Raw genomic sequence first — 72,089 nt, 5'->3', positions numbered from 1 at the left:
AAGCTCTTATAGCACATTCTCTCCGTTGCAATCTGCTTCTGTCATAGGACGCCAGGTCAAGAGACGTGTTAAAAGAAAAATGAACCAACGAAAGTCTTTTAGTATTCATCGTCTTTTAAATGATGTATCAAACAAACAGGCTAGGGATTCCTTACTTACCAAATAAACCATTCTTTAGCTGTTGCTTCTCTTCATTGCTCTGTGCCAGTTGAGCCTTTAAATTTTCAATTTCCCCGGCTTGATTTTTCTTCTCCTCCGTGAGATGGTTGTTTTCTTTGCGACACCTTGTCTATACTCGATTACCAGCTTCAAGCCGGGATTCGACATATCTTCGAGATTCATGAGTTGCGTCTAGATCCCTATGCATATGGTTTATGGATACACCTGCTACATCACAAGGTCCTCTGATGAGTAATCGTTCTTTTGTAATACATTACACCATCAACTATTTTAAACCTTACCATGAGCTTCCCTTGTAAACTTTTACATCCTTGAGCTCTGCCTTACTAGCTTGAAGTTGAATTTGCATTTGTCGCCCATCTTTGGACAATTTTTTGTTTTCCAACTTTGAAGTCTGGAAAAATAAAATCAATAATCAGGTCGAGCCTTAATTCGGATGTTCCGACCAAACTAAGGCTCGAGGGCTACTAGATGTGAACTTTCGTTCAAATTACCAAAGGAACGATAAAAACCTGTAGTTGGCCCGACATTTGCAAAGCTACTTCTTTGATACTATTCCACACAACGCCAATATAGGTATACGCCGATTTGAGAGCATTATACTGCTGCTCGGAGAAGACAAGCTGTCGTAATGACTCCATACGATGTGGATGGTTCATAGCACTATCAGTTTTGGAATTCGTTGCTAAAACATCATCAACAGGACCACGCGCCAGGCAAGTTTCTGGAGCCCCTGCGTTGACTGAAGATTGTGGGTTCGACTGGTTCTCCAATTCACCAGCCCCATTTCTAGCCAAGGACGTTTGTGTTTGTTTCCTGCACTTACCGGCAAAAGGGATTGTAAATAGACCAAGAAAGCCACTTTTATTGTATGAATAGTTGGTGCATATTTCTACCTGGATGAAGGGACACACACAATATGCTGTTCCACAGTCGATATGACCTCGGCCGGAGGAACGCAATATGTTGTTCGGCGCGTGCTCCGACGATGTTTTGGAGCGGTCCCACGGTGAGTGGCCACCTTTTGCTTGATCGCCGATGCTCGAAGAAATCTTGGGTTATCGGCAAAAGGGCCACTACATGTCCATCGAGACTGTCCTGATAAAATACCCCATCTTCAAACATGATGGAGACTTCTTGATGTTCATGGGATCGAGGGTGGTCGTCTCGAGCGAAGTTCTTGGGTTGGAGAGCAGGAGAGTATTACATCTCCGTTGTATCTATAATTTTTGATTGTTTCATGCCAATATTATACAACTTTCACATACTTTTGGCAACTTTTTATATGATTTATGCGACTAACCTATTGATCTAGTGCCTAATGCCAGTTCCTGTTTTTTTGCATGCTTTTTGTATCGTAGAAAATATATATAAAAAAAATCCAAACGTGATAAAATATATGGAGAATTATTTTGGAATTTATGTGATTTTTGGGTGATGAAATCAACGCAAACGAGGGCCCACAGAGCCCACAACCCACCAGGGCGCGACACAGGCCCCACGCGTGCCCTGGTGTCCTGTGCCATCCTCGAATGACAGTTGGATCCCTTCTTCTGGCGCAAGGAAGACAATTTATGGAAAAAAATCGTGTAAATAATTTAGCACAACCAGAGTTACTGATCTCCGAGAATTTAAGAAATCGTGAAGGGCAAGATCTGGGAAGCACGAAATAGAAGAAAACAGAGAGGGAGATCCAATCTTGGAGGGGCTCCCGCCCCTCCGCTGCCATGGAGGCCATGGACCAGAGGGGGAACTTTCCTCCCATCTAGGGGGCGGGGGCAAGGAAGGAGAAGAAGGAGTGGGGGATCTCTCCCCCTCTCTCCCAGTGGCTCCAGAGTGCCGTCGAGGCTAGGATTGTGACGGTGATCTACACCAACAACCTTGCTACCGTCAACACCAACTTTCTCCCCCTCTATGCGGTGGTGTAACACCCCTTCTCCCCACTGTAATATCTAATTAAACTTGGTGCTCAAATCCATATATTATTTCCCAATGATATTCGGCTATCCTAAGATGTTTGAGTAGATCCATTTTGTCCCATGGGTTAATCGCGATGTTGGTTGGTATGATTGCATATTTTATTTATGGTGTTCTTCTACCATGCCCTCCGTGTCACGCAAACGTGAGGGGCCCCCGCTCTAGGGTGTTGCAATATGTTCATGGATTCCTTATTGTCGGTGTTGCGGGGGCGACATCATCCTACACGCGGATAAGTGGGTAATGGTGTATGGGAGTAAAGAGGACTAGATACTTAATGCTATGGTTTGGTTTCATGACCATAATGATCTTTAGTAGTTTCGGATGCTTGCTAGAGTTCTAATCATTAGTGCATATGATCCAAGCAGAGAGCGTATGTTAGCTTATGCCTCACCCTCATATAATATTGCAAGAATGATTACCGGTACTTGTTATCGATTGCCAAGTGACAAATGACTTTCTTGTTGACAAAATCTATCCACTTTTATTACCTTGCAATTTATTCGTAGTTTTATTCTCGCAAAGTACTCGTAGTTTTATTCTTGGAAAATATTTTCATACTTGTTTTAGGTAAAGGAAACGTCAAGCGTGCATAGAGTTCTTCCTTTAGCTCCTCGTTGGGTTCGACACTATTACTTATCAAGAAAGGCTATAATTGACCCCCTATACTTGTGGGTTATCAAGACCTTTTTCTGGCGCCGTTGCTGCGGAGCAATAGCGAGGGGTGAATATTCTCGTATGTGCTTGTTTGCTTTCCCGTAGTTTTTATTTCCCGTACGAAGTTGTTCTCTATATTTAGTTATGGATATTGAACACGAAACACCAAAAAAGTAGTGATACTTGCTACTCATGGAGATGGGAACCTCCTAAAACCCTCGGTTCTCGATATGTGAAAAATATTATGCACTACTTTGATAATCCCGAGAAAACCCCACTCAACATGCTAATGGGAGACACGTTCGATCAACGTGAATACTTTAGGGATTATCGCTTGACACAAAAAGGGAAACTAATATGGTATCAAATTGATATGTTGCATTGGTATGCTTGGAATTTATGCCAGAGATATGATTTTACTTGTTTCTCTAGGATGAATGCTCCCCACCTTCCCTTTTCATGCAAATTTAATGATAATGAAACCTTGTCTTCTTATGCTAATGGTATATATGATTACTATGATGTGGAACGAATAGAAGAATTTGTTGCTTTTAAGGGTGCTTATGAAATTGACTCTCTGTTTGAAAAGTTTGAAGATTTTGATGATTCAGTTTATAGACCTGAAAATTTTGCTATCCTTAAATAATTCTATGATAATTATAAATACAATTCCGATATTGATGCGTTTATTGAGAAATTCTCCGCTGTCCAAGAAGAGACTAATATTTTGCAGGAGTCTATGGAAGAAGGAATTGATGAAACTGTGAGCTCATTGGATGAAAACGATGATGAGGAGAGCGAAGAACAAAAGGAGGAAGAGCGGATTGATCACCCATGCCCACCTTCTAATGAGATTGACTCTTTAACTCATACATTGTTTAACGTCCCTTCGTTCTTACCGAAGGATGAATGCTATGATAATTTCTATGATCCCGTTTATTCGTTTGAAATATCCCTTTTTAATGATGCTTGCTATGCTTGTGGCCTAGATGCCAATATGAATTATGCTATTCTATATGAACTTGCTATTGTTCCTTATGTTAAGAATGAAATTTTTGGTATTGCACCCACACAAGATAGTCCTATTATCTTTTTGAATTCTCCAAACTACACTATATCGGAGATGTTTTCACTTGTTAAGGATTATATTGATGGGTTGACTTTTACCACTACACATGATGATTTTGATGAATTTAATATGCATGTAATTGTGATACTACTTGCAATTATTATGAGAGGGGAACTACATCTCTGCCTCTCTATGTTTCCAACACGATAAAATTGCAAGAAACTGCTTATCCTATGTATTGGCCTTTACTTGATGTGCATGAATTGTTCTTGTATGACATGCTGATGCATAGGAAGAGAGTTAGACTTCATCATTTCTTGATATATGTTGCTTCATGCTCACTACTAAATGCCAAATCATTGCTAATTAAAACTGGCTCTGATATACATTGGGATCCGGGTGGATCCATTACTTGAGCACTTTATGCCTAGCATAATGGCTTTAAAGAAAGTTCTGCCGGGGAGACAACCCGGAAGTTATATAGATTTAATTTTTTTTTTATTTCTTTTATAAATTTTAGAAACAAAAAATACATAGAGGGGAACTTAAAACTTCACAAAAATAGAAGCGATTCCAAGGTGATCCATTGGTGAAGTGAGGGTGGACCTTGAATACTTCTGTTCATGCTCATGGAAAAAATGTAGAATTTTTCATGAAGAATCACAAAAATAATTACCCCCTTGTAAAAATCAATTTTAGTATAAAAATAGTGTGCCAAGATTTTCCTTTAGGATGGGTAGATTGCTTGTTGGTATGTGTGGTGCAGAAACAGAAACTTTGGCTGTAGCGCGTGAATTTTCATTTTTTACTGGAACGTAAAAAAGGTTCTAAAACATTTTTCACATTCTTTCTATACAATTTTTTTATTTCTTCATAATTGTTCAGAATTTTTGGAGTACCAGAAGTATGGTAGATGTAAATATTACTACAGACTATCCTGTTTAAGACAGATTCTATTTTTGATGCATTGTTTTGCTTGTTTTGATGAAACATTCAATTTTTATCAGTGGTATGAGCCATGGAAAAGTTGTATTACAGTATATACAATGCAAAAACAAATTATGAATTGGTTTGAAACAGTACTTAGAGTAGTGATTTGCTTTATTATACTAACGTATCTGACCGAGATTTCTGTTGATTTTTGTGTGGATGAAGTTATCAAAGATCGAGGAAGTCTAGATATGAGGAGAAGGAGGAGAGTCAAGAGCTCAATCTTGGGGATGTACAAGGCAACCCCAAGTAAATATTCAAGGAGACTCAAGCATCTAAGCTTGGGGATGCCCCGGAAGGCATCTCATCTTTCTTTAACAAGTATTGGTATGTTTTCGTCTTTGCTTAGTTCATGTGTTATGTGCAAATCTTGGAGCGTCTTGTGCATTTAGTTTTAATTTTTTATTTTATGCACTATGCTTGTATGATATAGTCCATGGTTGATTTATATAATGCTCATTGCAATTTACTTATATCTTTTGAGTATGGCTTTATAGAATGCTTCATGTGCCTCACTTATATCATTTGAAGTTTGGATTGCTTGTTTCTCTTCACATAGAAAACCATTGTTTGTAGAATGCTCTATTTCTTCACTTATATATATTAGAGCCTGATCTTTTGTAGAAAGAATTAAACTCACATTCTTCACATATATTTATTTAGAGAGTGAACGGGAATTGGTCATTTCCATGGTTAGTCATAAAATCCGACATAAAACTTATGGATCACTGAATATGATATGTTTGATTCCTTGCAATAGTTTTGCGATATACAGATGGAATATGTGGGAGGTACTATTAAACGGTTGTGGTTAGTAAGAATATTGGAGTTAAGGTTTGTGATTCCCGAAGCATGCACGTATAGTCTCTCGTTATGCCAGGAAGTTGGAGCACAATTTATCCTTGATTGTCTATCTTGGCGTGATGGTCGGGGGCGTGTGATGGCTAATAAACTTTTGCAATAAGTATATGAGTTCTTGATGACTAATGTGAGTTCATGGAATGTACGCACTCTTAACTTTCCGCAATTTGCTAGCCTCTACAGTACCGTGCATTGCCCTTTCTCACCTCGAGACGTGGTGCAAACCTCGCCGGTGCATGCAAACCATGTGATATGATACGCTCTATCACACATACGCCTTACTATATCTTCCACAAAACAATCACCATACCTACCTATTATGGCCTTTCCATAGCAATTCCGAGATATATTGGCATACAATTTCCACCGCCTCCGTTTGACTTGAGCACGTGTTGCGTGGCATGATGATATAGCTCACATAGTAGTTGTGGCCCAGCGACCATGCAGAATTTTGTATACATGTCACGCTAGATCATTGCACATCTCGTTACACTGCCAGAGTCATTCATGTAGATTCATATTTTTTTCTAGGTATCGAGTTGTAGTTTTTATTTCTTTTGAGTTATAAGTAAATAGAAGTGTGATCATCATCATTATTCATGATTAGAGCATGTCTCATTGAGGAAAGGATGATGGAGACTATGATTCCCCCACAAGTCGGGATGAGACTCCGGACAATGATAGAAAAAAATATGTAAAAAAAGGAAAAAATATATAAAAAACAAGAAGAAAAGAAAGAAAAAAGGAAAAGAGAGAAGGGGCATGCTAGTTCCACACTTGTGCATCAAAGTAGCACCATGTTTTTCATATGGAGACTGTCCTATGTTGTCACTTTCATTTACCGGTGGGGATTTTTCATTACAGGATTAGATGCACACCCACTTAGTTTTCATATGGAGCTTTCATACACTTATAGCTCTGAGTGCATTCGTTCCATGTAAATTCCTATTCCTCACATTGATATCAATTGATGCGCATCTCCATAGCACGTTGGTTAGGCGCGTCGATGTGAGACTTTCTTACTTTTTTGTCTTCTCTATATTTACCCCTATCATCATACTCTATAACACCCGTATTGCTATATCCATGTCTTACGCTCATGTATTGCGTGAGTGTCGAAAAATCAGAAGCGCGTTAAAAAGTATGAACCAATTGCTTGGCTGACACTGGGATAAGTTCATGATTTATACTTTGTGTTAAGAAGACAGAGCATGACAAGATTAGATGACTTTGTAGGGATAGCTTTCTTTAGTGTTGATATCTTGAAAGACATGATTGTTTATTGGGATGCCTGAGTATTGATGTCTTTATGTCAAATTATAGACTATTGCTTTGAATCACTTATGTCTTAATATTTATGCCATGATTAGATATATGATCAAGTTTATGCTCGGTAGCATTCCACATCTAATTTTTTTACCATTTACCTACTCGAGGACGAGTAGGAATTAAGCTTGGGGATGCTGAAACATCTCCATCGTATCTATAATTTTTGATTGTTTCATGCCAATATTATACAACTTTCACATACTTTTGGCAACTTTTTATATGATCTATGCGACTAACCTATTGATCTAGTGCCCAGTGCCAGTTCCTGATTTTTGCATGTTTTTTCTATCGTAGAAAATCCATATAAAACGATGTCCAAACGTAATAAAAAATTACTAAGAATTATTTTGGAACTTACGTGATTTTTCGGAGGTGGAATCAACGCAAAAGGGGGCCCACAGAGCCCACAACCCACCAGGGCGCGCCACAGGCCCCAGGCACGCCCTCGTGTCTTGTGCCCTCCTCGAACATCGGTTTTGATCCCTTCTTCTAGTGCAAGGAAGATAATTTATGGAAAAATAACGTGTAAAAATTTCAGCACAATCGGAGTTACGGATCTCCAGGAATTTAAGAACCCATGAAGGGCCAGATCTGGGAAGCGCGAAATAGAAGAGAACAGAGAGGGAGATCGAATATCGGAGGGGCTCCCACCCCTCCGCCGCCATGAAGGCCATGAACCATAGGAGGAACTCTCCTCCCATCTAGGGGGGAGGACAAAGATGGAGAATAAGGAGGGGTGCTCTCACCCCTTTCTCCCGATGGCACCGGAGTGCCGCCGGGGCTAGGATCCTGACAGCGATCTACATCAACAACCTTGCTACTGTCAACACCAACTTTCTCCCCCTCTATGCAGAGGCGTAACACCACTTCTCTTCTCTGTAATCTCTACTTAAAAATGGTGCTCAACTCCATAAATTATTTCCCAATGATATTTGGCTATCTTAAGATGTTCGAGTGGATCCATTTTGTCCTATGGGTTAATCGTGATCTTTGTTGGTATGATTGTATATTTTATTTATGGTGTTGTCGTGTTGCGCAAATGTGAGGGGCCCCGACTATAGCGTGTTGCAATATGTTCATGGTTTGTTTATTGTCGGTGTTCCGGGGGTGACGACATCCTAAACGCGGATAAGTGGGCTATGGCGTATGGGAGTAAAGAGGACTTGATACTTAATGTTGTGGTTGGCTTTCATGAACTTAATGATATTTAGTAGTTGTGGATGCTTCCTAGAGTTCCAGTCATAAGTGTATATGATCCAAGAAGAGAGAGTATGTTAGTTGATGCCTCTCCCTCATATAAAATTGCAAGAATGATTACCAGTACTTGTTATCGATTGCCTAGGGACAAATGACTTTCTTGTTGAAAAAAGCTATGCACTTCTTGACGGGGGGATAACCCCGGGGTAGGATCATCAATCCTACTCCTTTGCATCCAAGAGTAAAGGGAGGCATCGGCTTCCTCTACACGTTCAACTCCTCTTCGCCGGCTGGGGAGCTCCTCTCGGCTAGGGGCGAGACGGCAATCCCTCCTGGCTGGCTGGGAAGCGCGTGCCGGCTAGGAGCGAGACGACAACTTCAAGGCCGGATAGCGAGGCTGCTAGCCGGCTATGCCGCCCTAATCACATACTACCCTAGGCTCGGACTAGACTCTACAATAAAAGCGAATATGCGTCAGCACAAGTACAAGGTTGGGCGCACGGCAGATACAGTGTCAGCGGCCATGCCTCTGACCTAGGCCGACTCCGATCCGTCAAACCAGCACAGTATAGGCCCATCAGCACCCACTCCATTACTAAGCTTGGCGTGGTAATAGTGGAGACGACCGTACTTGCGACCCATGACGAATCACGCAAGACGACGCCGAACGTACTACACGTGCCTGCGTCGGCCTAACGCAAGAGCTCCATTGGCTAGACGGCGGGTCCCAAGACCAAATGGGACCTTGCAGCTGGCGGGCCCCTCCAACGACAAGACTAGACTACTTTGGGTCCCCTGGCCAGCCGGCGAGGCTTCCACGCGGGCCCCTCCTTTGTACTTTTATCCATATTGTACGTCGGTGGGTTCATCTATAAAACCCCCCAATCCCCCTCCATGTAGAGAGTCGACCAACTGCTCACACACACACCCCTACAGGAGAGGTAGACGCGAGCCGACAACTCCTTCTTACTCCTCCGTCGAACAGCTCAAGGAGCACACTGTAATCCCTTTGGTGCATCAACCATTCCGGCAGGACTAGGGGTGTTGTCTCTACGGAGAGCCCTGAACCTGGGTACATCGTGAGTCTCTGTCGCTTGTACCAATCCCGTTCCCAGAGCCACCCGGTGTCCTTACGGTTCCAACCACTCATGTGTAGCCTACCCATGGCTGATGTCGTGAGCAAACACCGACATTTGGCGCCCACCATGGGGCCATCCGCGGCACCGGCTGGAGTTACGCTCCGGGCGGGACCCTTCGCCAACACCGCTGGATGCCTCGCGTCCTGATCGTTAAGCATGCTCGTGGAGCCTGCCCCTGCGGAGGTTTCTGTGATGCTGACCAATGATCTAGGCATCTCACGGACTCTGATGAGGAGTTCTCTAGCGATTCGTTGTCCAGCGACGTCATCGTTGTTGTTGCAAACCTCGGCATTCTCTTCAACGACCTACGCCTCGACGATGAGCCTCGCCAGCTCGGCGAAGGCATCGACATCGATGCGCTATGCGCAAGCTTCAGTAGGCTCTCCCTTGAGGATGTGCCTGCGCCTGATGAATATCCTAGCGAGGTGCTCGTCTGTGACGATCCACCGTCATCTATAGGATGTCTTGCCCTGCACCACGCCGCTGTCGTCTCCAACCTCATGGAGGTGATTTTTATTGTAGCCGGCACCAGTAAGCGTCATGGCAAGGCTTTAGCGGAGGCAGCTGACCCCGCTGTGGGCTCTTCAGACCCGCTTCACGCCGCCCTTGCCGGCCTGAAGACCCCCATCGCCACCACGGGAAACCAAGCTGATGCTAGGGCCTCACTAGAGGAGGCCCGCCAGTAGATCCTGGAAGAGGGCATTGCTATCGTCGCCGCCAAGTGTCGGATGAAGGCCGCGAAGCGTGAATATAACCCCGCTTACGGCCTCACTCCGGATGTTGATTGCCCTAGTTCGTGCGGCGAGGTTCGCGGCCGCGGTCGGGTCATCGATGAAATCTGAGGAGGCAGGCAACCTATCTATGATACTCGAGTGGCCAACAAGTGCGCCGCCCAGGCGGCTATGGCAGAGAAGTCTGGTTTGGAGGGCGAGGAGCGCGCCCTTCAAGAGAAGCGGGTCAAGGATCTCCTTGATGTCGCTAGCGAGCAGCGGGCTCATTTCGACCCCAGCATCACGCAGTAAATGTCTCTGGGAGCTCATTCGGAGGCTCACCGCAACCCCAGCAACCGTCATCACGCTGAAGGCTCCTCCATGCATCGCACTTCTGGCCGGAAGGGCGAGGGCAGCTAAGACAGACGTTCCCAGCGCCAGAGCGAGACGGTTTCCAGCCAGCGACGTAGGGAGGCTGGTGACGAGGATGATTCGGTGCATGAGGTTCCCCCTCCGAGGCAGCGGGAAAAGGCCAAGGCGTCCGAGTACTAGGGCACCCTTCCAATCTCAGCCCGGATCAGTCCTCGCATTCCTCACAGTGACAACGATGCTCGTAAGCCCATCAACCTTCTAGCGCAGTCGGCCCTCCTGGAGGAGGAGGGTCCCATTGGTCCGGCGTGCTTCGGCCCCGTATCCGAGGGGAGCCGTTCTCTAAAAGCTTCACTCTCCCTCGGGACACACCCAAGTACAACAGCACAGCCAAGCCAGAGGACTGGCTGATCGCCTACACCACTGTAGTCAGCGTTGCTCGGGTCAACAAGCGCGTAGCAGTCGGCTACGAGCCTTTCATGCTGACCGGCTCGGCCAGGACATGGCTCAATAGCGTGCCAGCCGGCAGCGTCAACTCTTGGTTAACTTCGAGGAGGCGTTCGTCCGCAACTTCATCGGCACTTACAAACGCCCTGGTCGTCCTCGCGAGCTGGCCATGTGCGTCCAGAAGCCCGACGAACCCCTTCGCGACTACGTCATGCATTGGACAGAGCTGCACAACTCCTGCGAAGGAGTGCATGAGGTACAAGAAATTCAATACTTCATCGACGTCTGCCGAGACGGCACTCTACTCAAGCACAAGCTCATGTGCTCCGAGCCCACCTCTTTGGCGGTGCTCATGGCCCATGCGGACAAATATTCCACGACCGACTCTGCCATGTGGGTCAAGGTCAGTGCCTTAGACAAGATTGTCCCCATGATGTGTACTCCCAAGCTAGTTGGCAATAACCCAAGTGGCCAGAACAACAAGCGCAAGGCGGATCAACTTGATTCGCATTCTGCAAGCAAGCATGTGGCCAACGTGGAGGAGGATGCGCCGGCTATCCAAGTAGGCTCTCAACGGCTGCGGACTAGCTAGAACACGTGGTAGCCGAAGCTCACCTTCTAGCAAATGCTCGACGCACCATGCAAGATGCACACTGGGGCGAAGCCGGCCACCCATACCCTCCGGTAGTGAAGCTTCGCATAGCGACTGTCGCAAGGAGAATGTCTGCCGGCTCCCCCAACGGCTGCTATTGCACGTCGTGCTCTGGCTTCACCACCGCCGCCTCCTAACGACGGTCGTCTCCATGACGAGTACCCGGTGTAGGACGGGGCTTACATCGTCTTTACCAGCGAAGGCATCGACAAAGACAGCTAGCGACAATGCGAGTGCGAGGTGAACGCCACGGTCCCCTCGGTTCCCTAGTTAATGCATTGGTCCGAAAAGCCAATTACATGGAGCCGAGCTGACCATCCTGCGGTAATGCCAAACCCTGGTACATACACGCTCGTCCTCGACCCCACCTTTGCCTCCAAGAGGCTCACCTGCCAGTTCTCACGGGTGTTGGTCGATGGCGGTAGCATCATAAATATCATCTACCGCGAGACCTTGCTCAAGCTTGGGCTGAAGGAGGAGGACCTCCAGCCGACCAGCACTGTTTTCCATGGCATCATGCCGGGACAGTCCTGCTTGCCGATAGGCAAAATCTAGCTGGTTGTCCTCTTTGGAGACATGGCGCGTTTCCGTCGTGAACCAATTTGGTTCGAGGTGGTGGATCTTTACCACACGCTGCTGGGCAAGCCGGCTTTGGCCAAGTTCATGGCCATCATCCACTACGCCTACCTCAAGATGAATATGTCGGGTCCCAAGGGCATCATCACCATCGCTGGCGACTAGAAGAAGTCGCTCGAGTGTGCATAGGACTGCAGCCGTCTTGCCAACGCCCTGGTGATCGCTGAGGAGAAGAGGCAGATGGACCGGCTCGTGGCTCAGGATACTGAGCAGCCGGCGATCCCTACTCCACCATCCCAGTCGGCCGGTGAAGGCTCATTCGAGCTGGCCAAGGAAACCAAGCAGGTGCCACTCGATCCTACGAACCCCAAGCAGTGCGTCGCCATTGGTGCTAATTTAAGCGCCAAATAGGAAGGCGAGCTCGTCGACTTCCTCCATGAGAACGGGGACATCTTTGCATGGTCTCCAAAGGACATGCCTGGAGTTCCGAGGAAGTACGCCGAGCACAAGCTTCATGTGCGGCCGGATGCCAAGTCAGTGACACAACCCCTGCGTCGCTTCGCTGAGGGGAAGCGGCGCACAATAGGAGATGAAATCACCCGGCTGCTCGTAGCCGGCTTTATAATGGAGGTTTTCCACCCAGACTGGTTGGCCAACCCAGTCCTGGTGCTGAAGAAGAACAGGACATGGCGAATGTGTATCGATTACACAAGCTTGAATAAGGTGTGTCTGAAAGACCCTTTCGCTTTGCCTCGGATAGATCATGTGATCGACTCCACAACCGGCGGCGAATTGTTGTCCTTTCTAGACGCCTATTCGGGCTATCACCAGATCAAGCTGGATCCAGCGGACCGGCTGAAGACCTCCTTCATCACGCCCTTCGGGGCCTACTGTTACACAACCACGACGTTCGGTCTGAAGAACGCTGGTGCCACCTTTCAGCGCTGGGTGCAACAATGCCTCCTACTGCAGATCGATAGGAACATCCACGTCTATGTGGATGACATCGTCGCCAAGACTAAGCAGCATTTTAGTCTCCTTGAAGACTTGCGTCTTTGGAGTTCTAGGCGGCAAACTCTTGGGTTTATTTGTGTCCGCTCGTGGCATCGAAGCAAACCCTGAGAAGATTGGAACCATCGAGCGGATGGTGAAGCTGTCTCAAATCCTCGACGTCCAGAAGTTCGCTGGCTGTCTGGCGTCCCTTAGCCGGTTCGTCAGCCGGCTGGGCGAGAAGGTGCTTCCACTCTACCAACTGATGAAGAAGACGACCAAGTTCGAGTGGAATGACCAGGCGGACGAAGCCTTCCACAACCTCAAGCGCGTCATCTCGAGCTTGCCAATCTTGGCGGCGCCGGCTGAAAGGACACCCATCCTCATCTACATCGTGGCAACCACTCGTGTGGTCAGTGTGGTTCTGGTAGTGGAGCGCTAGGAGGAGGGAAAGGTACTGCTAGTGCTACGCCCTATCTACTACCTCAGTGAGGTCTTGTCCGCCGCCATGCAAAACTACCCCCACTATTAAAAGATATGTTATGGTGTTTACTTTGCTGCCCAAAAGTTGAAGCAATACTTCCAAGAGCATGCCATGACTGTGGTGGGCACTACTCCACTCTCAGAAAACATGGGCAACTGTGATGCCATAGGTCGGATTTCCATGTGGTCCATCTCCATGGCCGACCACGACATCCGCTACGAGCCATGCACCGCCATCAAATCCCATGGGATGGCCGACTTCCTCGTTAATTGGGCTGAAACCCAATTTCTGCCATCGCCTCCACACTCCACTCATTGGCGGATGCACTTCGACGGCACGAAGATGCGAACCGGTCTGGGAGCTAGCGTTGTTTTGACGTCTCCGAAAGGAGACCAACTCAAGTATGCTCTCCAGATACACTTCGCCGCCTCCAACAACGTCGCCGAGTATGAAGTGCTCGCTCAAGGCCTCCGTCTTGCTAGAGAGATTGGCATCCGGCGGATCCTTTGCTTCAGCGACTCGGACCTTGTGGTGCAGCAGGTCGTTGGCGAATGGGACGCCAGGGACGCCAACATGGTGAGCTACCGCTTCCTCATTCAGGAGCTCAGTAGCCCTTTCGAGGGCTGCGAGTTCCATCATGTCCCCAGGGCCGACAACGAGGCGGCGGACACCTTGGCCAAAATTGTCTCCACAAGGCAAGCAATCCCAGCCAGCGTCTCCCTCGAGCAACTATACAAGCCTTCCATCAAGCCTTCTCCGGAGTCACATCGATCTTTGTGCTGACAGATCCTTCCGGGCCAACGACTTCGGCTACGCCAGCTCCGCCGGCTACAACTACTGTGCCGGCTACACTAGCTCTACCGGCTACAACTGTTGCACCGGCTACAATGGAGTTGCCGGCTAGAACTGCTTCGCTGGCTACGACAACAACATTGGCTACACTAAGCCTCGAATCCTGTTGCCTCGACACCCACTGGGTGGCCATCATGGAGGTAGACGGCGTGCTGGCTGCCACGACGGCACCAGAGACAGAAGGTCTTGAGCCTGCGACCACATCAACAAGCGCGGGGGCTGCGGAAGCTCTTGATCTTCAAGTAGAGGTGGAATCGGCTCATCTGTCGGCCCCCTCGTGGGCACAACCCATCCTGGACTTCCTTCTCCGCGGCGAGCTTCCCAAAGACAAGGCGCAGGCAAGGCAGATCTAGCGCCGATCATTGGCATATGCCATCTTCAACCGCGAGCTAGTTTGGCGTAGCATAACCGGCATGTTCCAACACTGCGTCGAGCCAGAAAGGGGGCAGGAAATCCTCAGAGATATACATCAGGGTGAGTGTGAGCATCATGCCGCCTCTAGAACCCTGGTGGCAAAGGTGTTCATCCATGGATTTACTGGGCCACGACCCTTGAGAAGGCCGTAGACATAGTCAACAAGTGTGAAGACTGCCAACGTTTCAACAGGCAGAGCCACATGCCGGCTTCAGCACTCAAAACCATTCCTGTGTCATGGCCGTTTGCCGACTAGGGGTTGGATATGGTGGGGCCATTCAAGACTTCTCGAGGCGGCATGACGCATCTCCTGGTCACTGTTGATAAATTCACTAAGTGGGTTGAAGCCAGGCCTATCAAGAAGCTTGACGGTTGAGGCCATACCTATCAAGGACAATGTTGTCTGCTACAGCGCCAACAACATCATCACCGACAACGACACCAGTTTGGCAAAGGGTGCATTGGTGATATTCTGTGCTAAGGAAGGCATCCGGCTCGACGTGGCGTCGGGGGCGCACCCATAATCCAATGGTCGCGTGGAATGGGAAAATGGCCAGATCTTGGCAGGCATCAAGCCAAGACTAGTGGCGCAACTTGTCAGGTCAGCCGGCTGCTGGATCAAAGAGATGCTGGCTATGCTGTGGAGCCTTCGCACCACGCCGAACTGGTCAACCGGCTCACACTATTATTCCTGGTATATGGGTCTGAGGCATTCATCCCCACGGATGTTGAGTTCGACTCACCTCGGGTCACCCTATACACGAAGACGGAAGCGAAGGAGGCAAGAGAAGACGGCGACGATCTGCTCAAAGAGGCACGGGAGCTGGCCTTGACCCGGACGGCTATATATCAACGGAAGCTAAGGTACTATCACAACAAGAAGATCAGGCCCCTCTCTTTCAGAGAGGGGGACTTGGTGCTTAGAAGAATCCAGTGAACAGCCGGCCAGCACAAGCTCTACTCCCCGTGGGAGGGACCTTTCATCGTTAGCAGGGCGTTGCATAACAATGCATACTATATGATATACGACTAGAAGCCAAGGAAGCACAAGAGAGATGACTCTGGCCAAGAAACGAAGCGCCCATGGAACGGGCATTGCTTCGCCCGTTCTTTTGCTAGAAAGCAAGAGAAAAAAGCATGTACGTATGTATATTCTTCCCTTTTTGGGACTTTGAATGAATGCAATGGGTGTTTCAAGCCGGTCCTTGGGGCACACCTCTTTCTGATTCATGGCGAGAGTTATTCACTCGTTTGTGAGTTCCCCGGTTCGGCTCCACGGGCTCGGGGGCTCGCTAGCCAGCACGAACAACTTCCTTAGTTGTAGGTGAACGTATAGTGTATGCCAGGTCAAACCCTTACCGCCTCGCACAAGCTACAGTCCGACTATCGGTTGTCCGGCTAATGAGACCATGGTAGGGAAGGCAGGCTACATGAAAAGTTCGACTACAAAGAAGGTTGCCGGCTTGGGTCGGTTTGATCGCTTTCGATCTTACTTTCTAGTCGGCCTCTACTGGCTCGCTTTTGAGTCTAAGACTCTCGATGGCTTCAAAAAATCAAGGTCCAATGTTTTCAAAGGCAGAAGCCCCGTCCCAGTCACAGACCGGCTCCCGGCTATCGGGCCGGTGGGGCAGATGCTAGTAAAAACAAAGGAGCCGGATGAAAAGGAGCCAAAAGGGAATCAAAAGATAAAAACGCGAGTTAGCAAGCACATCGCTTACAAATACAATGCAGAATAAGATAACATATATCACATTCAAAGCATTCAAAGGCCCATGGCCGAAGTTCATTACAATAAAAACACCCCCAGTGGGTGGAACTGTTGGACTGACAACAAAATGCAGAGAAAACACGAAAAGGAAAGCTAGTTGGTGGCGGCTCTGTCTGTGGCCCCAGCAGCAGCTCCTGAAGTGGTGGATTCACCATCGTAGGCTACGCCTGAGGTAGAAGTGTTGTCTCCGCCACGGGCACCTCCGGCACCATCCTTCATGGTTGAGTATGCGTAGGCCTCGCTGCTGGAGTCGGTGACTTCCTCCTCAAAGGCCGTCTCGGCAGAGATGTCTTCAGTGTCGTAGGGATGTAGATGGAACAGGTCCTCAGGGACCACGCTGCCATCTGCATCGCGCTCCAAGCCAAATTCGTCCTAGGTGGCGAAGGAGGCGATGCCACTGGCTCTCACCTGTAGCTGGTCCTCCAGGGCCACCAGCTCCTCCTCCAAGCTGGCGTGCTGCACTGTGAGCTTGCCCAAGTCCAGGTTTTGGTACCAGGACTTGGCAAGGCGGAGTGCCATGTATGCTCCAGCAGGATAGCCGGCTCATGGACACCGGCTCCACCGCATTAGGCCACAGAGCCTTCACCATATCCAACCCCGTGCTCTTGAGCCGCTCCAGGGAGCGCACCAGCTCATGCAGTCGGGCCTTGGCGCCAGTTGCTATCTCCTCCACGGACCATCCAGCGTTGGCGACCACTTCTTAGCCAGCGTCGCGACGCTCTTCAGGGCTGGTCTCCGCAGCCACTTCTGCTACCTCTCATGTCCCGAGGAAGAACCCTGGGGGATGGGGTGTGGTATGAAGGGGAAGGAGTGGAAAGGCAAGCAGAAATGAAGACCAAATCAAGACAAAAAAGACTCACGATTGAAGTGGATGTCGGTTTCACGGGCCTCCTCTAGTGCCCAGCAATCCTGTGCTGCACTCTCTTGAGCTAGGTGGGTGAGCTTGCCCTTGATGTCCTGGGCTGACTCGGTCTCCTTTGTGAGCCGCTTCGAGACAGCTGCGTCCAGCTGGCTCTGAAGGTTGCCGATTCGGCCTTCGGCCCCCTGGATCTGGACTAGCAGCGTGTTGTAAGCCTGCACCTGGGCGTCGTGGCGTTCCTACAAATATCACAAGCGAAGAATGAGATTCGGCCCGGCTAACTTTCAGCTGGCCCGATTCTCGGGGGCTACACACAATGGGTGCGCTGACGCGCCCCCACTAAAAAATAAACTACGAGTAGGCAACAATGAGATTCGGCCTGGCTAACTCTAACTCGGCTCGTTTCTCAAGGGCTACACCCAGTGGGTGCGCTGGCGCGCCCCCACTGAAGCAAGAACAAGGAGAAAAAGCCAAATCGAAGCAAATTGAAAGCAAAGGCTTGAAAACTTACTGCGGTTCGTCCTTCGAGGCGATCCAAGTCGCATTTGGCCACCTGGGTCGCCTGCGACACCTTCTCGCGGCTACGGGAGAATTCTGCCACTAGCGCCGGGATGCCGCTAAGTTCGGCGCGTGGAGGCAGAACTGCGCATTTGGCATTGGCCATGCGCCAGGTCTTCATGGGTCGGCTCTCAAAGATGGGGCCGTCTACAGACGTGGACCGGGCAGAATTGTCTACGACTATGGTGTTGTCTCCGGGCAGTGGGCTTGCGGCCGGCTCCCTTGAGGTCTCATCCGGCACCGTCTCCGTGGCCGGAGGTGGATTCGCCGTATCCGGCACCTCCATTTTCATCTCCGGCGCCTCCATTGTCATCTCCGGCGTGCCCTCTAAAGTAGCTTCAGGTGCGTCAGGGATCACGTCGAGATCCACTGAGGTGGAGGGTGTCGGCTCGGCGGTCTTCGCTGTCCCGGCCACCTTAGGGCGGTTTGTGCCCGGCTCGCTAGCCGGATTCTCCACGCGCGTCTGCGAGGTAGGATCGTGCCTCGTCTTCGACCACCTCTCCTTGGTGGGCTTCTCGGCCCGGCTGGGTTGAGGTTGGCCTTCGGCCATCCTCCGAGCCGCTTCCTCCCATGGGCGGTGCGCCTCCTCGTACAACGCCTTCTTGGCAGTGTCAGCAGCGGCCCATGCGGCTTGCTCGGCGGCAGAGGCAGTATCGTCCTCCACTTCCTCGGCATCCCTACCGAATGCAAACCAATAAGGGAATGACCTTCATACAACAATCCAAAAGTGGGGGGGAATGATCCCTTACCCGGCAACGACGGACACTGGCCTGCTGCCGGCGGTTGCTCGCTTCTTCTTAGCACCATTGCCTCGGCCTCCTGCCGGAGGTCCTGCTGTGGCTCGCTTGGGAGCCGGCTAAGCAGCGGCAACCTTCTTGCCCTTCTGCCAGGCCGCCTCGCCCTGCGCCGCTGTCTCGCTCGCGTTTCGACAAGCTCGCGTCAAGGGAGGGCTGGAGACCTCCTCGAGGTCTTCTTGGCTATATCCGAAGGTTGCATCGTGCAGAGGAGGTGGCATTTTGTTATCATCCGTCCAATCAAGAAGAGTAGACTTAAGATGCTCACCAGACGGCTTGGAGCCCTCCGACCCACCTGCATCGTCCACATCCGCGGAGACAGAGACCTGCGGCTCCACCACCCCTTCGTCCTCTATCTCAGCCTGGTCCGATGCCTTCACGTCGGCAGCCGGCTGCTGATAGTTTTGCAGGCGCTTAAACAGCTGGAGGGCGGAGTAGGCATCCCGTTGAGAAAAAGAAAGGTGCATTCAAGTTAAGAAAAGAGGATTTGGGGGAAATACTTACCATCGGAGCCGGATGGTTTTGGTCGTAAGGGGCCAAGCCCCATTCCAAATCTCTGCCTTCGTCCATGTTGGCGGAGGAGATCAGATTCACGTTCCGGGCCACCGCACCGGCTTGAAAGTTCTTGGTCGAGAGTCGGCAGGGGTCCTGCCGGCCGCCCATCTGGCAAATCAGATGCGACCGCTGCTGCAGCGACAGGATCTGGCATGCTACCATGGTAGCTAGTAGGTCGCGGGCCAGCAAGCCTCTGATCTTCATGTTATCGAGGTGGGTGCATATCTATGCCACCTCGCCAATGGGCTTCAGAAGTGTCGCCTTCCAGTTCTGCTTCGCCATCCGTGGAGCAATGGCGAATGGAGGGAGGTTGATGTACTTGCGGGAGGGGTCGACGTTCTTCACATAGAAGAACCCCTTCTGTCACTTCTTGTTAGAATCCTGTAGCGACAGCTGTGGGAAGCCAGACTCCGTTCGGTGGTGCACCAGCGCGGCGCCGCAAGGGGTCATCGGCTTAGGGCCCGACTGCTCCACCGCTGCGGACTTGTCCATCATCATGGACTGTTACTTTAAGAAGAGCAACTTCCGCTAGAGGTCCAAGCGGGGTTCAATCACTATGAACCCCATGCATAGGACGACGAAGGCGGCATGCTGTAGGATGGCGTTGGGCGCTAGGTGATGTGGCTGCAAGCCGAAGAAAGAAAGTAAACGAGCAAGGAATTTGCTAGCCGGAAGGCCAAAGCCGCGGTAGAAGTGTTCTTCGAACACAACCACCTCACCCCTTTCGGGGGTCGTGGCTGCTTCGGTGTCAGGCACCCGCGCCGCCACGAGGTCTGCTGGAGGCAGCATGCGGCAGTGGCGGAGAGCTTCGGTGTGCAGATCGCTGACATCCCTGCGCACCCAAGCGCCTCAGAACTGCCCGTTCTTAGAGGCGCCGCTGGACATGACGGGCGGCAGCGAGGGCTGAGACGGAATCCTAGCAGCGGCCGGCCCCGATGGCTCGAGTGGCGGCGAAGGCGAAGCAGCGCTCTTCTTTCTCTGGCTCAGTGAAGGAAGGGGCGTTTGTGCGGGGCGATAATGGGGCGAATGGCCTCCTCGACACCCCCGGACCCCATTTAAACACCCACAGGAGATCGTGGCGTGGGGATCCGGTGCGCATGTTTCCCACCTCCTCCGATTATTGCGGGGGCATTTATGCCCCATGGAGCCCAACCTTCGCAGAGCAATCGACAGAGGATCCACGCACGCGAGGGCCGAGGAGGTGTCATGGTGGGACACACTACAAGAAATATGTCAACTAACGACCTTTTGTCAGTGACGCTGGAAGGAATGGTCATAAATCTATGGCCATTTGACATCATTTGGTTGTAAGTTGTCTGGAGGGGACCTAGCCCCAAAAACCAACGACCATTTTCATCAGAAAGGTCATCACCTACTTACTGGAAAAGGTCATGAAGCGGACAGCACCTAGCACTTCCTTATTTCTAGGTGATAATGACCAATATGAATGGTCATTACTAGGGTGGTGACCAGCGGTGGTGGTGCTGACGCCACGGCGAGCTCACCCATCGGCAGTTGTTGCAGTTGCCGTTGCTATCTACATCAGAGAGTTGAATTGAGATGTTGCCTGTTGCTAACCAGTCGACCATAACATCCTGCCATAACATCAGTGAAGAAAAATTGAAGCAGCAAAATAGAAGCAGCCATAACATCCTGCCATAACATCAAAAGTATAACACATTCCAACACAGTTCACAACAACCTGCCGATAACATCAGTGCGCAAAAGTACAACAGTTCATAATGACATCGATAAACCGTGGATCATGGAGGGTGACTAAATGGGACCTAGAGTGTTCAGGAGGGCTGCATGCTCTGCCCTGGTCTTGATGTCTTGATCAGCACTCCTCGATAAACCGCGTGCATGCGACATAAGGTGTTCATAAATCCCATCCCTCGGCTTTGGCTTTGTGGTGCAGTATGTGCATCTGAACATTCCCCTCCTAAAGTAGGCCGCCTTCCCCTTCTCCCTGATCTTCTCAATGAAGGACTCTTTGTTGCCCTCCTCCACGTCATCTCCAGAGTTATACTGCACACACAAATTAATTGCGCACACATTATGCATTCATATAGGCATTATGGAGCCAGAACACACACTTCCGATTCAGAATGATGCAATGAACAAACATCAGATAATTCCAATTTACCAAATTTTAATGAACAAACAAAGAAAAAAGTCATGTAAAGTAATCTAATTAAACAAACAACATTAAAACACTCTCTACATTAATTTCATTAAAAAGCCCACCAACATACATTCATATAGTGCTTACGCTGAACTAAAATAGTTGGGATTACCTCATACGGTTCGTCGTCGTCGTAGTCAGAGTCATACGGGCTCTTGAACCCAGTCTTGGCAAGCTTCCTCTTCATGCCTGCAGCTTCCTTTTCCTACAGTATAAGTAATTCGATTAGTACAAACTATGTAACACTGTATTCAAAAGGTCAAGCATTCAACAATGTGCTTCTAAATACATTCATAGTGCTGCTGCATCAGCCACCCTATTCTCTGCACTGGGCCTGTCCTTTGTGCATTTCACTTATACAATCTTTCGATCCTTCATACACAGATTTAAATGTCCTTTCAAAAAATCAAACTGTACTCTGTAACTATATGTTATGTATACACATCTTTTGTCAGGACATGTGCTGGATGTCACAATGAAATTGGCCATGGACATTTTCTTAGTTGCATGAGAGCTTTTTGGCATCCAGAGTGCTTTTGCTGCCATGCTTGTAATCAACCAATATATGACTATGAGGTAGCTCTTTGTTGTTTTGTGTACTAATTAAGCAGTTGCATTGGTATTGACTTTACCAACAAAAACATGCAGTTCTCCATGTCAGGAAACCATGCACACCATAAAACTTGTTACAAGAAGCGCTTTCATCCAAAATGTGATGTCTGCAAGCAATTTGTAAGTATCACTTCGTTATATTTTCTTATCTGTTTGCATAAGACGATTCTCTCTGTTCTGTATTTTATATAGCATAACATTGCACTATTGGGCTGCTCAGCCCCTGCCGTGCCCCGGTGAGGGGATAACCACAACAAATCTATCAACATATCCGGCACATAATAAAATCTAAGCACATGAAGCAATCAAGATCCCAATTCAAAACCTAACTCTTATTAAATCCTTACTAATAATCCCAATAAAATGCAAGAGAGGGGGCAGACCTAGGCGAAATTTAGGAATGGGTGTTCGTATATATCAAGCACATGACTTAGGTGAAATCTTTACTAATAAGAGAAAGATTCCGTTGATTCAAGCCAACAAAATGCAAAAGTTCGCCAACACATGCAAAAGGAGAGTGTGTTCTGCTCTCTGAATATATGCTAAATCTCCTACTTATCAACGATAACTATGAAAGCAGGGGAACGGGAAGCATTACCACATCCACATGCACAAATCAAGATTGAAATTAAAGAAATCCAAGTCTCATATATAAATCTATGTAGCATTCAAGCACGAATCAACTATAAAAAAACCAGAAAACCCTATCTAAAAAACCCACCTCATCGTCGGCAGCACCGCTCGAGGTCGTGTCGTCCTGCTTCAGCACCTCCTAAAGATCCACAGCGGCGACAGCGGTTGCGGTCGTGTACTCCTGCTTCGGCACACGCACCTCCTCAAGTTCCGCAGCGACGGCGACATCGGTTGCGGTCGTGTCCACCTGCTGCTTCGGCACCTCAAGCAAATCCGCAACGGCGATGGCGTGACGAGCGCCCTCCATTAGGAGACGAGGCGACGAGGGAGACGGTGCGACGAGCGAGACGAGGGAGACGAAGTGGGAGACGAGGCGACGAAGTGGGTGACGAGGCGACGAGGGAAACGAGGGAGATGAAGTGGCAGTTTCCTCTTTATACGATGTGACAGTTCCTGCAACGTCCCGTCCCCACGTGCCGTCCGGGACATCTTGCAAAAAAACAAATGGGATAGACATCTTCAAAGAAAAAACAAATGGCCCGCTCGAACCTGGTCGGCACGAACCGGTTCGGTCGGTCTTTGTGTCTCGCTCGAACCTGGTCGACCGAGCCAGTCTAGTCTACTCGCGCTCTACCCCCCTCGTCGCCGAAGCTCGTCGGCCGCCACCACCTCCGCCGCGCCATGGTTTACGAGGATGAGAGTAGCAACGACCTATCGAGCCTAGACATCAGCTCTTCCTCGGACGGCATGATGTACCGGGTAATTTGTAGAGCTAGGGTTAGGTATAGGGTTTCAGTTTCTTCACATTGGGGATTTATCTCTGTTTCTTGGTTCTTCTTTAGATCCCTACTAGCATCGACGACAAAGACTACATGGGCATCAAGAATTCTGCCCTGGATGTTTTCTTGGAGCATGGGCTGCCGCCTGAGCGTCGCGTAGCATTCGAAGGATTTGAGACAGGGAGAAGATTTAGTTCTATCTTCTTTAGTGTTAGACATGCATGAAGTTGCTTCTGTTATTTCTATCTGGCTCAAAAGATTCAGATTGCCAGTGTTTACTAAATCACCGTCATTGTTTGTTTAGCTCAAATATTCAGGCTGTCATTGTTTATTACAACACTGTCATTGCTAGTTTAGCTAAAAGATTCTGGCTTGTTACAGCACTGTCATTGCTTGTTTATTACAACACTGTCATTGCATGTTTATTACAGAATTATGGCTTGTTATTTTCTGGTTATTTTGTATTGCTGAAGTACTGGTTATTTTGTATTGCATCCACCTCAAAATTGTGGTTTTGTTGGTTGGGTAGACCAAGAGTGGCCTCCCACAATGCAAAAAGCATTGTTAAAACTGTGGGAAATGTTGGAAGACAGCAAGAGTGCTAGGATGTATGATAATTTGGAGAATTCACTGAAAATTCACCACCTCACAGAGGAGAAAAGAAATCTTGATGCAAACTATGACAAACTAGTAGAAGATGTGAATCAACTACTCAACCTTGTAGAAGCTCAAGGCGGGGTCATTAGGACCCAGAAGGCAAATCATTTGAAGGAGAAGGACAAACTTAATGATGAAACTTTGGTGCTCAACCTTCACATTGATGGTCTAAAGAAAGGAATTGAGAATCTGATTAAACGCAGGGATGAGCTGAAGATCTAGATTGCTGATCAGTTGAAGGCATTGGAGAAGAACCAAGAGAAGTTGAAGATGAACAGGGACATTTTGGATGGATGAGCTGATTAGATGAAGATGAAGTCCAGTATGCTATGGTTGATGTGTTGTTGTGTTGCTGTGTTGCTCTTTTGTACCAATGTTGTAATGCAAGATGATCATAATCTCTATATTATGTATGATTAAGTGACTCCACTATGCTATGTTTGTAACTGTACTATGCTATTGTTGGTGTGTTGCTCTTTTGTAGCAATGTTGTAATGCAAGATGAGAAGAATCTCTTAATTATGTATGATTAAGTGACTTTATATTTGTTCAACCCAAGTATGCTGATAGATTGGTTGATCTTACTTGTTGTATCTTATTTGTTCATAGATTGGTTTAAGTGACTTCTTATTTGTTGCAAATGTTTTCAAGCCACACAAATGAGCTATCATGTGTGAAGATTCATGCCTTTCAAGCCACATGATCAATCTCATAGCCATATTCATGGCATAGTTTGTTGAAATGGTCTCGTATTTTGCATAATGGTGCATGTTGGAATGACAAACAATGTTGATTAAGGAATTTTTCATCTTCCTTGTATGAAAAATTCATTCTTCATTTTTCAAGTGCCCGAAATGAGTTTTTTTGTGAAGGACCTACCGTATATTTGTTTCAAAATAGGTCCAAATCATGTTTCTAACATACTAGGCCATATTTAATGTACAATTGACAAAATGGTTGGGTGTCAAAAGCATTTATCCATCGCTCGTGAAAAAGAAAAATCTATGTCGAATCAGATGGAAGCGGGTCAAATTTGAACTGCGGCTGCCTTATAGTTTGCTCTTTATTTTTTCAAATAATCATTTCTAGGTACACAAGTATCTATTTAATCATAGAAACACCAAAAGGTTTCCAAGATTCAACCACTAGGTAGGAACGGTCGTGCCCGTGGTTTCGACCGCATTTGAAAACTGCCATGAAAAATTTCAACAAAAATCAAAAAAATGGGAAACCTTTGCATTATATCATCATATGTGATAAAGTTACCATGTAAAATAATAAACTTGTAATACGACAATTACTTTTAAAAAGTGTTCACACAAATGAGCTATCATGTGTGAAGATTCATGGCTTTCAAGCCACATTATCAATCTCATGGCTATATTCATGGCATAGTTTGTTGAAATGGTCTCATATTTTGCATCATGGTGCATGTTGGAATGACAAACAATGTTGATTAAGGAAATTTTCATGTTCCTTGTATGAAAAATTCATTTTTCAAGTGCCCGAAATGAGTTTTTTGTGAAGGACCTACCATATATTTGTTTCAAAATTGGTCCAAATCATTTTTCTAGCATACTAGGCCATATTTAATGTACAATTGACAAAATTGTTGGGTGTCAGAAGCTTATCGCTCGTGAAAAAGACAAATCTATGTCGAATCAAATGGAAGCGGGTCAAATTTGAACTGCGGCTGCCTTATAGTTTGCTCTTTATTTTTTCAAAAAATCATTTCTAGGTACACAAGTATCTATTTAATCATAGAAACACCAAAAGGTTTCCAAGATTCAACCACTAGGTAGGAACGGTCGTGCCCGTGGTTTCGACCGCATTTTGAAACGGCCATGAAAAATTCAACAAATTTCAAAAAAATGGGAAACCTTTGCATTATGTCATCATATGTGATAAAGTTACCATGTAAAATAATAAACTTGTAATACGACAATTACTTTTAAAAAGTGTTCACACAAATGAGCTATCATGTGTGAAGATTCATGGCTTTCAAGCCACATTATCAATCTCATGGCTATATTCATGGCATAGTTTGTTGAAATGGTCTCATATTTTGCATAATGGTGCATGTTGGAATGACAAACTATGTTGATTAAGGAATTTTTCATCTTCCTTGTATGAAAAATTCATTCTTGATTTTTCAAGTGCCCGAAATGAGTTTTTTTGTGAAGGACCTACCGTATATTTGTTTCAAAATAGGTCCAAATCATGTTTCTAACATACTAGGCCATATTTAATGTACAATTGACAAAATGGTTGGGTGTCAAAAGCTTTTATCCATCGCTCGTGAAAAAGACAAATCTATGTCGAATCAGATGGAAGCGGGTCAAATTTGAACTGCGGCTGCCTTATAGTTTGCTCTTTATTTTTTCAAAAAATCATTTCTAGGTACACAAGTATATATTTAATCATAGAAACACCAAAAGGTTTCCAAGATTCAACCACTAGGTAGGAACGGTCGTGCCCGTGGTTTCGACCGCATTTGAAAACGGCCATGAAAAATTCAACAAAAATCAAAAAATGGGAAACCTTTGCATTATGTCATCATATGTGATAAAGGTACCATGTAAAATAATAAACTTGTAATACGACAATTACTTTTAAAAAGTGTTCACACAAATGAGCTATCATGTGTGAAGATTCATGGCTTTCAAGCCACATTATCAATCTCATGGCTATATTCATGGCATAGTTTGTTGAAATGGTCTCATATTTTGCATAATGGTGCATGTTGGAATGACAAACTATGTTGATTAAGGAATTTTTCATCCTCCTTGTATGAAAAATTCATTCTTCATATTTCAAGTGCCCGAAATGAGTTTTTTTGTGAAGGACCTACCGTATATTTGTTTCAAAATAGGTCCAAATCATGTTTCTAACATACTAGGCAATATTTAATGTACAATTGACAAAATGGTTGGGCGTCAAAAGCTTTTATCCATCGCTCGTGAAAAAGACAAATCTATGTCGAATCACATGGAAGCGGGTCAAATTTGAACTGCGGCTGCCTTATAGTTTGCTGTTTATTTTTTCAAAAAATCATTTCTAGGTACACAAGTATCTATTTAATCATAGAAACACCAAAAGGTTTCCAAGATTCAACCACTAGGTAGGAACGGTCGTGCCCGTGGTTTCGACCGCATTTGAAAATGGCCATGAAAAATTCAACAAAAATCAAAAAAATGGGAAACCTTTGCATTATGTCATCATATGTGATAAAGTTACCATGTAAAATAAGAAACTTGTAATACAACAATTACTTTTAAAAAGTGTTCACACAAATGAGCTATCATGTGTGAAGATTCATGGCTTTCAAGCCACATTATCAATCTCATGGCTATATTCATGGCATAGTTTGTTGAAATGGTCTCATATTTTGCATAATGGTGCATGTTGGAATGAGAAACAATGTTGATTAAGGAAGTTTTCATCTTCCTTGTATGAAAAATTCATTTTTCAAGTGCCCGAAATGAGTTTTTTTGTGAAGGACCTACCATATATTTGTTTCAAAATTGGTCCAAATCATTTTTCTAGCATACTAGGCCATATTTAATGTACAATTGACAAAATTGTTGGGTGTCAGAAGCTTATCGCTCGTGAAAAAGACAAATCTATGTCGAACCAAATGGAAGCGGGTCAAATTTGAACTGCGGCTGCCTTATAGTTTTCTCTTTATTTTTTCAAAAAATCATTTCTAGGTACACAAGTATCTATTTAATCATAGAAACACGAAAAGGTTTCCAAGATTCAACCACTAGGTAGGAACGGTCGTGCCCGTGGTTTCGACCGCATTTTGAAACGGCCATGAAAAATTCAACAAAAATCAAAAAAATGGGAAACCTTTGCATTATGTCATCATATGTGATAAAGTTACCATGTAAAATAATAAACTTGTAATACGACAATTACTTTTAAAAAGTGTTCACACAAATGAGCTATCATGTGTGAAGATTCATGGCTTTGAAGCCACATTATCAATCTCATGGCTATATTCATGGCATAGTTTGTTGAAATGGTCTCATATTTTGCATAATGGTGCATGTTGAATGACAAACTATGTTGATTAAGGAATTTTTCATCTTCCTTGTATGAAAAATTCATTCTTCATATTTCAAGTGTCCGAAATGAGTTTTTTTGTGAAGGACCTACCGTATATTTGTTTCAAAATAGGTCCAAATCATGTTTCTAACATACTAGGCAATATTTAATGTACAATTGACAAAATGGTTGGGTGTCAAAAGCTTTTATCCATCGCTCGTGAAAAAGACAAATCTATGTCGAATCAGATGGAAGCGGGTCAAATTTGAACTGCGGCTGCCTTATAGTTTGCTCTTTATTTTTTCAAAAAATCATTTCTAGGTACACAAGTATCTATTTAATCATAGAAACACCAAAAGGTTTCCAAGATTCAACCACTAGGTAGGAACGGTCGTGCCCGTGGTTTCGACCGCCTTTTGAAACGGCCATGAAAAATTCAACAAAAATCAAAAAACTGGGAAACCATTGCATTATGTCATCATATGTGATAAAGTTACCATGTAAAATAATAAACTTGTAATACGACAATTACTTTTAAAAAGTGTTCACACAAATGAGCTATCATGTGGGAAGATTCATGGCTTTCAAGCCACATTATCAATCTCATGGCTATATTCATGGCATAGTTTGTTGAAATGGTCTCATATTTTGCATAATGGTGCATGTTGGAATGAGAAACAATGTTGATTAAGGAAGTTTTCATGTTCCTTGTATGAAAAATTCATTTTTCAAGTGCCCGAAATGAGTTTTTTTGTGAAGGACCTACCATATATTTGTTTCAAAATTGGGCCAAATCATTTCTCTAGCATACTAGGCCATATTTAATGTACAATTGACAAAATTGTTGGCTGTCAAAAGCTTATAGCTCGTGAAAAAGACAAATCTATGTCGAATCAAATGGAAGCGGGTCAAATTTGAACTGCGGCTGCCTTATAGTTTGCTCTTTATTTTTTCAAAAAATCATTTCTAGGTACACAAGTATCTATTTAATCATAGAAACACCAAAAGGTTTCCAAGATTCAACCACTAGTTAGGAACGGTCGTGCCCGTGGTTTCGACCGCATTTTGAAACGGACATGAAAAATTCAACAAAAATCAAAAAAATGGGAAACCGTTGCATTATGTCATCATATGTGATAAAGTTACCATGTAAAATAATAAACTTGTAATACGACAATTACTTTTAGAAAGTGTTCACACAAATGAGCTATCATGTGTGAAGATTCATGGCTTTCAAGCCACATTATCAATCTCATGGCTATATTCATGGCATAGTTTGTTGAAATGGTCTCATATTTTGCATAATGATGCATGTTGGAATGACAAACTATGTTGATTAAGGAATTTTTCATCTTCCTTGTATGAAAAATTCATTCTTCATTTTTCAAGTGCCCGAAATGAGTTTTTTTGTGAAGGACCTACCGTATATTTGTTTCAAAATAGGTCCAAATCATGTTTCTAACATACTAGGCCATATTTAATGTACAATTGACAAAATGGTTGGGTGTCAAAAGCTTTTATCCATCGCTCGTGAAAAAGACAAATCTATGTCGAATCAGATGGAAGCGGGTCAAATTTGAACTGCGGCTGCCTTATAGTTTGCTGTTTATTTTTCCAAAAAATCATTTCTAGGTACACAAGTATCTATTTAATCATAGAAGCACCAAAAGGTTTCCAAGATTCAACCACTAGGTAGGAACGGTCGTGCCCGTGGTTTCGACCGCATTTGAAAACGGCCATGAAAAATTCAACAAAAATCAAAAAAATGGGAAACCTTTGCATTATGTCATCATATGTGATAAAGGTACCATGTAAAATAATAAACTTGTAATACGACAATTACTTTTAAAAAGTGTTCACACAAATGAGCTATCATGTGTGAAGATTCATGGCTTTCAAGCCACATTATCAATCTCATGGCTATATTCATGGCATAGTTTGTTGAAATGGTCTCATATTTTGCATAATGATGCATGTTGGAATGACAAACTATGTTGATTAAGGAATTTTTCATCTTCCTTGTATGAAAAATTCATTCTTCATTTTTCAAGTGCCCGAAATGAGTTTTTTTGTGAAGGACCTACCGTATATTTGTTTCAAAATAGGTCCAAATCATGTTTCTAACATACTAGGCCATATTTAATGTACAATTGACAAAATGGTTGGGTGTCAAAAGCTTTTATCCATCGCTCGTGAAAAAGACAAATCTATGTCGAATCAGATGGAAGCGGGTCAAATTTGAACTGCGGCTGCCTTATAGTTTGCTCTTTATTTTTTCAAAAAATCATTTCTAGGTACACAAGTATCTATTTAATCATAGAAACACCAAAAGGTTTCCAAGATTCAACCACTAGGTAGGAACGGTCGTGCCCGTGGTTTCGACCGCATTTGAAAACGGCCATGAAAAATTCAACAAAAATCAAAAAAATGGGAAACCTTTGCATTATGTCATCATATGTGATAAAGTTACCATGTAAAATAATAAACTTGTAATACGACAATTACTTTTAAAAAGTGTTCACACAAATGAGCTATCATGTGTGAAGATTCATGGCTTTCAAGCCACATTATCAATCTCATGGCTATATTCATGGCATATTTGTTGAAATGGTCTCATATTTTGCATAATGGTGCATGTTGGAATGAGAAACAATGTTGATTAAGGAAGTTTTCATGTTCCTTGTATGAAAAATTCATTTTTCAAGTGCCCGAAATGAGTTTTTTTGTGAAGGACCTACCATATATTTGTTTCAAAATTGGTCCAAATAATTTCTCTAGCATACTAGGCCATATTTAATGTACAATTGACAAAATTGTTGGGTGTCAGAAGCTTATCGCTCGTGAAAAAGACAAATCTATGTCGAATCAAATGGAAGCGGGTCAAATTTGAACTGCGGCTGCCTTATAGTTTGCTCTTTATTTTTTCAAAAAATCATTTCTAGGTACACAAGTATCTATTTAATCATAGAAACACGAAAAGGTTTCCAAGATTCAACCACTAGGTAGGAACGGTCGTGCCCGTGGTTTCGACCGCATTTTGAAACGGCCATGAAAAATTCAACAAAAATCAAAAAAATGGGAAACCTTTGCATTATGTCATCATATGTGATAAAGTTACCATGTAAAATAATAAACTTGTAATACGACAATTACTTTTAAAAAGTGTTCACACAAATGAGCTATCATGTGTGAAGATTCATGGCTTTGAAGCCACATTATCAATCTCATGGCTATATTCGTGGCATAGTTTGTTGAAATGGTCTCATATTTTGCATAATGGTGCATGTTGAATGACAAACTATGTTGATTAAGGAATTTTTCATCTTCCTTGTATGAAAAATTCATTCTTCATTTTTCAAGTGCCCGAAATGAGTTTTTTTGTGAAGGACCTACCGTATATTTGTTTCAAAATAGGTCCAAATCATGTTTCTAACATACTAGGCCATATTTAATGTACAATTGACAAAATGGTTGGGTGTCAAAAGCTTTTATCCATCGCTCGTGAAAAAGACAAATCTGTGTCGAATCAGATGGAAGCGGGTCAAATTTGAACTGCGGCTGCCTTATAGTTTGCTCTTTATTTTTTCAAAAAATCATTTCTAGGTACACAAGTATCTATTTAATCATAGAAACACCAAAAGGTTTCCAAGATTCAACCACTAGGTAGGAACGGTCGTGCCCGTGGTTTCGACCGCATTTTGAAACGGCCATGAAAAATTCAACAAAAATCAAAAAACTGGGAAACCTTTGCATTATGTCATCATATGTGATAAAGTTACCATGTAAAATAATAAACTTGTAATACGACAATTACTTTTAAAAAGTGTTCACACAAATGAGCTATCATGTGTGAAGATTCATGGCTTTCAAGCCACATTATCAATCTCATGGCTATATTCATGGCATAGTTTGTTGAAATGGTCTCATATTTTGCATAATGGTGCATGTTGGAATGAGAAACAATGTTGATTAAGGAAGTTTTCATCTTCCTTGTATGAAAAAATCGTTTTTCAAGTGCCCGAAATGAGTTTTTTTGTGAAGGACCTACCATATATTTGTTTCAAAATTGGTCCAAATCATTTCTCTAGCATACTAGGCCATATTTAATGTACAATTGACAAAATTGTTGGGTGTCAGAAGCTTATCGCTCGTGAAAAAGACAAATCTATGTCGAATCAAATGGAAGCGGGTCAAATTTGAACTGCGGCTGCCTTATAGTTTGCTGTTTATTTTTCCAAAAAATCATTTCTAGGTACACAAGTATCTATTTAATCATAGAAACACCAAAAGGTTTCCAAGATTCAACCACTAGGTAGGAACGGTCGTGCCCGTGGTTTCGACCGCATTTGAAAACGGCCATGAAAAATTCAACAAAAATCAAAAAAATGGGAAACCTTTGCATTATGTCATCATATGTGATAAAGGTACCATGTAAAATAATAAACTTGTAATACGACAATTACTTTTAAAAAGTGTTCACACAAATGAGCTATCATCTGTGAAGATTCATGGCTTTCAAGCCACATTATCAATCTCATGGCTATATTCATGGCATAGTTTGTTGAAATGGTCTCATATTTTGCATAATGATGCATGTTGGAATGACAAACTATGTTGATTAAGGAATTTTTCATCTTCCTTGTATGAAAAATTCATTCTTCATTTTTCAAGTGCCCGAAATGAGTTTTTTTGTGAAGGACCTACCGTATATTTGTTTCAAAATAGGTCCAAATCATGTTTCTAACATACTAGGACATATTTAATGTACAATTGGCAAAATGGTTGGGTGTCAAAAGCTTTTATCCATCGCTCGTGAAAAAGACAAATCTATGTCGAATCAGATGGAAGCGGGTCAAATTTGAACTGCGGCTGCCTTATAGTTTGCTCTTTATTTTTTCAAAAAAATCATTTCTAGGTACACAAGTATCTATTTAATCATAGAAACACCAAAAGGTTTCCAAGATTCAACCACTAGGTAGGAACGGTCGTGCCCGTGGTTTCGACCGCCTTTTGAAACGGCCATGAAAAATTCAACAAAAATCAAAAAACTGGGAAACCTTTGCATTATGTCATCATATGTGATAAAGTTACCATGTAAAATAATAAACTTGTAATACGACAATTACTTTTAAAAAGTGTTCACACAAATGAGCTATCATGTGTGAAGATTCATGGCTTTCAAGCCACATTATCAATCTCATGGCTATATTCATGGCATAGTTTGTTGAAATGGTCTCATATTTTGCATAATGGTGCATGTTGGAATGACAAACAATGTTGATTAAGGAAGTTTTCATCTTCCTTGAATGAAAAATTCATTTTTCAAGTGCCCGAAATGAGTTTTTTTGTGAAGGACCTACCATATATTTGTTTCAAAATTGGGCGAAATCATTTCTCTAGCATACTAGGCCATATTTAATGTACAATTGACAAAATTGTTGGGTGTTAAAAGCTTATAGCTCGTGAAAAAGACAAATCTATGTCGAATCAAATGGAAGCGGGTCAAATTTGAACTGCGGCTGCCTTATAGTTTGCTCTTTATTTTTTCAAAAAATCATTTCTAGGTACACAAGTATCTATTTAATCATAGAAACACCAAAAGGTTTCCAAGATTCAACCACTAGTTAGGAACGGTCGTGCCCGTGGTTTCGACCGCATTTTGAAACGGCCATGAAAAATTCAACAAAAATCAAAAAAATGGGAAACCGTTGCATTATGTCATCATATGTGATAAAGTTACCATGTAAAATAATAAACTTGTAATACGACAATTACTTTTAAAAAGTGTTCACACAAATGAGCTATCATGTGTGAAGATTCATGGCTTTCAAGCCACATTATCAATCTCATGGCTATATTCATGGCATAGTTTGTTGAAATGGTCTCATATTTTGCATAATGGTGCATGTTGGAATGACAAACTATGTTGATTAAGGAATTTTTCATCTTCCTTGTATGAAAAATTCATTCTTCAATTTTCAAGTGCCCGAAATGAGTTTTTTTGTGAAGGACCTACCGTATATTTGTTTCAAAATAGGTCCAAATCATGTTTCTAACATACTAGGCCATATTTAATGTACAATTGACAAAATGGTTGGGTGTCAAAAGCTTTTATCCATCGCTCGTGAAAAAGACAAATCTATGTCGAATCAGATGGAAACGGGTCAAATTTGAACTGCGGCTGCCTTATAGTTTGCTGTTTATTTTTCCAAAAAATCATTTCTAGGTACACAAGTATCTATTTAATCATAGAAACACCAAAAGGTTTCCAAGATTCAACCACTAGGTAGGAACTGTCGTGCCCGTGGTTTCGACCGCATTTGAAAACGGCCATGAAAAATTCAACAAAAATCAAAAAAATGGGAAACCTTTGCATTATGTCATCATATGTGATAAAGGTACCATGTAAAATAATAAACTTGTAATACGACAATTACTTTTAAAAAGTGTTCACACAAATGAGCTATCATGTGTGAAGATTCATGGCTTTCAAGCCACATTATCAATCTCATGGCTATATTCATGGCATAGTTTGTTGAAATGGTCTCATATTTTGCATAATGATGCATGTTGGAATGACAAACAATGTTGATTAAGGAATTTTTCATCTTCCTTGTATGAAAAATTCATTCTTCATTTTTCAAGTGCCCGAAATGAGTTTTTTTGTGAAGGACCTACCGTATATTTGTTTCAAAATAGGTCCAAATCATGTTTCTAACATACTAGGCCATATTTAATGTACAATTGACAAAATGGTTGGGTGTCAAAAGCTTTTATCCATCGCTCGTGAAAAAGACAAATCTATGTCGAATCAGATGGAAGCGGGTCAAATTTGAACTGCGGTTGCCTTATAGTTTGCTCTTTATTTTTTCAAAAAATCATTTCTAGGTACACAAGTATCTATTTAATCATAGAAACACCAAAAGGTTTCCAAGATTCAACCACTAGGTAGGAACGGTCGTGCCCGTGGTTTTGACCGCATTTGAAAACGGCCATGAAAAATTCAACAAAAATCAAAAAAATGGGAAACCTTTGCATTATGTCATCATATGTGATAAAGTTACCATGTAAATTAATAAACTTGTAATACGACAATTACTTTTAAAAAGTGTTCACACAAATGAGCTATCATGTGTGAAGATTCATGGCTTTCAAGCCACATTATCAATCTCATGGCTATATTCATGGCATATTTGTTGAAATGGTCTCATATTTTGCATAATGGTGCATGTTGGAATGAGAAACAATGTTGATTAAGGAAGTTTTCATGTTCCTTGTATGAAAAATTCATTTTTCAAGTGCCCGAAATGAGTTTTTTGTGAAGGACCTACCATATATTTGTTTCAAAATTGGTCCAAATCATTTCTCTAGCATACTAGGCCATATTTAATGTACAATTGACAAAATTGTTGGGTGTCAGAAGCTTATCGCTCGTGAAAAAGACAAATCTATGTCGAATCAAATGGAAGCGCGTCAAATTTGAACTGCGGCTGCCTTATAGTTTGCTCTTTATTTTTTCAAAAATTCATTTCTAGGTACACAAGTATCTATTTAATCATAGAAACACGAAAAGGTTTCCAAGATTCAACCACTAGGTAGGAACGGTCGTGCCCGTGGTTTCGACCGCATTTTGAAACGGCCATGAAAAATTCAACAAAAATCAAAAAAATGGGAAACCTTTGCATTATGTCATCATATGTGATAAAGTTACCATGTAAAATAATAAACTTGTAATACGACAATTACTTTTAAAAAGTGTTCACACAAATGAGCTATCATGTGTGAAGATTCATGGCTTTGAAGCCACATTATCAATCTCATGGCTATATTCATGGCATAGTTTGTTGAAATGGTCTCACATTTTGCATAATGGTGCATGTTGAATGACAAACTATGTTCATTAAGGAATTTTTCATCTTCCTTGTATGAAAAATTCATTCTTCATTTTTCAAGTGCCCGAAATGAGTTTTTTTGTGAAGGACCTACCGTATATTTGTTTCAAAATAGGTCCAAATCATGTTTCTAACATACTAGGCCATATTTAATGTACAATTGACAAAATGGTTGGTTGTCAAAAGCTTTTATCCATCGCTCGTGAAAAAGACAAATCTGTGTCGAATCAGATGGAAGCGGGTCAAATTTGAACTGCGGCTGCCTTATAGTTTGCTCTTTATTTTTTCAAAAAATCATTTCTAGGTACACAAGTATCTATTTAATCATAGAAACACCAAAAGGTTTCCAAGATTCAACCACTAGGTAGGAACGGTCGTGCCCGTGGTTTCGACCGCATTTTGAAACGGCCATGAAAAATTCAACAAAAATCAAAAAACTGGGAAACCTTTGCATTATGTCATCATATGTGATAAAGTTACCATGTAAAATAATAAACTTGTAATACGACAATTACTTTTAAAAAGTGTTCACACAAATGAGCTATCATGTGTGAAAATTCATGGCTTTCAAGCCACATTATCAATCTCATGGCTATATTCATGGCATAGTTTGTTGAAATGGTCTCATATTTTGCATAATGGTGCATGTTGGAATGAGAAACAATGTTGATTAAGGAAGTTTTCATCTATTTTGTATGAAAAATTCATTTTTCAAGTGCCCGAGATGAGTTTTTTTGTGAAGGACCTACCATATATTTGTTTCAAAATTGGTCCAAATCATTTCTCTAGCATACTAGGCCATATTTAATGTACAATTGACAAAATTGTTGGGTGTCAAAAGCTTATAGCTCGTGAAAAAGACAAATCTATGTCGAATCAAATGGAAGCGGGTCATATTTGAACTGCGGCTGCCTTATAGTTTGCTCTTTATTTTTTCAAAAAATCATTTCTAGGTACACAAGTATCTATTTAATCATAGAAACACCAAAAGGTTTCCAAGATTCAACCACTAGTTAGGAACGGTCGTGCCCGTGGTTTCGACCACATTTTGAAACGGCCATGAAAAATTCAACAAAAATCAAAAAAATGGGAAACCTTTGCATTATGTCATCATATGTGATAAAGTTACCATGTAAATTAATAAACTTGTAATACGACAATTACTTTTAAAAAGTGTTCACACAAATGAGCTATCATGTGTGAAGATTCATGGCTTTCAAGCCACATTATCAATCTCATGGCTATATTCATGGCATATTTGTTGAAATGGTCTCATATTTTGCATAATGGTGCATGTTGGAATGAGAAACAATGTTGATTAAGGAAGTTTTCATGTTCCTTGTATGAAAAATTCATTTTTCAAGTGCCCGAAATGAGTTTTTTGTGAAGAACCTACCATATATTTGTTTCAAAATTGGTCCAAATCATTTCTCTAGCATACTAGGCCATATTTAATGTACAATTGACAAAATTGTTGGGTGTCAGAAGCTTATCGCTCGTGAAAAAGACAAATCTATGTCGAATCAAATGGAAGCGCGTCAAATTTGAACTGCGGCTGCCTTATAGTTTGCTCTTTATTTTTTCAAAAATTCATTTCTAGGTACACAAGTATCTATTTAATCATAGAAACACGAAAAGGTTTCCAAGATTCAACCACTAGGTAGGAACGGTCGTGCCCGTGGTTTCGACCGCATTTTGAAACGGCCATGAAAAATTCAACAAAAATCAAAAAAATGGGAAACCTTTGCATTATGTCATCATATGTGATAAAGTTACCATGTAAAATAATAAACTTGTAATACGACAATTACTTTTAAAAAGTGTTCACACAAATGAGCTATCATGTGTGAAGATTCATGGCTTTGAAGCCACATTATCAATCTCATGGCTATATTCATGGCATAGTTTGTTGAAATGGTCTCACATTTTGCATAATGGTGCATGTTGAATGACAAACTATGTTGATTAAGGAATTTTTCATCTTCCTTGTATGAAAAATTCATTCTTCATTTTTCAAGTGCCCGAAATGAGTTTTTTTGTGAAGGACCTACCGTATATTTGTTTCAAAATAGGTCCAAATCATGTTTCTAACATACTAGGCCATATTTAATGTACAATTGACAAAATGGTTGGGTGTCAAAAGCTTTTATCCATCGCTCGTGAAAAAGACAAATCTATGTCGAATCAGATGGAAGCGGGTCAAATTTGAACTGCGGTTGCCTTATAGTTTGCTCTTTATTTTTTCAAAAAATCATTTCTAGGTACACAAGTATCTATTTAATCATAGAAACACCAAAAGGTTTCCAAGATTCAACCACTAGGTAGGAACGGTCGTGCCCGTGGTTTTGACCGCATTTGAAAACGGCCATGAAAAATTCAACAAAAATCAAAAAAATGGGAAACCTTTGCATTATGTCATCATATGTGATAAAGTTACCATGTAAATTAATAAACTTGTAATACGACAATTACTTTTAAAAAGTGTTCACACAAATGAGCTATCATGTGTGAAGATTCATGGCTTTCAAGCCACATTATCAATCTCATGGCTATATTCATGGCATATTTGTTGAAATGGTCTCATATTTTGCATAATGGTGCATGTTGGAATGAGAAACAATGTTGATTAAGGAAGTTTTCATGTTCCTTGTATGAAAAATTCATTTTTCAAGTGCCCGAAATGAGTTTTTTGTGAAGGACCTACCATATATTTGTTTCAAAATTGGTCCAAATCATTTCTCTAGCATACTAGGCCATATTTAATGTACAATTGACAAAATTGTTGGGTGTCAGAAGCTTATCGCTCGTGAAAAAGACAAATCTATGTCGAATCAAATGGAAGCGCGTCAAATTTGAACTGCGGCTGCCTTATAGTTTGCTCTTTATTTTTTCAAAAATTCATTTCTAGGTACACAAGTATCTATTTAATCATAGAAACACGAAAAGGTTTCCAAGATTCAACCACTAGGTAGGAACGGTCGTGCCCGTGGTTTCGACCGCATTTTGAAACGGCCATGAAAAATTCAACAAAAATCAAAAAAATGGGAAACCTTTGCATTATGTCATCATATGTGATAAAGTTACCATGTAAAATAATAAACTTGTAATACGACAATTACTTTTAAAAAGTGTTCACACAAATGAGCTATCATGTGTGAAGATTCATGGCTTTGAAGCCACATTATCAATCTCATGGCTATATTCATGGCATAGTTTGTTGAAATGGTCTCACATTTTGCATAATGGTGCATGTTGAATGACAAACTATGTTGATTAAGGAATTTTTCATCTTCCTTGTATGAAAAATTCATTCTTCATTTTTCAAGTGCCCGAAATGAGTTTTTTTGTGAAGGACCTACCGTATATTTGTTTCAAAATAGGTCCAAATCATGTTTCTAACATACTAGGCCATATTTAATGTACAATTGACAAAATGGTTGGGTGTCAAAAGCTTTTATCCATCGCTCGTGAAAAAGACAAATCTGTGTCGAATCAGATGGAAGCGGGTCAAATTTGAACTGCGGCTGCCTTATAGTTTGCTCTTTATTTTTTCAAAAAATCATTTCTAGGTACACAAGTATCTATTTAATCATAGAAACACCAAAAGGTTTCCAAGATTCAACCACTAGGTAGGAACGGTCGTGCCCGTGGTTTCGACCGCATTTTGAAACGGCCATGAAAAATTCAACAAAAATCAAAAAACTGGGAAACCTTTGCATTATGTCATCATATGTGATAAAGTTACCATGTAAAATAATAAACTTGTAATACGACAATTACTTTTAAAAAGTGTTCACACAAATGAGCTATCATGTGTGAAAATTCATGGCTTTCAAGCCACATTATCAATCTCATGGCTATATTCATGGCATAGTTTGTTGAAATGGTCTCATATTTTGCATAATGGTGCATGTTGGAATGAGAAACAATGTTGATTAAGGAAGTTTTCATCTATTTTGTATGAAAAATTCATTTTTCAAGTGCCCGAGATGAGTTTTTTTGTGAAGGACCTACCATATATTTGTTTCAAAATTGGTCCAAATCATTTCTCTAGCATACTAGGCCATATTTAATGTACAATTGACAAAATTGTTGGGTGTCAAAAGCTTATAGCTCGTGAAAAAGACAAATCTATGTCGAATCAAATGGAAGCGGGTCATATTTGAACTGCGGCTGCCTTATAGTTTGCTCTTTATTTTTTCAAAAAATCATTTCTAGGTACACAAGTATCTATTTAATCATAGAAACACCAAAAGGTTTCCAAGATTCAACCACTAGTTAGGAACGGTCGTGCCCGTGGTTTCGACCACATTTTGAAACGGCCATGAAAAATTCAACAAAAATCAAAAAAATGGGAAACCTTTGCATTATGTCATCATATGTGATAAAGTTACCATGTAAATTAATAAACTTGTAATACGACAATTACTTTTAAAAAGTGTTCACACAAATGAGCTATCATGTGTGAAGATTCATGGCTTTCAAGCCACATTATCAATCTCATGGCTATATTCATGGCATATTTGTTGAAATGGTCTCATATTTTGCATAATGGTGCATGTTGGAATGAGAAACAATGTTGATTAAGGAAGTTTTCATGTTCCTTGTATGAAAAATTCATTTTTCAAGTGCCCGAAATGAGTTTTTTGTGAAGGACCTACCATATATTTGTTTCAAAATTGGTCCAAATCATTTCTCTAGCATACTAGGCCATATTTAATGTACAATTGACAAAATTGTTGGGTGTCAGAAGCTTATCGCTCGTGAAAAAGACAAATCTATGTCGAATCAAATGGAAGCGCGTCAAATTTGAACTGCGGCTGCCTTATAGTTTGCTCTTTATTTTTTCAAAAATTCATTTCTAGGTACACAAGTATCTATTTAATCATAGAAACACGAAAAGGTTTCCAAGATTCAACCACTAGGTAGGAACGGTCGTGCCCGTGGTTTCGACCGCATTTTGAAACGGCCATGAAAAATTCAACAAAAATCAAAAAAATGGGAAACCTTTGCATTATGTCATCATATGTGATAAAGTTACCATGTAAAATAATAAACTTGTAATACGACAATTACTTTTAAAAAGTGTTCACACAAATGAGCTATCATGTGTGAAGATTCATGGCTTTGAAGCCACATTATCAATCTCATGGCTATATTCATGGCATAGTTTGTTGAAATGGTCTCACATTTTGCATAATGGTGCATGTTGAATGACAAACTATGTTGATTAAGGAATTTTTCATCTTCCTTGTATGAAATATTCATTCTTCATTTTTCAAGTGCCCGAAATGAGTTTTTTTGTGAAGGACCTACCGTATATTTGTTTCAAAATAGGTCCAAATCATGTTTCTAACATACTAGGCCATATTTAATGTACAATTGACAAAATGGTTGGGTGTCAAAAGCTTTTATCCATCGCTCGTGAAAAAGACAAATCTGTGTCGAATCAGATGGAAGCGGGTCAAATTTGAACTGCGGCTGCCTTATAGTTTGCTCTTTATTTTTTCAAAAAATCATTTCTAGGTACACAAGTATCTATTTAATCATAGAAACACCAAAAGGTTTCCAAGATTCAACCACTAGGTAGGAACGGTCGTGCCCGTGGTTTCGACCGCATTTTGAAACGGCCATGAAAAATTCAACAAAAATCAAAAAACTGGGAAACCTTTGCATTATGTCATCATATGTGATAAAGTTACCATGTAAAATAATAAACTTGTAATACGACAATTACTTTTAAAAAGTGTTCACACAAATGAGCTATCATGTGTGAAAATTCATGGCTTTCAAGCCACATTATCAATCTCATGGCTATATTCATGGCATAGTTTGTTGAAATGGTCTCATATTTTGCATAATGGTGCATGTTGGAATGAGAAACAATGTTGATTAAGGAAGTTTTCATCTTCTTTGTATGAAAAATTCATTTTTCAAGTGCCCGAGATGAGTTTTTTTGTGAAAGACCTACCATATATTTGTTTCAAAATTGGTCCAAATCATTTCTCTAGCATACTAGGCCATATTTAATGTACAATTGACAAAATTGTTGGGTGTCAAAAGCTTATAGCTCGTGAAAAAGACAAATCTATGTCGAATCAAATGGAAGCGGGTCAAATTTGAACTGCGGCTGCCTTATAGTTTGCTCTTTATTTTTTCAAAAAATCATTTCTAGGTACACAAGTATCTATTTAATCATAGAAACACCAAAAGGTTTCCAAGATTCAACCACTAGTTAGGAACGGTCGTGCCCGTGGTTTCGACCACATTTTGAAACGGCCATGAAAAATTCAACAAAAATCAAAAAAATGGGAAACCTTTGCATTATGTCATCATATGTGATAAAGTTACCATGTAAAATAATAAACTTGTAATACGACAATTACTTTTAAAAAGTGTTCACACAAATGAGCTATCATGTGTGAAGATTCATGGCTTTCAAGCCACATTATCAATCTCATGGCTATATTCATGGCATAGTTTGTTGAAATGGTCTCATATTTTGCATAATGGTGCATGTTGGAATGACAAACAATGTTGATTAAGGAAGTTTTCATCTTCCTTGTATGAAAAATTCGTTTTTCAAGTGCTCGGGATGAGTTTTTTTGTGAAGGAGCTACCATATATTTGTTTCAAAATTGGTCCAAATCATTTTTCTAACATATTAGGCCATATTTAATGTACAATTGACAAAATGGTTGGGTGTCAAAAGCTTTTATCCATCTCTCATGAAAAAGACAAATCTATGTCGAATCAGCTGGAAGCGGGTCAAATTTGAACTGCAGCTGCCTTATAGTTTGCTCTTTATCTTATCCAAAAATCATTTCTAGGTACACAAGTATCTATTTAATGATAGAAACACCAAAACATTTCCAAGATTCAACCACTAGGTAGGAACGGTCATGCCCGCCGTTTCGACCTCCTTTTGAAACGGCCATGAAAAATTCAAAAAAAATCAAAAAAATGGGAAACCTTTGCATTATGTCATCATATGTGATAAAGTTACCATGTAAAATAATAAACTTGTAATACATGTCACACCCTGTTTTTGACCACCAATGTTTTAAGTTGCTAAGATCAGGGCTTGTTAAAACTTTTTCTAATGATGTTGTGAATGCTATGAGTGCCTTGTATGAATGTATGCTTGTTTCCTTGTTGATCCAAACCCATGGCTAATTTATTTATTTTTAAATGAATTTCGAAAACTCTTTTCTTTGATAACAGATCACCTCTACCTTGCGTGGGTTACACTGCTAGCTCATGATGCCTAGTAGCACTCCCAATCAAAGTTGGTGATCTGAACTCAAATACTATTATTATTTACCAAAAACATTATTTAATGATTTAAAATATTATTTTTCTATTTTAAATGCATGTTTTTTCTAAGGCCAGGAATGATATTCCCACAAGGAAAAATGCTTCCCTGCCTTAGAAAATTCTGAGTAAAAGCATGGAAACTCAGAAGGACATATATTTTCCATATATAATATTTTCAACCCTATTTTATATTATAATTATTTGAGTAAAACCCTCAAAACCATTCTTGTCTGTTTTATCCTTTTGAGATATTTCCAAAGGAAATATTCTCAATAAAATCCCATTAAATTACAGGATCCTCCTCAATCCATATTTGGTGCCCACATAAAATCTCACCTTGATCCAAGGTGGGGAATGTCACCAAATTAGCCTAAAACCATCTCTATCCAGAATAGTGTTGGAACAACTCTACATAGCAAAGTTTGTCCAATGGGGCTGAAATTTGCAGGGGTGTTTGGCACCTCAAATGAGGACTCCACACTAAAAACGAGATTTGCTAGACTCTGTTTAGTCACACTCCCTTTGGAGAGGACAGATCTGGCCAGTTTGATGCATTTTCAAGCTTACAAAGCTAAACTTGTTCAATGGAGCTCAAATTTGGTGGAAACCCCTACTATAACCCCAAGACCAAACCTGTTAAGTTGCTTTTCCACTCGTGGAGTCGAAGCACCCCAAACCACTGTCGAACACCTTCTGACAGCAAGGTAAAAATCCACCTAGCCACTGTTTTACCCAATGTCAGAGCCTCAAACTTGGTGTATTAGTGCCCCAGACCAACCTAAACACCCAGTCAACTGGCCCATCCCCACTTCAAAGCACAAGTGACAAGAAATCCAATTTGTGCCACAGATCAGGACTGACAGCGCTAGTACAACCCGTCCCCCTTGACCAGCCAGTGCTCACACTAGCACACAACGGCTAGTTACACTCCCAGCAACACCCAGGACATGAGGCACACATCTGAAGTGCCCCAGAGCGCGCCAGCATGCCGTGGCATGCCAAAACTGCGCTCTAGACGTGCTACAGGGAGCAACCGAGAAGGGGACGACGCTCCGGGCCGGTTCCAACCTCCCCAGAAGTGTCCAAGACCTCCCACAACAACCCCTCAGTGTAAAGCAGCCACCAAGGACCCTTCTCCCCCGCGCTAAAGCTCGGGCGGCACATGCCCGCGCTCACCCGACTCGGCCGAGCATGCACGTACGCTGCAGCTCGACCCCACGCCCTCTCCCTCTGCGACTGATGCTTCAGAGTGTCCTAAACCACGCCCGGAGACCGTGGTTTCGCAGCCAGCTCGTCGCTGTGCACGCAAGCGCACCGCGGTGAGTCACCGGCACAGCGAGGTCGGCTCACCGTCGCGAGCCTATAAATAGGCCTCCCCGGCAAATCAGCACCCCTCGAGCAACCTCTGCACGACCATTAGCTCCGCCCTACCCACCCAATCGAGCTCGTAGAGCCCCCGTGCTCGAGGTCGACCGAGGCCCCTCCGCCTCGGAGCTTCGATCGATCTCGGGCTACACGCTGGCTCCTGTGACACTTGACCCACCAGAGCACTCCCCTCGACACCAAGAACCTCCCCCCAACAGCCCCGAGCTTTTCCGTGCCCCTAGCTACTAGTTCAACCACATCCGGAAACCCCTCCGCCACGGCCACCTCGTCGCCGGCGACTCCGATCCTCTCCGGCGCTGTCCCGACAACCTGCAGATAGGCGGAGGCATGCTGAACCCATTTGTGCCCTTAGCTAGGCCCATGGACGACGGTAGCCTCGCTGGAGTTCATCTCCTCTTCCCTGGCCGGAGGTAGGGGAAGAACCCGACAGGTGGGCTCCACCTATCGGCGTCTTTGAGCTGCCCTACGCGCAGCCACAGCCACTGACCCCAGGGGACCGCACGTCAGGGTCAAACCTGGCGCTGCGCGCGCCTGGCAGCCCGCTGGCTGGCTGGGCCGGCCTGCTTCCCAGGCCAGGCTTTGGCCTTTTTCTTTTGTTTTTAAACCTGACACTAAAATAATTTTTTTAAATAACAACCCAGTGGAAAAATATAATTCTTCCAGTGATATTTTTCTAAAAATGAGTAGTATTTGATTCTGCCATTGTTGATATTTTTCAAAAACAGATTTTTTTTACAATAATATAAAGGCATTAAAAGCAATAGTTTGCTCCCATTTTGTAATTATTAAAAATGCTTAGCTAGTAAAAGCTAAGAGAAGATATTTTTCAAAATAACAACCTGAATTTAACCAAGTTTTGCAATATTTTCAAAACTGATTTGTGATCTGTTTTTGTGTGAGCTATTTCTTATTTATTCTATTCTCAACGATAGAATTACCGAGTGACGAAGGATTCGGAGCGGAAGACCTCGAAGACCCCGGATACTTAGCTGACCAAGGCAAGCAGCCCTTTGACCATGACTTAAGCATATGAATTGATGCATGCTAGAATAGCAAGCACTTTTCCGTTGCATGTGATCACAGTGCCGGTTCATCATGGGTGTGATGATACCGAAGGCTTCTTCGGAGCACTTGCATGATGGTGATGTTATACATTTGGCTCCTCGGAGCACAAGCATGATGAGCCTGACCGTACCGTCTATGAGGATCATGCTACTATCATGTTGACTAGTAGAGTTAGAAAATCATTGCATTGAGCTTCACCCTACCCCTTGAGGGACATGCTAATACTATGTTGACAAGTAAAAGTATATTATCATGAGCATGATCATGAGTTAAATCAAAGGTTTATGAAAACCCCGTCGGGTGCCACTAATGCCCGAGGGTGATGTGGAGTTGGTGGTCACTTTTGGTGAAGGGATGCACCGGTGTTTTGTGTGAGTATGGTTTGGGAAATGGGATTAGATTTATGATGTGTCGACCGTCCCTACCTTACCAGTACGACCACGATACCCCTTTATGGGATGGGGCTTTGTTGATTACTCTGGTCGGTGCTAGCAAATAGCCACATTACTAGTGGCGGGAGTGATTGTCGTCACTCTCGTGATGGGTCGTACCAGGTAGGGCGACTATCCGAGTATTATGAGTTCCAGGCACACCGTTGGTCCCCGCATGGTTGATACTGTCCATAGTCGGTGCTCGTAAGACGTACAACATGTGGGCTGGGTACCAATCGAGTGGACCTCTTTGTCTAGTATCGTCAGGGGAAATATGATGATCGGGTACTTAACTCGGGTATATGTGATATACCGCGAGTCGTGGATGACACGGAAGTTTCCCGGATCTCGTGGGTCCAGCTACTACCTTCGCAGAGTGTAAACTATTCGAATATCCGTGTCCACGGTCAAGGACAGTTGGGTAATCCTGCTTAAACTACGTCCTGATATTTCCGCATAAACCAAGTGTGAGTGAGTGTGTGTGTGTCTGGTGTTAAAAAGGTGTTAACATAATGATAATATGACCAAGTTCGGTGACTTGGCATATAGGGTGAACCCTGATGGTTTAACCCTCAGCTGATACATTGAGATTATGACAAGTCCGATGACTTGGCATATAGGGTGAACCCGTATGGTTCAACCCTTAGCAGATACGTGATATATGTAACCTGTTCTTCAAGAGTAATTCTTTAACTTGATGCATATTCATATCATGGGCTGTTTGCGAGTACATTCAAAGTACTCATTGGCTTGCCACTGGTTATATTATTCACCAGAAAAGGAAGGACCGGAGTTTGGCGATGAGTACGTCTTCGGAGACGGACCTGCGATCTAGGACGCTTCCAAGTCAGAATGCCTCTCGGCGTAGGCTTGATGGCATGGGCACCCGCTTCACCCTTATGAGTTTCCGCTACCCGTTGTAACCGTTTTATTCGGCCTTAGGCCCTGTTTGTGAACCTGACCCTTCGGTCATTTGATGTAATATTCGGTATTTGGATGTAAGAATCTATTATGCAGTATCTGTGTTCAGTGAGCATTGATCCTTGGGATCACTGGGCACGGCGATCTCGACTTACCAGTCGGGGTCCCCACAATACGACAATTATTTTTAAAAAGTGTTCACACAAATGAGCTATCATGTGTGAAGATTCATGGCTTTCAAGCCACATGATCAAGCTCATGGCCATATTCATGGCATAGTTTGTTGAAATTTTCTCATATTTTGCATAATGGTGCATGTTGGAATGACAAACAATGTTGATTAAGGAAGTTTTCATCTTCCTTGTATGAAAATTTCATTTTTCAAGTTCCCGAAATGAGTTTTTTTGTGAAGGACCTACCATATATTTGTTTCAAAATTGGTCCAAATCATTTTTCCAACATACTAGGCCATATTTAGTGTATAATTGACAAAATGGTTGGGTGTCAAAAGCTTTTATCCATCTCTCGTTAAAAAGACAAATCTATGTCGAATCAGCTCGACGCGGGTCAAATTTGAACTACGGCTGCCTTATAGTTTGCTCTTTATTTTTTCCAAAAATCATTTCTAGGTACACAAGTATCTATTTTATCATAGAAACACCAAAAGGTTTCCTAGATTCAACCACTAGGTAGGAACGGTCATGCCCGCCGTTTTGACCGCATTTTGAAACGGCCATGAAAAATTCAAAAAAAAATCAAAAAAGTGAAACCTTTGCATTATGTCATCATATGTGATAAAGTTACCATGTAAAATAATAAACTTGTAATACGACAATTATTTTTAAAAAGTGTTCACACAAATGAGCTATCATGTTTGAAGATTCATGGCTTTCAAGCCACATGACCAATCTCATGTCCATATTCATGGCATGGTTTGTTGAAATGGTCTCATATTTTGCATAATGGTGCATGTTGGAATGACAAACAATGTTGATTAAGGAAGTTTTCATCTTCCTTGTATGAAAAATTCATTTTTCATTTTTGAAGTTCCCGAAATGAGTTTTTTTGTGAAGGACCTACCATATATTTGTTTCAAAATTGGTCCAAATCATTTTTCTAACATACTAGGCCATATTTAATGTACAATTGACAAAGTGGTTGGTTGTCAAAAGCTTTTATCGACCTCTCGTGAAAAAGACAAATCTATGTCGAATCAGCTGGAAGCGGGTCAAATTTGAACTACGGCTGCCTTATAGTTTGCTCTTTATTTTTTCCAAAAATCATTTCTAGGTACACAAGTATCTATTTAATCATAGAAACACCAAAAGGTTTCCAAGATTCAACCACTAGGTAGGAACGGTCATGCCCGCCGTTTCGACCGCATATTGAAAGGGCCTTGAAAAAAAAATGGGAAACCTTCGTGTCGCATCACCACATGTGACCTGCCAACTAGAAAAGATATATAAATTTGAGTACTGATGTCTTCTTGAACTATTCGGTATGATTTTAACCATTATTTCTATAATGTTTATAAAAAATAAAAAGAAAAAGTCTGCCTCCAAATCCCAAAAAGCTAGTGAAAATTTTCCCTCCCACCCCACCAAATTTTCCCTCCCACCCCACCAAAATTTGCCTCCACTCCCTCTCCCCCTACCACGCGGGATCCACCACTCCCTCTCCCACTCCCCTCTCCATTCCACTCCCCACTACCCACGCGGATCCATTTCACTCCCCACCCCGCCGCCCCGCCGCCGCTCCCGTCCTCTGCGCCGCCCCTCCGCCCCTCTCCCCTCTCCCCTCTCCCCGACAACGACTACATCAACGACGTCGACGACTACATCTACATCGACGACGTCGACGGCTACATCAACATCGACGACGACGGCTACATCTACATCGACGTCGACAGCTACGACTACATCGACGACGACAGCGGGTACATCTACATAATCAACAGTCGACGATGATAGGTACCTCTCCCCTCGACCCATCTCCCATTGATAGATCCCCTCATGTGTTCTTCTAGTAGATCTTCTAGGGTTTGATAGATCCCCCTCATGTGTTCTTCTAGGGTTCATGGGGCTGGATCAATTGGGATGGTTCGGTACATTCATTGGGTTAGGGTTAGGGTTCATGGTGTTAGGGTTAGATTCATGGGGTTAGGGTTGTTGTTTTCATGGGGCTGGATCAATGGGGTTTGATCATGGGGTCCTGCATTTGTGATGGGTAACAAATGGGGGTACATCCCCCACCTAGTCGATCTAGGGTTAGGATTCAGTCAATCTAGGAGCTCCTGGAGGTTCTTGTTCATGTTCATGGGATTTATTCCTAGTGGTTCGATCTATCCCCCTCTGGTAGTCTGCTTCATGGGGTTAGGGTTCATGTTCATGTTGCTTGACTACTATGGCTTGCTTGCTTGCTAGCATACATGGTTAATTAGAATTTCCATCAGCAACACTTGCTTGTATCTGTAGCACTTGGAGAAGAAGCTACTAGGGTTTGTATCAACACTACGTGCTTGCTTGCTCCTCTTCAATTTTCTTCCTTGCTTGCTTGTTTCTATCAGTAGCATTATGCTTGTTTCTATCAATAGCACTTCTTTTGCTTGCTTGCTTGTATTAGTGGAACTTATGCACTTTGCTTGCTTGCTTGCTTGTATTAGTAGCACTTATGCACTTTGCTTGCTTGCTTGCACACTGCTTGCTTCTTTATTCACCAAATGTTGGGCAACCAGTTGCTATGAATGCATATGTTTGCCTCCATTAGGGATACATTTGAGTAATTACTTTGCTTATAGATGATTGCAGGTACATGGATAAAATTGCAAGTTAAAACATAAAAGTAATTGTTGTAAATAGTTAATGCATTGCTTCACATATATAGTTTTCTTCAACTATCAGTTTAGTACATTACTACCGCCTGTTTCACATGTTTTAATACTGATGCATTGCTACACTTGTATGTGCATGCTAGTCCAAGTGCTTCAATTTAGTTGCTTGCTTCAACTGTCAGTTTAGTACTGATGCATTAACTGTATGTGCATTGCTACACGTGTATGTGCATGCTGGTCCAAGTGTTTTACATGTATTAGTACTGATGCATTAACTACATCACTATATTGTTGATCCAACAAGTTTGCTAGCTTCACATGTATTACATGTATGTGCATGCTCATCTAAATGCTTTCCTATATTGATATGTGATTATTGTTTATTCTATTTTGCAAGCACCACCTCAAGATCATCCATGTCAAGGATGACAAGGTCAAACCCGAGGCCAACTAGTGGTATGCAAGTTTCTCATTGTGTTATACTGTCAGATTTATAAAATGTGTCTTAATATGCTAAGTGAAATGTAATATGCTAAGTAAAATATATTGGAGGATGGTCATGTAAAATACTATCAGATTTTATTATGCAAATGTATTGTTGTAATCTGAATTAGCTGGCTTAGCTCTGCATGTGTGCTGTTACTCTTCCTTAGCTGAATAAGTAGGATTAAATGATAATAAAATATCATAAGATATGTTTCGTTGTCTGTCCATGCATTCCAACAATTAACCTAATAATTATGTTTACTTTGCCTTGCAAGGATGAGCATCCTCTCACCGACTACGAGAAGGTTAGGGCTAGAGATATGATGAGGAACAATCGGATATTCCAGTCCCTTGGCATTGATGCAATAGCATCAATGATTAGGAAAACAAATGATGTACAAGAAGGTACAACTAATGGGGTTCAAAAAGGTAGTGGAGTTATCAGTGATGACCGAGAGTACAATCCCAAGGAGGATGAAGTTGTAGTGCACAAGACTGTTAAGGTGTAAACTCTGTCTTGCTTGGAGGGTTCAGGTTCTTGTATGCTCTGTGTTTCCTTTTGCTCACATATTTATCTTGTGATCCAATTTTTTCTATGCTATTTATACAAGGCACTGAAGACAGCCAGCAAGAAGAGGAAGAGCTCAGAAGCATCTGCTACAATGCCTCCAGGAAGGGTGATGGCCCCACCTCCAGGACAAACAAAGAGGATCCTGGAACCTGATGAACCTGGTAGAGTCACAAGGCAGAAAGCAACTATGGCGGCCGCGACGGACCATCAGGAAAGTCCGTTGGGCATGGACTTTGAGAGCTCGGTGGAAATGCGTGATGCGTTTTTGTGAAGCTTTGCACCTGTGAAGTTGTCAATTATTGAAGTCATTGGTCATTCTGGTGATGAAACAAAGTCTTGCTCTATTTGAACCTGTGAAGCTGATGAAGTATTTTGTGAAGTGGTCAATTATTTAAGTTTTGTTTGGACCATTTGGTTTGGGCACTAAAGTTAGTTTGGACAGCAAAAAGGCCGAGGACCAAACAAGAAATAGACTAAGAAGGCTTGGGCCAAAAAAAGAGTAGGCGAATGCCCAAATTAGAATTTTTCTAAAAAGGCTTTGGCCTAAAAAAGAGTAGGCCAAGGCCCAAACAAGAACTGGACTAAAAAGAGTAGGCCAAGGCCCAAAATAAAAGTGGACTAATAAAAAACCTGCTGAGTAAAAGATTCTATCCCAGAAAATAAAAGGCCAAATTATTGGGCCCGGCCCATGTAGACGACCGGAATGGACCGGGCTGAATCTTATTTAAGACATTTTCATTTGGTTATAATTCTGCCACGTCAGCCTGCCACGGTGGCTCTGACGTGGTGCGGGCAGATTGCTAGTGACCAAATCATTTGGTCGTTAAACCTACGAATTTGTGTTTGGTCAGAAAATCCTACGACCAATACAGAAAAAAGGTCGTTATAGTTCATTAAAGACCCTCAGAATTGGACCTTCTGTTTTTGGTCATAAAAAGGTCACAAATGGAAATCAATGACCATTCAGTGACCAATATTGAAGGTCGTTAGTTGACATATTTCTTGTAGTGACCCAGGGCGCATGCCCCATTCCGTCACCTGTACAATTAATCATAACAAAGGGCCTGAGGCGAGTCATGTGGTGCGGCAGCGCTGCCTGCGGCGAAGCCGAGGCATCTGTTGGAAGCCAGCCGGCTTCTGACCCAAGGCCTCCCGCTACAAGCGACCTATGAAGAGCATCAGCAAGGAAGTCAAGCTGGCGAGGCATCTGCTTTGAGGCGGCGGACCTCCCCTGCATCGGGGACTACTAACGGGGGGATAACCCCGGGGTAGGCTCATCGAGCCTACTCCTTTGCATCCAGGAGTAAAGGGAGCCATCGGCTTCCTCTAAACGGTCAACTCCTCTTGGCTGGTGGGGGAGCTCCTGTCGGCTAGGGGCGAGACGGCAATCCCTCCTGGCCGGCTGGGAAGCGCCTTCCGGCTAGGAGCAAGACGGAAACTTCAAGGCTGGCTAGCAAGGCCGCTAGTCGTCTAGGCCGCTAGTCGGCTAGGCCGCCCTAGTCACATCCAACCCTAGGCTGGGACTAGACTCTACGAATAAAGGCGAATACGCGTCAGCACAAGTACAAGGTTCGGGCGCACGACAGATACAGTGTCAGCGGCCATGCCGCTGACCTAGGCCGACTCCGATCTGTCAAACCAGCACAGTAGGCCCATCAACACCCACTCCATTACCAAGCTTGGCGTGGTAATAGTGGAGACGACCGTACTCGCGACCCATGACGAATCTCGCAAGACGACGCCGGACGTACTACACGTGTCCTGCGTCGGCCTTACGCAAGAGCTGCAATTGGATAGCCGGCGGGTCCCATGGCCAAATGGGACCTCGCAGCCGGCGGGCCCCTCCAATGACAGGACCAGACTACTTTGGGTCCCTATGGTGACGTGTTTTCCGGAAAATAATTTCCAGAAAACATGTCTCTTTGTTTACCAACCCCAGGATTGTTGTTAGCTGGTAGACACTTACTTGACACAGAAAATCCAAGCAAAATTACAAAATCTGGGTTACAAGACCATCAAGGTCTACTGGGTTGATGAAAGGTGTGAGGTTGATGGCGGAAGCGACTCGAGGAATCTCTAGTACCCATGGGACTCCATTCCCACACGAACAACTGACCTAGATAAATTCCTATCTCACAAGGCTTCTATCCTTGATTCCTAGGTTCCGGGGTTGACGACATCGTGCTCCTCTCCAAATGCAATCTGGCCAAGACAATAGCCAGGGACAAGCCAGTGAGTACTTTGAATGTACTCGCAAACATCAAGAAGACAAACACGTTAAATCAAGTGAGATGCATTCAAATTTCCAATTACAATTATATCTCACCATTAGAGTTTTAATTCATGGATGCATTCATGAAGATATGCAATGTTTCCACCAATGTTTTATACACCAGCAAGGTTGGTAATACGGAATAAGTAATAATATGCATGCCGCAGTCGGGCGTCTCAGCGACACCACATAAAGGGCTTATAATAAATAATAACCATGCTACAGTAGGGCGCCTGAGCGACAACACATAAAGGGCTTATAAGAAATAATAATAAATATGGAACATCCACGAGGTAGAACCGTCCTAGGGATATCCAACAACATCATCATAGGGGTTAGTCCAGAGTAATAATCATAATTTGATCTTGTCCCACATCATCATATGATTTTCCGCATCCATTATTATTATCACCGTTTATATTCCAAAGACCTACTCTAGGACCGACACTTGACTCGTCAAACAACGTCCTTGACCGGGGACACAACTACTTGAATAGTTTTGACTCTGCAGAGGGTGTACTCTTTACCCACAGTTCACGGTTTCTGATAGTCGACAAGACTAATCCCGCGTACGACATTTTAGAAGCGGACACTCAGAATCAGCACACACCCATTTTCCTCCGTGAAGCCTGGATTCACCCGGACTACGCTGCTAAGGCAAAACCATAAGACGAGGAGGTTCCGACCTCGACTAGCATGGGATAAAAAATTTATACCGCACGCTCACTGGGAAGGGTCATTCCCTCCCGGTCCCAGACCAGGAACACCCATGCCCCCTGACCGGATGACTGGATTTTTTCCAGGGCCATGGATACCTTCATACCGGCCCCTCTACTTGGTGTTGACTGATAATAGATCAACAACTGACTATACTGAATCCATTATCTAGGAAACTGTGGTAGGACGATATAGAAGTATGACACGGACCAGACTCGATCTAGGTCGATACTCGAGTTAACCAAGTTTTACCAGCATCATCGTGCACATGTCATGACCAGGCCATAACCTATCACGTTCCGCGTGACTAGGTTATTCCACGACCTCTCATAGCTAGCACATGCCATCATCATGTTTCACCATTGTTATATTGTGAGTAGCATGCATGAAATATGCAAAGTATTATTTCATGTGAGATCATTATCAACATCACCTCAAATCACGCGATTTAAGCACCACCACAATCATGACACAACTTTATACAAATATGGATTTAATATACTTGCCTTAGGGGTTTGAGGAGGGTCATTGTGTACCCCATATGTTGGAGTAGATATCCTCTCTTCAAATCCTATTTCGACAAATATTTGAATTAACACACATATTCAAATCAGCACACAAAAGTTGTTTGAATAATTTTGAACTAACTCTTTAAATAAATTAGATGAAATTCTAAACAGGTAGGAAAAAGAATCAATTGATTTGGAGTTTCCTATAAAAATTTAGAGCTAGTCAAACTTTTCGGTCAATTATCTTTTTAAATCCAGAATAAAGAAAACGCTTCGGGAGCAAATACGCTTTCTAACAGAGGAAGCGCATTACTCAAACAACTGCTAGGAGATACGCTATACTAAATAGAAGACACACGGGGGGGGTTTGCGCCTCTCGGGGCTATGGCGCACTCACCGATAGGTGGGGCCCTCCTGTCGGGTTCTTCTTCTTTCTCCCGCTCACAGGGAAACAAGGGCGAGGTTCCCCGGCACTAGGAGGCTGTAACGCCCAAGATACGATCCTATCCTTATTTTGGCCCGAGGGCCTCGAGAGGGATAGAAGCGCTTGCGTCTTAATATCCTTTACCTGCACCTGCAACTCGTGTTGTAGTAATCTGTGAGCCAGAGGGGACTCAACAATCTCATTTCCAAAGGTATCAAGACTAGCAAAGCTTAATGGGTGAGGCATGGTTAAGTGGTGAGGCTGCAGCAAGCGAGTAATCATTTATTTAGTGGCCAACTTACGAGTACAAGAATAAAGAGGGGATGATCTATGCATAGCGGACGTGAACTACTGATGATCAAATGAATGATCCTGAACACCTACTTACGTCAAACATAACCCCATCGTTTCTTCGATCGGAGAAGGAGCTCACTAAAGAGACAATCACGGTTACACACTTAGTTGGCAAGTTTTAATTAAGTTAAATTCAAGTTATCTAGAACCGGATGTCAAACAAAGCCTCCACATTGCCACATGACCACGGGCACGGCTTTCTGAAAGATTTAACCCTACAGGGCTGCTCCAACTAGTCCATCACAAACTACCACACGCAGCGACGGAATGACCTCGATTAGGGAAACCCGTGATCTCCTCGGGTTCCTATTGGAAAACCTCAACCTCAAGATTACCCAAAGCATCCTCAGAATCCCTCGCACAAGACGCACGATAAAGGTAAAACAATTCCAGCAAGGCCGCCCGGCGTGTCGACAATCCCGCTAGGAGCCACGTATCTCGTTCTCAGGACATGACGGATGAGCAATACGTATGGTGGCCGGATAGAAATCCCCCGAGTTGCCCCGGGTGGCCCCGCAAGTGGCTCTGTTTTGGACCAGCACCATCAGCACTCGCCCTCCCTGTATTATGTTGAATTACTCCTCGGGTTCATGACGCCCTATGTTTTTCAGTATTAGCAGAATTATTATGTTGGGAAAATATAGTACCAATGTTGGGCCTTGCCAGACGAGCTTTATACCAAACGAGAATCTAGGGGGTTCCCATAACAACCCCAAGCATGCTAGGAGCGCTCATTTATGGAACATAACACCAGTAGCCGAAACTAAGGTGGCAAAGGTGTAATAAAACACCAGGCTAGAAAGGCCGAGCCTTCCACCTTTTACCAAGTATATAGGTGCATTAAGTTAAATAGCAATTATTTGGTGATATAATAAGAAACCCATGTTATCACATGGAAGGAACTGCACCTGCAACTAGCAACACTAACGCATGGTTAAGCAAGCAGTAACATAGCCAATCATTGCTTTGCTAGGTTGTGAACAGGTTGAAGATTTTCATGGCAATTTTGGGAGGCTAATATTTAACAGGTGGTAGGCAGCGAGACATAACGATAGAATCGACATAACTAGCATAGCAATGATAGTAATGGTATCTAGGGAAATGGTCATCTTGCCTAAGATCCCTCTTGGAAGAAGAACGACTCCGTGAAGCAGGCGAATAGATGTAGTCGAACGGGTCCTGACATTCTGACATGCTTGCGGAACTCTATCGAGCCGAAGCAAACTGGAAACAAGCATCAACACGGATATTCACCACGGCACATGCACGACAAGATGTAATCCACATATGATGCATGATTAGCTGAATATATGCAAGACATGGCATGTCAATTCACAACAATCAAACACTACACGTTAAGTGAAGTTCAATATGCAACGAGTTGCTTATTGACGAAACTCCACATACGAAATATTTAGTTCTATCCCGATTAGGTACACGCAATATTAAATGTTGGTTAAACATGGCAAGAGGTGAAGCGTAATGAAGCTACTTGTCTAGGCATTTTAAATGAGGTCGGAAATGACTTATAGCATCTCTGAAATGACCTCAGACGTTAATTTATAATTCTATCCAGATCTGAACTAACACGTTTTATATTTGTTAAACAGCAAAATAAATAGGTGCACATGAAATTACACGTCGTTCTAGTCCATTTACATATATGGAACATCTCCAACGGAGCTACAGTTTAAAAGATATGATTACCATAAGATATGATGGCATGAATGCAACATGTGTGCAACGACAGTCACAAGCATCCCAAAACATACAAACCGCAAGATAATATGAACCTACACAAGATTCTAAGCAAGTTTCATATAGGACACAATCAAAACGGAGCAACGGTTCAACAAATACGAGCTACACAAGAAATAGTCACAATCTACCAAAGACAGCAACATGGCATTTTCTACACCCCTAAACAACAAGCTACATAAATCTAGAATGGTCAAACAAGACATGAGGCGGTAGTGGACAAGATGAACTACAACACCCTACTAAAAACAACTAGCATGGAAGCATGGAACACTAGGAAATGAACTCACAAAATGGCAGCTCACACACAATTTCAGATTTGTGAAAATATCAGTTTTTGACAGTGCAGTTTTTGATCTGAAGGCATATTGACAGCATCAAAACTATATGCTATAGGGTACCGAATGGCATGAAAATCTATAGCATGCTAGAGAATCTTAAGGACTACAACTAACTCCATTGCACGAACCCCAAAGGAGCTATAGATCACTAGCAAAACTCATGGAAAGAGAACAACAAAATATAAAAGATTTCAGACTTAGAAATATTTCAACATCTCCAAATCGGCACTATTTTCTAGCATGTTGACAACAAGAAAACAACACCTGAACATGGATTTGTATTGCAACCAAAATTACCAGGGGCTAGCGTACATATCCAAGGACATATCTCTAGTTCACAACTCATGCATATCACGCACGGAATAAATCACACAAAATAGACAAGAGGGCAACATGGCAAAATATCATGCATGCTAACTTACTCGAAAGACAAAAGTAAATGCACAGTTCAATTCTATGAATTTTTCTACCCCGAAAACATATATAATGTGTGGGGTTCGAAAAATAAACTAGCGCCACATGTATATGTGAGAATATGTCCTAAACACGACAAAGCAAAACTGTTGACGGAACCTACATGCAAAAATGCAAACAACTACACTAAAATACATGGCATAGGGTCCCGAACAACATGAACATTTTATCTATGGTATTAGAACAATCCGGACATTGACAAAATATCTAACATATTAGGACAACAGGCAAAACTAGGCCAAAAGTGGGTCGAACCACTCCAAACATGAATGCAAGATGCAAAATATTATTCTACGCAAAAAACTACACGAGTTACATATATAATACATCGCGATACGTCACATGGTTTTGAAATCTACGGGCAGTTGAAAGTCAGCTATATACTTGAAATTAATAAATCTGAAAACCTAATAAAAACTAACAGGCCGAACCTAGTGCTATTGGGCCTACACGGCAGGCGCTGGATAACTAACAAGCACTCGGGGCGCAATATAGAGGGGGCTAGTAGGGGCTCACCTTGGGCTAGAGGCCTGCGTGTGGCGGTGCTTGCTGGGCCTTCGCGCACACGGCCCACGACGGCGCGGTCAACGCGGGCGCGCCCGCCGGATCGGATCAGGGCACGCTGGGACTAGAGGAGGCGTTGGGCCGAGGCACGTGGGCCTGCTCATGGGCTGGGCGAGGCCCACCATGCCGACAATAGCGATGTCCCATGGGGCACGAGGCGGGGAGCGGCGACTTGCTCTTCTCGTGCCCGATCGGGAGCTGGCAGGTCACCGGCGGCAGACGACGGAGCAGTGGAAGTCGGCTCGGCGCAAGGAGGAGGCGAGGGAAGGGGCGTCCCGGACCGGATCTGGCCGGATCCGGCCGACTGGGACCTCGGCGGCGAACGGCGGCTCAGGGTTGCTGCACCTGCAAACAGGGAAGAGAGAGAGGTCGCGAGGGAGAAGAAGACGAAGGAAGGAGAATGGAGAGGAGCGGGGTGAGGCGACCTAGGGGTGGTTTGACGAGGTGCAGGGGCGGCGCGGTGGTCCGGCGATGCAGCTGCGCGGGGAGGCGACGGGAGCTCCAGGCGTTGGCGCTGTCTCCGTCATGGCCGAGCGGGAGGAGCACTCGGGGTGGAGGCGCTTGGGTGCGCAAGCTAGCAGCGGTGGCTCGGGCTTGGGAGGTCCTACTGCGGGCCTGGCCGGCCCTGGCGGACAGGAGAAGAGAGAAGGTGGGAGGAGGCTACGACGACTAGGGTTAGGGTGGCACGGGAACCGTGGTGGAAGAAGGGTTTGGTGTCTTTTATAGACACAATGGCTAGGGTTTGCCTCTTTCGTCCAAATTCGGACCGCAGGATCACGATCAGACGGCTCTGGTGGCGAGCTCGGTCTAGATTAGGACTTAGTGGTTGCGCAGAGTGGCTTCTTGGGGATAAGAGGGAAATAGTGTGGCCCGGCAACGAGTTTTAAAACATCAAGAAAGATCCGACGATAAGCCGAATACGGTGACCCTACGGTCGACCGTTCGTGTACCAGACGGACTCCGATTGCGACGAAAATTGGCAGCCGGCCTACCTATATCTAAATAAGACCGCACGCCAAGTTTCAACCCAATCCAAGAAAGTTTCATACACACTTTTAAAAACAAGGTTTTGACGATGCCGCGGGCGCGTGCGTGTGTGGTCGGTCTCAATATATTCAACGACAAACACAGAGAGAACCGGCAACTAATAACGGATGCAAGTTTGAAAACTGGCGGCAACGGGATGCCGATGCAATGCAGATGATGCAAATGATGCAATGATGAATGCGACAAACAAAAAAATAATAACACGGTGACAACAGAAAAGAGGAGAATCTTCTGGGGCGTCGGTCTCGGGTTGTCACAGAGGCCTCGCTCCAGGAGCGGAGCACGTCGACGAGTGTAGGGGTGAGTACCCCATCCTCAAAAGGTACCCGAGTCGCGGCGGGGCTCGGGGCCGAGTGCCCTATCTTCCACGGCGGACAGGGGAGCTCCGGTGATCCCAACTCCGGCCTATGGCGCTATTGGCACAGGGCAACACCGGGAATGGTTTCCTGGGGCTTTAGGAAGGTTCTCAGGGTAGGTAGGGGAGAACTACGGGGCTTGGGCTGCCAGAATTTAGCTGAGGATGGCCGGCGATGCTGTAGTCAACGAGGAGCACAAAGAGCAGATCAGGCCTAATTGGGTCGATGGGGAGAGAGCTACTGGTCCTGGGAGGCCGCTGTGGAGCTCGAAGGGCTCGGGGGCTCCATTAAATAGCCGCCTCAAGGCGGTTCCACTGGGGCTTTAGATAAGCTCGATGATGACAGAGCTTCAGGCGTGCAGCGGCGGCAGCAGGTCAGCAAGAGCTGCAGGAGGACGATGCAGGGGATGGACCGAGACACCTGGCGCGTTGGAGGGGCTCGGGCGACGTCGTTCACTACTGCGGCAGTGCTGACGTCGGCTAGCCACCACGGCTGGCGTGCTGTTGCGGCTCTGCGCCCGCACATGAGCGGTGACCCATGGTCGGGGTAGATGGGGTTGACGAGGCTCTGCAGCAGACCAAAAGGGCGAGGGCACAGGGACACGGCGGCCCGTCACGCGCACGTGCAAAACATGCGCTTTGGTGCACCCAAAGCGTGCACGCAAGGTGTTCGACACCATGCGAGTGCACACACCAGTGCTCCAAAACCTATGAAACTAGACAGGACTAGGAGGGGGACATAGAAGAGGCTAGTGGACAAGCCATTTGGGCTATAGAAGAATTGTGCCAATGCAAACTCAAACTCATGCCAAATCTGGTCATGCACATAACATGCTCGACAAAAAGCTACTTGCATCCATTGGCCTTTTCTAGTGCCCAAAAACTCCAGGTCAGGGTCTCTCTAGGTGCTAGCAATGGTTGTAGGGTTAGTTTGGCAAAAAGAAAAACTAGCTAATGCAATATTTTGAAAGACACATCTCTGGACAGAAACTTGAAGCTATTATCACATGCACTTATATTCATCCAATGGAGCTCAACTCCTGGGGTTAAGGTTTTGGTAGGGTGCCATACAAGAATGCAAAATTTCAAAGCAATTAGAGCAAGGAAAAAATGGTTGTAGTGCAAATCGTCAAACTGGACCAGAACAGAAAAATGAATATTATGCTAAATTGTTACAAAGCACATAGTGGGATTTTTTGCATAATAATGTATCTCATGTTATACTAGACACCCCCAAATTATTATGGAATTTATGAAAGATTATTTCTAGGTGTTGTAGTAAAAATTCAAATCTGGCCTAGATTAGAAAAGCAGTTAATGTGCTCAAAATATTCAAAACACTTGGGTAGGTTTTTGCATAAATGTTATCTAGGGACATCAGAGGTCATCTCCAAATTTTTATAGAATTTTTAGAAGATGTGATCACAAGGTTGCAGTGCAAAACAACCCTATAAAGAAAATATAAATCTGTTTGGAATAAAAGAAATCTATTTAAAAATATTAAAATAAAATATCCCAAGAATTTACCAGAAGAAGGAAATGTTTTTATGCAAGTATTCAGGTTCCAACATAAATTATCAGAAATATCTACCTAGCAAAAACATCCTCATAAAGGAGAAGGAGTGTTTCCAAGATTAATTAAAAATCCAGAAATTCAGATATTAAATAGACATGGCCAAAATTATAGTCCCATCTAATTTAATAAAGAATTCAAATTGGTCTCAAGCAAGGGCTTATGCACTAAAAGATCTTTAAAAATCTAGTTGAAACGAAAAGTTTTTGGAAAAAGGCTTTGAAAAGAGTCATGAAGCAAATTACTACATCAAAAATATTATTAAAATTTTGGGGTGTGACAGTCCCCTCGCCAGCCGACGAGGCTTCCAGGCGGGCCCCTCCTTTGTACTTTTATCCATATTGTAGGTTGGTGGGTTTGTCTATAAAACCCCCCAATCCCCCTCCATGCGTAGGGTCGGCCAACTGCTCACACACACACCCATATAGGAGAGGTAGACGCGAGCCGACAACTCCTTCTTCCTCCTCCGTCAAACTACTCAAGGAGCACATTATAATCATTTTGGTGCATCAACCATTATGACAGGACTAGGGGTGTTATCTCTATGGAGAGCCCTAAACCTAGGTACATCGTGCGTCTCTCTCGCTTGTACCAACCCCGTTCCCGGAACCCGCCGGTGTCCTTACGGTTCCCACCACTCATGTTTAGCCTACCCATGGCTGATGTGGCGAATAAAAACCGACACCTCTATTACCTTGCCATTTATTCATAGTTTTATTCTCGCAAAGTACTCCTAGTTTTATTCTTGCAAAATAGTTTCATACTTGTTTAAGGTAAAGCAAACGTCAAGCGTGCATAGAGTTGTATCGGCGGTCGATAGAAATTAAGGGAATATTTGTTATGCCTTTAACTCCGCATTGGGTTCGACACGCTTACATAACGAGAAAGGCTACAATTTATCCCCTATACTTGTGGTTTATCGGAGAGTTTGTGCACCGATCCAGCGTTTCCAATCCTACAAACAAAGGATCAAGAGTTTTTACGTTTATTGGTGACACGGTCAAGAAAGGTAGCTGCAGATGTGTCTGTACTTACCCAAGGTGTGGGGTTGTACGATGTGAAGCTTTCTGGGAAGGAGAGACGGGCAAAGTCTTCCTTTTCCCCCTTGAAAAAGTTAGCCAGAATGGCCGCTAAGTCATCGCGGCTGTCGGGACCTTGCCGCTGGCAACAGTCGAGTTATATGTTCTATTGTACTCCCATAAAGGATGTATGTGCTGCTAGAGTGGTTGAACACACCTGGTGTTAGTGGTGGCCATCACTTGTACGATGGTCAGAACACTGTGAGCCGGTATTTTTACCTTGGCGGCTAGGCGCCTCACTTCTGAGCTCTCTTCTTTGTACTTACTCTTCGGACGCCAGCTGAATCGCTTCTTCAAGGGAGCCGCTCAGTATTCGGGAAGGCCTCATCGATCTGACTCAAATAAAGGGACGTCATCGATGTAGAACAATCCGAACAACATTCGTCGATCTCTTCATTCATTTTACCGGCTGGGTATCCAGTGGCCTCTATGCGTCACACCTCGACCCTGACTACCTCTTGGATGGAGGTTCCATTAGTCCGGGGAAAAATGCAAAAGTACTTCCTCCATAAATATAAATGAGGTTCGCAAACTACGAACATCTCGCAAAGGGCTATGAAACCTGAGATGTGTAGGATGGAACCCGAGGATAGGTTGTGGAGCTGCAGCCCATAAAATTCCAACAGACCTCTAAGAAAGGTATGGATGGGAAATCCCAGCCCACGCAGTAGGAAGGAGGTAAAGCAGGCCCTTCTTCCTCTTTATGGAATGGGGGATATTTCTGCGAAGGCCTCGCCATTGTAGGCGGTTAAGCCAGCACGCATGAGTCCGAGGTCGGAGGAGGCAAGATACCCTTGGATTTAAAGGTCCCGCAACTGAAGCTGAGAAAGGAACAACTGGCCCAGTGACCTGGTTGAGGGCCGAAAGGACGAGAGGAGGAACTCGCCATGAATGTGGATGTTAGGATTCTAGGGTTTCCTTGGTTACGCTTATGGGGAAGGAATGGACGTATTGCCTTGGACATGGGCCCTTGTTTATTTATAAAGAAGGACACCTTCCCCCATGTTTGCAAGAGACGGTTCCGGTGAATCATTGGGATGCGAGCTAACTTTAAGACATACGATGCTCGACAACATATTAAAGTTCACGGTCAAGGATCAAAGGTTATGGTTCCTGTGATGCTTCGATGTTCGAAGATTCACCGAAGACTAGTTTGTCATACTACAAATCAGAAAAGGAACTCGCCTTTGAAGGCGATTGACAAATATGTGAAAACCTGCCAAAGACTCTACATAAGGGCATGAAAGGATAATTCGAGGGATACCGCGGGAGTCCTGGACTAGGGGGTCCTCGAGGCACCGGCACATGGACCAGATCATCAGAGTCCGGATGGTTGCTGACTTCATACGAAGAAAAGAAGGCACTGAGGATTGACGTCGACTCCAAGCTTAGAACGACTAGATCGGCTCATCTATTCCCGATTATAGTCGGTATCTTGTAAACCCTAGGGACCCTGGTGTCTATATAAACCAGGGACTCCTTTCCGTATAGAGGAGGCTGAATCATATAAAGGGTAGCACATAGGATCTCAAGGTAGATAAAAATCTATAGTCATCTTCATATATACAATCAAGCAGGACATAGGGTATTACCTCCATAGGAGGGCCCAACTTGGGTATACCGCTATCTCCCCTCTCTTCCTGCAACCCATCGATCCAAGGTCCACAGTTTGGGACCCCCTACTCGAGATCTGCCAATTTTGACACCAACAGTATCCCCAAGGGCTACTAAAGATCCATTCCAAAAGGTGCCCGTGGAGAGAATGTGCGCACTAGCGAGCATTTCCTGCAAGGCGTAGGGATCGAAAAGCATACAAATATAAGATTAAGTTGAAAGGAAAAAAGCACCCATGTTGATGGAATAGAGTGAATTACTGATAAGCCACAAGTATAGGGGATCGCAACAGTTTTCGAGGGTAGACTATTCAACCCAAATTTGTTGATTTGACACAAGGGGAAGCCAAAGAATATTCTCAAGTATTAGCACTAGAGTTGTCAATTCAACCACACCTGAAAGACATAGTATCTACAACAAAGTATCAGTAGCAGAGTAGTGTGATAGCAACAGTAGCAAGAATAACAGTAGCAGCAGTGACAGCAGTAGAGACAGAGTAACAGTAGCAGCAGAAACAGCAGTAGCGGTAAAGTAACAGTAGCGGCAAAGTAATGTAGCAAGGACCAGTAGGAAAAACTCATAGGCATTGGATCGGTGATGGATGATTATGCCGGATGTTATTCACCATGCAACAGTTATAACATAGAGAGATATATAACTAGCTCCAGTTCGTCAATGTAATGTAGGCAGGTATTCCGTATGTAGTTATGTGTGCTTAGGGAAAATAACTTGCATGACATCTATTGTCCATCCCTCCCGTGGCAGCGGGGTCCTATTGGAAACTACGGGATATTAAGGTTCTCCTTTTAATAAAGAACTGGACCAACGCATTAACACTTAGTGAATACATGAACTCCTCGTATTATGGTCATCTCCGGGAGTGGTTCCGGCTATTGTCACTACGGGGCTGTCGGGTCATAACACATAGTAGGTGACTACAACTTGGAAGATAGGATCAAGAACACACATATATTGGGGACAACATAATAGGTTCAGATCTGAAATCATAGCACTGGGGCCCTATTGACAAGCATTAAGCATGGCAAAGTAGTAGCAACATCAATCTCAGAACATAGTGGATACTAGGGATCAAGCCCCATCAAAACTAACTCGATTACATGATAGATCTCATCCAACCCATCACCGTCCAGCAAGCCTACGATGAGATTACTCACGAACGTTGAAGAGCATCATGGAATTGGCGATCAAGGAAGGGTGATGATGACGATGGCGACGATCTCCCCTCTCCGGAGCCCAAAACGGACTCCAGATCTGCCCTCCACAGGAAGAACAGGAGGTGGCGGCGCCTCCGTATCGTAAACCGCGATGAACTCTTCTCCTTGATTTTTTCCGGACGAAAGGAACTAAATATAGCTGAGATTGGATGCGGTGGAGCTTCGTGGGCCCCACAAGCCTGCTAGGCGCGGCCAGGGGGGGCCGTGCCTAGTGGGCTTGTGGGCTCTCAGCTCCACCCCTCCGGTTGATTCTCGTGCTAGTATTTTTATATATTCCACAAAAAAGCACCGTAAATTTCCAAGTCATTCCGAGAACTTTGATTTTTGCGCAAAAACAACACCATGGCAATTCTGCTAAAAACAACGTTAGTTCGGGTTAGTTCCATTCAAATCATGCAAATTAGAGCCCAAAACAAGGGCAAAAGAGTTTGGAAAAGTAGATACGACGGAGACGTATCTACCCCCCCCCAAGCTAAAAACCTTGCTTGTCCTCAAGAAATTCAGTTGACAAACTGGAAGAGGCAAAAGAAAAACTTTTACGAACTCCGTTTGATCTTGTTGTTGCAACTATGTCTAACTCATATCCAAAATTTCAGCAAGATCACAAGCAAACCACATAAGCAAATGACATCTAGGTCTCACGGTAAACTCATATCAATAGCATAATCAACTAGCAAGCAAATAATAATAAGTTTCAAACGTCAACACTTCAATCAAGACAATAATAAAGCAGTACGAATAGATGGTATCTCGCTAGCTCTCTCTGAGACCGCAAAACATAAATGCAGAGCACCTTCAAAGACCAAGGGCTGACTAAACATTGTAATTCATTGTAAAGAAGATCCAGTCACAGTCATACTCAACATCAGTAAAAAGCAAAGCGTAAAAATGACAGAGGTGCTCTCTAATTGGTGCTTCTATAAGAAGAGGATGACTCAACAGGATCGTAAATAGATAGGCCCTTCGCAGAGGGAAGCATTGATTTGCAGAGATGCCAGAGCTCAAGCTTTGAAAATAGAGATAATAATTTTGCGTGGCATGCTTTCATTGTCAACGCGATGACTAAGAGTTTTCACCATCTTTCACGCTACACATGCTATAGGCGGTTCCCAAACAGAAAAGTAAAGTTTTGACTCCCCCACTACCGATCAATCACACTCCATGACTAGCCGAATACTCGGGCGCCGTCCATACCAACAACAATCCAAGGGGAGTTTTGTTTGCAATTATATTTTCGATTTGAGCATGGAACTGGGCATTCCAATTACCGGCCCCTTTCTCGTGAATGATAGTGAATACACACATATCAAGGATAACACGCCTAGCATGGAAGATACTGGTAGCCCCCTGTCACCACATAAGCAGTTCGGGCATGCAAAACAGATTATTTATTGAAGGTTTACAGAGTGGCACATGCAAATTTACTTGGAACGGCAGGTAGATACCGCATATAGGTAGGTATGGTGGACTCATATGGAACAACTTTGGGTTTATGGAAGTGGGTGCACAAGCACTATTCCTGCTTAGTACAAGTGAAGGCTAGCAAAAGACTGGGAAGCGACCAACTAGAGAGCGACAATAGTCATCAACATGCATTGAGATTAACCAACATTGAGTGCAAGCATGAGTAGGACATAAATCACCATGAACATGAATATCATAGAGGCTGGGTTGATTTTGTTTCAACTACATGCGTAAACATGCGCCAAGTCAGGCCACTTGAATCATTCAAATGAGGATACCATCCTATCATACTACATCATAATCATCCTAAGATTCATGTTGGCATCCAAGACAACCATTATAAGCTCCTATCTAATTAAGAATGCCATCAGAAATAATGATCTCTAAGTTGTCATTGCAAACATGTTTCTCTCACAACAAAGCTGAATTACGAATGATGCGCTAGTCATATTTACAAAAACAAAATAGATCGAGTTCATACCATCTTTTCCAGGATCAGTCACTTCATCATATGTCTTCATTATTGCCTTTCACTTGCACGACCGAATGATGTGGACAATAATAAGAGTTCTCATGCATTGGACTAAGTTGGAATCTGCAGGCAAAGACAAAGGAGAAGACAAAGTAATATGGGTCTTTGACAGATAAATAGATATGCATGCGAAAGCCACTAAACATTGTAACCATGGTTTCTACCTTGACCCAAAGAAAAAGAAAACTATTTACACGGGAAGGCTCCCAACAAACAAAAGAAGAACAAAAAATCTGTTTGGGTTTTCTCAAATAGATAAACACACGAGATGAAAATGAGAAAAAGAAATAAACTAGCATGGATGATACAGTGGCAAAGTGTGAACACCGACTATCAAAGTGAAAGTGTAAGCATGAATATAAAGTCGATGGGAAACACGTAGTCCCCCAAGCTTAGGCTTTTGGCCTAAGTTGGTCTACTCCCAAGGTGGGAAGTAACCGGCTTCGGGGTACACCGGAGTGCACTGAGGATGCCACTATTGTGTGAGCTCCTCTAGCTCCCACTGATAAACTAGCGTCTGGTACAAGACTGGTAGCTCGGGCATGGGCGCCTCTGGTTGGGCTATGCCCCAATATGCGTAGATGTCCGAGCGCATAATAATGTACCTGCCTGTATGAATATTGAACAGAGAAGGAGCAGTCAAGGTAATAGTCTCACGAGTACCCTAACTAAATACCAGGTTATAAATCATCCTTCTATTTATATCTCTATCAAGAAAGTCATGGCGAACCATGCTATCATAATCTAGATATCTCTCAGGAAGAAGAATCTCTTCTTACTCGTCCAGTCTAATAGGTATATCAAAATGTCTAGCAAGAGGAGTAGCATAGATACCTCCATAGACAACGCCTTTAGAACGGTTCGTGTTCAACCATTGAGCTACTATAGCGCCCAAGCCATAAGTTTTATCATTATAAAGGGCTTCGCGCAAGACCGCAAGAACCTAGGAGCTAAGGGACCCATCTTTCCCACGACCAATCAAACATTTTCCCATGAATAATGAGAATTACCGAAGCACGGGAAAATGTATGCTAGCAGCTCTAGCGCAAGACACTCCTCTCTCCTCTCCTACAGCAATAGTATCTATGAAATCCTCCAAGTCCCATGGACGAGGTTCATGAATATCCCCAACATAAGGTAATTTTCAAACATTGCAAATATCATAAAGTGACATGCGCTGGGGGATATCACATAACTTGAACTCAACCACAGGAGGATTCTTCCTTGGATAGAAGTTAAAGCTTTGCACAAAAATATTAGTGAGGAGGAGGTATTGTGGACACTTATCTTCAACGACGGCGGTAAGGCCTGCGTTCTCCACCAAGTAGTAAAAGTCCTCATAAAGTCCGGCGGCGCGTAAGAACACATCGCTTGGCCACTCGCACGCTCGAACGTCTGCAACTCGGGGAACCGGATACTTGGGTTTCTTCTTCTCATGTTCATCATCCTTGTGGTCACGGCTTGAAGAGCCTCTTAAGAACCTCCTCATCTTTTCCTTTTTCTAACTCTGAAAATTTATGAATTTTTTAGTGATTCTAAGGAAAAGTGAACAAGGCTCAACGAAACTCATAGAAACTACTCAATCAAGTGCCTAGAGGCAATGCCACGCATCAAAACTACTTGGGACCAGCTAAAATTAGCATGCAAAGCTCAAGAACAGGGTCACCAAGGCAGCAAAAATACGCAACGTATAAGGCACTAGAGCAAAAAGTAATTGGACCAATGGAGGAGTCACATACCAAGGAGCAATTTCCCCAAAACAGCTTGGTGAATGGTGCTTTGCACAAGGAGATCGAAAATCCCAGCAAGAAGAGCAAGAACACGGGTTTGAGCTGCGAAACGAATTTTTGGAGGTAGGAGAAGCAGATGGGAGCTAGAATAAGTGGAGGGGGTGCACGTGGGCCCCACAAGCCTGGTAGGCGCGGCCAGGGGGGTGCCCGCGCCTCCAGGTCTTGTGGCCCACTCGTGCAGCCCCCTGACTAGCTCTCCGTCTGAGTATTTTTCAAAAAATCCAGAAAAATCATACTTGATTTTCAGGACGTTTGGAGAACTTTTATTTTCGAGGTACTTTTCTATGGGACGCTAAAAGGAGAAAATAGGAGACACTAAACTAAATCTATCATTTTTCTTCTAAGCAACCGAAGGTGAAAGCTTGGAACAGAGGTTTGTGACTCCTCGATTCATCCATCTCATGGTCATCGAAAGAAATCCATCATTGAGGTTGATCAAGTCTCCTTGACAAGTGCACTGTATGCTCATTACCGTTGACATGGAAAGTGACATTGCCTTTGTTGCAGTCTATAACATCCCCTGCAATGTTTAAAAAGGGTCTTCCGAGGATGACAGCCATGGCATCGTCCTCGGGAATATCTAGAATAACAAAGTTTGTTAAGATAGTAACATTAGCAGCCACAACAGGCACATCCTCGCAAATGCCGATAGGGAAAGCAGTTGATTTGTCGGCCATTTGTAGAGAAATTTTGGTGGGTGTCAACTTATCCAGTTCAAGCCTACGATAAAGAGAGAGAGGCATAACACTAACTCTGGCTCCAACTTCGCATAAAGCAGTTCTAATGTAGTTGCCTCTAATGGAGCAAGGTATAGAGGGCACTCCGGGATCACCTAGTTTCTTAGGAGTTCCACCCTTGAAGGTATAATTAGCAAGCATGGTGGAAATCTCAACCTCAGGTATCCTCCTCTTATTAGTCACAATATCTTTCATGTATTTAGCATACAAAGACATTTTGGGCATATCTGTCATATGCATTTGCAGGAAGACAGGTCTAATCATTTCAACAAATCGCTCAAAATCCTCATCATCTTTTTCTTGAATGGTTTGGGAGGAAAGGGCATGGGTTTCTGAACCCATGGTTCCCTTTCTTTACCATGCTTCCTAGCAGCAAAGTCGATCTTATCATATCTCTTATTCTTAGGCTGTGGGTTATCAAGATCAACAGGTTCAATCTCCACATCCTTACCGTTGCTAGGTTGAGCATCAACATGAACATCACTATTGGTATTATCATTAGGCTCATGTTCATCACCAGATTGTGTTTTGGCATCAGAGATAGAGACATCATTTGGATTCTCGGGAGTAACAGCAACATGGTTGCTAGCGTGCAAGTTCCTATCATCTTTCTTCTTCTTCCTAGGATGACTAGGTGCATCAATGCTAACTCCTTGAGAATCTTGTTCAATTCTCTTAGGATAACCCTCAGGATACAAAGGTTCCTGGTTCATTCTACCACCTCTAGTGACGACTCTAACAGAATTGTCATTCAACTCACTGAGCAAGTCATTTTGAGCCTTAAGTACTTGTTCTACTTGAGTGGTAACCATAGAGGCATGTTTACTCAAGAGCTTAAGATCATTGATGTTTCTGTCCACACAAGCACTTAAATGACTAAGCATACGAGCATTCTGTTCCAATTGTCTGCTAACATAATCATTGAAACTTTGTTGTTTGGCAACAAAGTTATCAAATTCATACAGGCATAAGCTAGCAGGTTTATCAAAAGGAATATCACTCTCATTGAATCTACGAAGAGAATTTACCTCTACTACCTATATCGGGTTAACAAGACCATGGATCTCTTCGATAGGTGGTAGATTTTTGACATCTTCAGATTTAATTCCTTTCTCTTTCATAGATTTCTTAGCTTCTTGCATATCTTCAGGACTGAGGAATAGAATACCTCTTTTCCTCGGAGTTGGCTTAGGAGGTTGTTCGGGATTAGTCCAAGCATTCTCATTGCACAAGATGTTATTCAATAGGATATCAGCTTGTTCTACGGTTCATTCCCTAAAAACACAACTAGCACAACTATCTAGCTGGTCTCTAGAAGCATCGGTTAGTCCATTATAGAAGATATCAAGTATTTCATTCTTATCAAGAGGGTGATCAGGCAAAGCATTCAGTAGCTGGACAAGTCTCCCCCAAGCTTGTGGGAGACTCTCTTGTTCAACTTACGCAAAGTTGTATATTTCCTGCAAGGCAGCTTGCTTCTTATGGGTAGGGAAATATTTCTTAGAGAAGTAGTAGATCATATCCTGGGGGCTATGCACACAACCAGGAGCAAGAGAAGTGAACCAAGTCTTAGCATCATCCTTTAGCGAGAAAGGAAACAGCTTAAGGATATAGTAGTGGTGAATCTTTTCCTCACTCATGAATAGGGTGGCTATATCGTGCAGTTTGGTAAGATGGGCTACAACCATTTCAGACTCATAACCGTGAAAAGGATCAGATTCGACCAGAGTGATTAACTTAGGGTCCGCAGAGAATTCATAATCCTTATCAGTCACAAAGATGGGCGAAGTAGCAAACTTCGGGTCGTATTTCATCCTAGCGTTCAAAGATTTTTCTTTCCACTTGCGCAGTAATTTCTCAACATCATAGCTATCCTTACAAGAAAGAAAGTCCTCAGCTATTCTCCCTCCATAACATAAGCCTTAGGCATATCAGGCAATTCATATCTAGGAGGGCTAGTTCTAACAGGGAAAATAGGAGGTTCTACTTAAATAATCTTAGCAGTTAC

The sequence above is a fragment of the Hordeum vulgare genome, chromosome 3H (genome assembly GCF_904849725.1).
Source record: "Hordeum vulgare subsp. vulgare chromosome 3H, MorexV3_pseudomolecules_assembly, whole genome shotgun sequence".
Taxonomy (NCBI): domain Eukaryota; kingdom Viridiplantae; phylum Streptophyta; class Magnoliopsida; order Poales; family Poaceae; genus Hordeum; species Hordeum vulgare.
Note: the sequence above shows the minus strand (reverse complement) of the source record.